The sequence below is a fragment of the Glycine max genome, chromosome 10 (genome assembly GCF_000004515.6).
Source record: "Glycine max cultivar Williams 82 chromosome 10, Glycine_max_v4.0, whole genome shotgun sequence".
NCBI classification, from domain to species: Eukaryota; Viridiplantae; Streptophyta; class Magnoliopsida; order Fabales; family Fabaceae; genus Glycine; species Glycine max.
This window is the reverse complement of record NC_038246.2, coordinates 6,370,723-6,442,811: the sequence shown is the minus strand read 5'-3', so window position 1 is coordinate 6,442,811 and position 72,089 is coordinate 6,370,723. Positions and strand designations below refer to the sequence as shown.

General features: G+C 31.7%; 5 protein-coding genes and 1 long non-coding RNA gene across 10 annotated transcripts; 3 read left to right on the top strand and 3 right to left on the bottom strand.

The window, feature by feature from the left end:
• The first annotated feature begins 1,625 nt into the window (after positions 1-1,625).
• Positions 1,626-5,467, top strand: LOC100809474 (uncharacterized). Of its 3 annotated transcripts, none has more exons than XR_416251.4 (6): positions 1,626-1,867; positions 1,958-2,018; positions 2,092-2,166; positions 3,374-3,472; positions 4,505-4,900; positions 5,159-5,467. It is a non-coding gene; the product is annotated as an uncharacterized lncRNA (long non-coding RNA). The 3 variants fall into 3 exon arrangements; XR_005886600.1 differs by having other exon boundaries at positions 1,648-1,867; positions 1,958-2,014; positions 4,526-4,900; XR_416252.4 differs by having other exon boundaries at positions 1,648-1,867; positions 1,958-2,014.
• A 3,637-nt stretch (positions 5,468-9,104) lies between these two features.
• On the bottom strand, positions 9,105-12,575 carry LOC100795446 (fructose-bisphosphate aldolase, cytoplasmic isozyme-like). Its single transcript, NM_001255157.2, has 3 exons — positions 12,463-12,575; positions 10,665-10,892; positions 9,105-10,332 (listed from the first exon to the last, which is right to left on the bottom strand). Exons 1-3 carry the CDS (start codon positions 12,488-12,490, stop codon positions 9,512-9,514), a joined length of 1,077 nt encoding a protein of 358 aa, NP_001242086.2. The 5' UTR covers positions 12,491-12,575; the 3' UTR covers positions 9,105-9,511.
• Positions 12,576-18,003: 5,428 nt separating this feature from the next.
• Positions 18,004-20,906, bottom strand: LOC100808927 (peptidyl-prolyl cis-trans isomerase FKBP17-1, chloroplastic). 2 transcript variants are annotated; one of them, XM_003536993.4, is made up of 4 exons: positions 20,535-20,905; positions 19,757-19,879; positions 19,167-19,283; positions 18,004-18,386 (listed from the first exon to the last, which is right to left on the bottom strand). In XM_003536993.4, the coding sequence occupies exons 1-4, from the start codon at positions 20,868-20,870 to the stop codon at positions 18,264-18,266; spliced, it is 699 nt and encodes a 232-aa protein (XP_003537041.1). In that variant the 5' UTR covers positions 20,871-20,905; the 3' UTR covers positions 18,004-18,263. The 2 variants fall into 2 exon arrangements, with proteins under 2 accessions (XP_003537041.1, XP_040861603.1); XM_041005669.1 differs by lacking the exon at positions 18,004-18,386 and having other exon boundaries at positions 18,393-19,283; positions 20,535-20,906.
• Positions 20,907-22,048: 1,142 nt separating this feature from the next.
• On the top strand, positions 22,049-24,013 carry LOC100791767 (60S ribosomal protein L24-like). Its single transcript, NM_001289354.1, is given in 5 exon segments — positions 22,049-22,100; positions 22,630-22,705; positions 22,859-22,960; positions 23,221-23,369; positions 23,712-24,013. Coding segments are annotated over 5 exon segments (492 nt in total). The 5' UTR covers positions 22,049-22,089; the 3' UTR covers positions 23,866-24,013.
• A 27,654-nt stretch (positions 24,014-51,667) lies between these two features.
• On the top strand, positions 51,668-52,766 carry PSK3 (putative phytosulfokine peptide). Its single transcript, NM_001249378.2, is given in 3 exon segments — positions 51,668-51,835; positions 51,930-52,003; positions 52,355-52,766. Coding segments are annotated over 3 exon segments (279 nt in total). The 5' UTR covers positions 51,668-51,738; the 3' UTR covers positions 52,463-52,766.
• Positions 52,767-54,459: 1,693 nt separating this feature from the next.
• On the bottom strand, positions 54,460-61,866 carry LOC100807857 (polyadenylation and cleavage factor homolog 4). Of its 2 annotated transcripts, XR_416250.4 has the most exons (9): positions 60,890-61,866; positions 59,256-59,357; positions 58,773-59,030; positions 58,039-58,173; positions 57,508-57,966; positions 56,700-57,071; positions 55,332-56,519; positions 55,119-55,190; positions 54,460-54,867 (listed from the first exon to the last, which is right to left on the bottom strand). XR_416250.4 is itself a non-coding variant. In XM_006588763.4 (8 exons), exons 1-8 carry the CDS (start codon positions 61,289-61,291, stop codon positions 55,179-55,181), a joined length of 2,928 nt encoding a protein of 975 aa, XP_006588826.1. In that variant the 5' UTR covers positions 61,292-61,866; the 3' UTR covers positions 54,460-55,178. The 2 variants fall into 2 exon arrangements, 1 of the variants encoding a protein (XP_006588826.1); XM_006588763.4 differs by having other exon boundaries at positions 54,460-55,190.
• Positions 61,867-72,089: the final 10,223 nt, after the last annotated feature.

Sequence of the window (72,089 nt, the reverse complement as noted above, 5' to 3'; positions counted from 1 at the left end):
ATGAAAGAATAAGTTGCGTAGATAGTTCGTTGTCTTAAACTTTCTTCAAAGCTTCTTCTATATATATTCATCTTCAAGTATTTCTTGTTTTACAATGGTTGGATTTTTCACTTTGATCTTCGTTTGAAGTGTTGAGTTCGTTGAAGCATTTAGTGGTTGCATAAATGCATGTCCCTTCTTCATGCAAAGTCCATGCTAATAGAATAGTGTGTCTTGTACTTCTGCAAGAAAATAACTTCTTTTATCATAGCAAGTCTATAACAACATAGTACGCCTTTTCTTGAGGATTGATGTCTTCCAGACTATGAATTTCATTTATTCTTCACAGGACTTTTACAGATCCTAGGATAATGTTTTTTTGCATAAAAGAATATCAGACACGAAGTATTAATAAAGGTCTTAAATGCTACATCAAATCATCTTATGAGTGCATCGTCTGAAATCTTCATACGCACAAATATAGATCATGATTTGATAACATGCTAGACACAACTTTTATCATTTGTATTTATTCTCATCTAATCAAAATAATTAAGAGTCATGATTCATTTTTAGGATATAAATATTTTTTGACTTAACAATATTTAATGCATAATATTAAGTATAAATCTTAACAAATATATGACATCAAAAAAGGAATTTAAAATCTTACAGTACTAAATGAGGGCATGCTTTTTCCTTATGTTTTATATCAATAATATCATAAAAAATTTAGTATATTTTATAAACCTTTTTTATTTTTTGTTAAAAAAACATTTATTGAAAAAATTAATTTTATTCTGTGACTATCTCCTTTTATATATATATATATATAGAGAGTATCATATGAGAATGATCATCTTATATAAGAATGAGAATGATCAATTTCAACCGTTAGATTAAAATGAAATGTCAAGATTAAAATGAAATGTCAAGATTAAAATATTTTAAATTCAAATTAATGTTTTATTTAATCGTAAATCTCTAAAACATTTACCAAATAAGAAATCAAGTATGTTTAATTTAAGTCATCTTAAAATATCTCAAACCTATCACCATCTTCCATGACCACCACTGCTATGACTGTCTTTGTCACAACTATCATGACTACAACCACAATCATCGTCAACCGTCACCACCATCATGACTATTATCATTGTTACTTCCACCACCACCAGCATGTTCATCATCATTACCATCATGATTTTTGTTGTTGTTGTTGCCACCACCATGATGGTAATTACGGCGGTGGTGGTTGTAGTAACGATCTTGACATAAATTTTTGATAATGAATATAAATTAAATTATTAAGATATTTAATTTTTTATTTAATAAATCTTTTAGAGATTTTACGGTTAAATAAAATCTTAATTTGAATTTAAAATATTTTAATTTTGATCTCTTATTTTGATCTAACAGTTAAGATTGATTATTCTTATTCTCACATAAAATGATTAATCTTATATGATGTATGACAACATAACCACTAGAAAAAAAAAGTTTTCTATAATACCTAAACAACATTGATTTATAGAAAATCACATTGTGGAAATAAATGTGATGATATTTTTGTAAATAAGAGTCAACTCTCTACATTAACTTTTCAACATTGTTTTATGAAAACTGTCGTTAATAGGGGTATAATTAGGTTTTCACCTTTCCACCCTCGCTCTCACCATCGCGCTCAATATCTTTTCAGCCTCGCGCTCTTTCCTCCCGGTGCTATCACCACAGTTTTCCCTAACCATCGCCATTGTTGCTCTCCCTCTCACAAACCTCTGTCTTCTTCCCCTTCTCCTTCACCTCTCTTCTTTTTCCTTCTTCGTGTCGCCGCCACCATGTTGCACCACCGCCTCCCTCCTCTTCATTCTTTATCTTTGTAGTGATGGTGAACAATATAATGCTTCTTACCTCCTTTTATATTTCACCTCAACATATTTGAAGAAAAAATTGATTTTTAGTGAACCCTAACTCGCAGGTTCCGTCGTTGTGGCACTGGTCACCACAACAAGGTGCTCGATCTTCTTTCCTCTTGGTAGGTGAGTCATTTTTTTCCTGTTGGTACTCCATTTTTTCTTCTTTCCCTAATTTGAAATCTAATTTCGGAAGTAGATTCATTGCTGGCAGTTTGGCCACGAAGAACTTACAAGACATGGAAAAATCTTGGTCCATCATCGATAATTAAGAGTAAGTGCATATATTCTTTGAATGTGTTGGTTTTGTCGATTTTTAATTTTATAAGTTTTTGAGATGGTTAAATTGAGTGTGTAGTGTGCATATACTCTTGCATATTTTTCATTGAGAGATTATTGGATTTGTTCTCTTTTATCAAAGAGATAAAAAGAACAAAACAATGTGAGGAGAGTGGCAATAATTTATGTGAGATATTGAGTATGTAAGAAAATTTGTTCCGAGTGAAGAATCATTGTGAAAAGATAGAGAATTGTGTGTGTTGATATAAGGAGAATAAGTGAGTATTGTGTACGCCTTCCAATTCTCACTCACTAGCTCCCTTCTAATAAGGTCTGAGCACACTATAATTTCTTGAGATAGTTGATTTCACAAGGTTGGTGGATAATATTAAGTTTTGGACGTGGTCATGATTAAAGGGCTCAAACAATGGCCTCTCCTTAATTTTCATATGTGCAGTGGTCACTTAATCCTAATATGTGTCTCACATCTCTTTTATAACCGTGGAAGGGATATACAAAATTTTATAAAGCTGCAGTGACATATTTTAATCTTATTGTTGGGATTCATATAGGAAGGTTATACACAGGGTAGTATTCTACTACTTTTTATATTTTAATGATAATGATAATTAGTTGTTAAAAAAAACTATAATTTCTTGAGTTCCCAAGTCTCACATTGCTAGAATTAATTCTCAACATGTGAATTGACGCACAAGTAGTAGCACTACACTACTCAAACCACAAATCACAAACTTGCATCACCAACATCCATAATGGTGAGAAAATCCTCCAAAAAGATCCCAGTTGAGATTCACAATGGTTTCAAACACGGTTCTTATTTCCAAAAACTATGATCATGTAAAGCAAATAGTCTCAACACAAATTGATGTAAATAAAACCCTGCAATAGTTGCTACAGAGTCACTAGTAGGGAAAAAACCAACGATTATGAGTTAGAGTATTCCAGAGCATATTGTATGGCTATGCAATATGGGTCGAAAACCTTCATTGCTAAGTTGTCTAGCAGCCCATTAAAAGGTCTGTGCATGTAACATGGCTTAGTAAAATTTTCGGTAGTACTAACATGACTAGTAAAAGTTTTCTGTTAATATGGTAGTAAGGCCATGTGGGTTTAATATTAAGTTAATTTGTTGGAATTGTTGAATGTTGATAGTTACATTTTATTGGTCTGAATGGTGACAGGTGTTTGAGACTTGGGTATCTGGTCATGCACACATGGGTTCAGGTTTCAACTCCTCAACATCGCACCTCCCAACACCTCCGTTCTAGCAAGCCGAAGAGGTAAGAACCCATAACCCTCGAATTGTTGTATTTTATTAGTTTTATTACAGAGCTTATTAATTTTATTAATATGAACTCTTTTTTTAATTAAAAACCTAATTATGTGTGTCTGTTGAAAATTAGTCAGATTCATGGAAACATAATAGTCTTGATTGAATCATATAATAATTTCTCATAACAGGGTGAAGGAACTGAAAACAAACACAAGAGAAAGTTATGGTATAGGTGTCAAGGGCGTAGTAGAAATTATTTCATTAGTCATTATTGAACATCATTAAATTGGGGATGAAATCTGAGAACTAAAATGAACTGAATACAAATTAGTAACAAAGTATAACACTTCATAGGATAAGAGCATTTGAGATTGAACGCCTTTACAAGGTATTTGTATATTGCTTGCTAAGATTGTTACTATATGCTCTGCATTAGCAAAATGAATTAGTTATTTGAACCATTGATTAATATTATAGATGTGTGTTAAGTATTAATTTGTAGGTTATGTATTGTGAGTAAATGGAACCCTGGATCATTTTTAGGGTTAGGATAGTAGTGATGATGATTCTTCAATTAGAGCAGGAGTGCTTGGATGTGTACAAGAGAAAGGTTGAGTAGGCTGCCAAGTTAAGAGCACAATTACTTCAAGCTCTGATTCTAAGCTTGAGCTGCTTTCTACTCTTCTATAGCACTTGGAAAAAAGAGCTTTGCTGGAATTGTTAGTAACTACTTGACTATGCCTAATATTAGCAATACGCTACACATTATAGATTTTACGCATTTAGAACCTTTTTTCTCCGTAATTTTTATTTATGCAACTGTGACCACAGCCGGACTACAAAAACTCAAAACAATAATGTTTTGAATTGTTAAGGAGTCGCCATTATATTGCAATCTTTGTTATTATAAAATCCTCCTATAATATGTTTCGATTGATGTTTTCTTTTATTATTATTTTTTTATTTTTATTCTTATGTACACTAATAATTTTATAATCAGATAGTAGTTATGCATTCAAACTTACATATAACAAAACAGGTTTGCATGGATTGGTCTCAGGCAAAGATGAATTGGGCAAAGCCCATAGCAAAGTTATAGAACGTACAAGAAAGAAAAACAAGGAACAATCTAAAACATGTGCGGCAATAGTGAGTATCCGCTTCGGTCACAAATGCCATCACCGATGAGCATGCAAAAGGGATTAGCGTGATTGTGAAGGGAGAAAGGAGCCATGTGACGGCAACACCACCGTGGTGGCGTGACACAGAGCGTGAATAGGGGAAAGGAGATCATTTAGAACCGTGGTGGTGTGGGAACTCTGATTTGGAGATCGTTTTGGTCGTGAAAGAGTGAAAAAGAAGACAATAAGGTGAGGAGGAAATAAGCCGCAGGAAATCGCTTCAACATCTGAGTGCGACGCCAGTGTCTGTGCCGGTAGTGAGATGCTTCTATTTTTATGTTCCTTCCTTCCCTTACTCTATTATTTTTTGTTTCTGGTAGGGAGTGATACGTGCATTTAGTAAGTCAAATTTATTACAATTGATTTGCATCTAAACCCTCTGTTACTTCTCTATTTTTTTAACTTCTGTTGAGGTAACATTGCTTATGGGTTTGAGGTTAGGTATTTTGAGTAAATGTTGATGATCTACACTAATGTGGAAGCCAATTCATTCCCTCTATCTATTGTTCCAGTCTTGCAGTATTTGTACAAATGGTGCACACAACATGATTATACGACAAGAAATAATTTGTTACAGTGGCGGCAACTTCCAATGCAACCACTGGCTGAGAAACCAAGCAAAGCATGCTCAACTGAAGGAACAGGTAGGAAAGCCTACAGAATAGAGTAGAACCGTCTAGATTGCACCTTCTATGTGTTTTACTTTTTCTTATTAGTTTATTATTATTTTTATTCACAATTTTAGTATTACTATTTCATGTTTTTCATGTATAAGTGTTACTTGAACTTATTGAATGGAAAATGATACATAATTTAATTTAGGTGGTGCTACAAAGGCTTAAAATTCTATTTTACATTTTATTCATTCACACGATATTTTATACTCTATAAGATCAATGCAAAAATATTAATGAGTCAGTCCAATTGATTTTTCACTAATTGACTTTGAAGAGAAATGAACAGAGAGTGTGTTTGGATGAAAAAATTTAAAATTTTGAGAAATTTTAAATTCTAAGAATTTCAAATACTTCAATTAAAATTCTTTTATTTTCAAAATTTTGTGTTTGGATAAAAAAAAGTTAAAATTATGAGGATGAAAAAAAAAGAAAAAATATGATTGGTATGTTAGTTATACGTGTTCCTCTATGCTCACACCGATATTTTAGGAGCTCAGACGGTGTTTCTTGGAGAAGACTGTAAGAAGATAATTTCAATTTCTCACCTTTTAGAAGGAAATTGAAATTACAGATTTTTAGTTGTTTAAAATTCTGTTTTAAAATTCCAAAATTTTAAATTCTTCATAAAAAGCATCCAAACAATAAATTCTAAATTACAGAAATTCAAATTTTCAGATAAATTACTTTCCTCAGTTAAAATTCTCTATCCAAACGCACTCAGAAAGTAATTTAAACAGAAAACACATTTTGACAACGGGAACAAAATTAGATTTGAAATTTGAATAAGATTGATTCAGCAAGATAGATAAGAAGATATGCCTGACTATCCACCATCTCAACAAAAGTTGAGTGCAATACAATCCGGGCATGCGATCTTGCAACAATCAAATGCTCAACTACACATAAAATCACAAATACATGATCATGCAAGATAAAAGAAAAAAATGGTTAGATATGAAGCAAATTGGAGGAAGGATTAACAAAATAGTAAAAGAAAACAAATAATGAAAAAGGTTGTTTAAGTTGACACTAGCAATATCACTTTAATTAAAGAGAAAAAATGTGGACAAAATTGGATGTTCACATATGTGAACTGTATAAGCTCTCAAATGTTAGGAATCTTGATATATTGTGGGTTTTGCCTTGCTAATCATGTGTATGTTTTCAAGAAATCACCATAAACTCCAGGCACACTAGAGTGATAAATAAGGCACATTGGACTAGTTAACTAGTGTGATATCATTTTGTCTCTATTTTTTTAATTAATTTTAAGTCACAAGACTAAAAAATCATACAGATAAAAGGAGTGAAATGAGAAAATATTGACTATGATTATGTCGGGGGATTGGATGATGGAAATATAGGAATGAGAAGAGTTGCGGAGGAAGATATTTGGGAAAGTGTGACAAGAGACTATTGGGAGAGCACTAGTGAGCTTTGTGAACATTTCATTTGAGTTGGTCAATAAAGTATTTTTTACTATGACTTTGTCATGTCCCTGATTACTTTCAATCTTCTTATTGGTTATCCACATGGTCATTTTTATTATTTTTATTAGTACATTACTAAGTGTACTAATAAAAACGAGCATATATTTTTTTTAAAAATAATTAAATCTATGTCGGTTTTTAAAAATTGTCATAAAAAATTTATTTTCTAACATCGATTTTCTTTAAAATTATCAAGGAGAACTTTTTATGATGATTTTATGAAAAATCAATGTTGAAAGCGATTTTTTCATAAAGAAAATTATCACAAACATAGACATAAATAAGATTTTTTTTTGTAAAAACACAATGAATTCCACATCGATTTTTAAAAATCATCTTAAAAATGTATGTTTGATTTAAAAATTATCATGAAAAGTGATGATCTTTCTATGATTTTAGATTTCATGATGATTAAAAACTATCATGAAAGATCATATAAATAACCGTCAATCCCTTATTTGTAGTAGCCAATCTATTTTAGTTTGTCTTGGTCGAACAACTTCTAAGTTATTTAGTTGAAAAAAATAATAAAATTCATAAATTTAACTTGTTTAAGAGATTATTTATGCTATTTTTTTAAAAAAAAACAATATCACAACAATTCAATAGTAACCTTAGAATAAACTCTTAATTTGGCTTATTTTCTTAAAAACACATGTTGAGATCTTAATATATAAATTATATTAAGTTACATTTAATTTTAACAGTATTTAAATATTTTCAATCAAAAATAAAAATTTATAAAAATGTCTATAAATAATACTAATAAGTATCCTAGAATTCAAAATGGATATTGTAGTCTAATAGATGAAAATTTATTTATGAAATTAAATTTTTATCGTCCTAAATAAAATGTTTTCTTACTTAAATTAACTTGCACTAAATAATTTACTTGCAAAAAGTAATTTGATATAAAATAAGATAGAAAGAAAAATTGAATAAAATAATAATTATAAGAAAAAGGAATTAAAAAAATAAAATTGAATAATATACAATTGTTCTCTGAACTTTCATTTTGTCTCAATAATCTTGGAATGCTTTCTTCAATAGAGATTGCATGTAATTTTTTTATAAGAGATAATCTTAATTAAATTGGGTATATAGTATCATTATTATATGAAGAAAAACTCTCCATCCAGGTTTTTTTTATTAGAAAGAGAAGTATACAAAAATCTAAATTTTATTTTATTTTTACAAATATATCATTGACTTTCACATGTCTCAATTCATTCTTAAATTCCTATTAATGATAGATGAGAAATTCTACTAAAACAACAGTGTAGGTTTAAGATTAATTAGGATTACATAAAGGTTTAAAATCTCACGACATATTTTCAAACATATGACTGAAATGTATGAAAATAATATAAAATTATATCAACTGAGTCTCACATCTTATTTAATAAAAGCACTCATAATTATTTTATAATTTTTAATAAATTTTAACTAATAAAAAATAATGTAATAGAAGAAATATATTAGAAAATATGTTATAACTAGCACTGATCTTTGTAAAAAATGCAACCTAGGATAATTAATAGTACATTTTTCTCTAAAAAAAATAGAGTGAATGGAGGAGGAATGACCATAAATAAACACTTCTATATATCTGCATAAAAAAACACTTTTATATATATATATATATATATATATATATATATATATATATATATATATATAATAATGAGTTGTGAGTAATTGATAATATAAAATAATTAGATATGATACAGGATCATTAAATTCTATAAAAAAAATCATCAACACGTAATATATATTTTTTATTTTTTCCTATCATAATATATTCTCCGTTATACCTATAGTTTTTTTCCCTCTTCTATCTTTTCCTCTCTAACACTTTGTTTGCAACAAATGATTTGAAAGAATTAAAAATAGTGGGGGAAGAAAGCACCACCTTTTGCTTTCTTTTCACAGTTTGGAACATCAGATAAAGAAAGAATGATTGTACAATATATATATATATATATATATATATTCTTTTCTTTCTCTTTTTACATGGTTGAAAAAAAATATTTATTAACTTACATAATTATTTTTTTCCCCACTTTTTCTCTTAAAGCAAATTTTCTTAAGTGTTAACGGTTGAGTAGAGTTTAGTGTACACCAAATTAAACTCTTAACACAGAGAATTGGAGAAATAGTAGGATGAGAAAGATAATTCAGGCTAGTTGTATGCTTTTCTCTAAATAAAATGATTTTCAATTAAACTCTTCTTAAGAAATTAAAAATAATCAGAAAGACGCAAAGAAAGAGAAGAAGAGCAGAGAAACAGTGCACTCATAAGTACCTTTCACTTGTTTTTTATTACAAAAAGGAAGAAGAAAGTAAGCAGTGTAATAATTGAAAAACAAAAAAAAAAAATTATACAAATAACATAGTCAAAGAGTAAAAGCCGATCAGGCCAATGCAGCTAAAGGCATTATTATTCTCACTTTACCTCCTACGACCCAGAATCTCAAACCAAAAACAAACTCATAGAAACCTACAAAACAGCACCATCAACATCCTTAACAATGCAAACAAAAACAATTTGAGCCTCTCTGGAAACAATGCTAGAAGTGTTCTGGAGAATTTCTTTCCTTTTCAGTAGAAATTTTTTGAAAAACACTCTTGAATATCCAAAACAGGCCCAAAGAAACAAACAATTCCATTCCAAAAGAACCAATCTCACACCTCTCTCTTAGTACTTATAATCCTTAACATGAAGAGACTCAGAAGCCCCTTCCCCAAGCGTGGCATCCCCCTTGTAAGTTCCAAGAGTAGCCTCAGAATTCGCCTTGCACCTCACCAGCAACGCGCTTTGCGCCTTGGGGATGTTCTCGTCCTTTCCACCCCACGCCTTGAGCGTGCTCTGCTGCAGCGCCCTCCCATAAGAGAAAGTCAACGACCAGGGCTTCTTCCCCTTCAGCTGATTCATCGCGTTCAAATTCACTGTCGCCTCCTCCTCGCTCTGTCCTCCGGAGAGAAACACAATCGCCGGAACCGCAGGAGGCACGGTCCTCTGCAGCGCCCTCACCGTATGCTCCGCTATGACCTCAGCCTTCACACGTGCGCTTTCGGATCCAGGAGTCACCATGTTGGGCTTTAACAGCGTGCCCTCCAGGAGCACGTGGTGGTCGTTTAGGGCTTTATAGCATGCGGCCAGCACGCGCTCCGTTACGTCGGCGCATTTCGCGATGTCGTGGGGCCCATCGGAGAGGATCTCGGGCTCCACGATGGGGACGAGGCCGTTTTCTTGGCAGATGGCGGCGTAGCGAGCAAGACCATTGGCGTTTTCATGGATACAGAGCGGAGAGGGCTCGTTTGGACCTATCTTTAACACTGCGCGCCACTTGGCGAACCTTGCTCCGGCTTCGTAGTACTTCTTGCAGCGCTGAGCAAGGTCGTCCAGGCCCTGCGTGGTGGTTTCGCCGTTTGTTCCGGCGAGCTCCACGGTTCCCTTGTCCACCTTGATGCCCGGGAGAACTCCTCCTTTCTTTAGTATGTCCACGAAGGGTACTCCTATAACCAATAAAAACAAAATTTTATATTCAAACTAAAAATATAGACACAATTTCAAATTGGATTATAATTACAGATTTCTAATATAAAGAATCAACTATGACCAAACTGCAAAATAGAAAATTAAAATTGTATTTAAGCTTAAAATAATTGTGGACTTCTTAGTTGTAAAACCAATTACCTATTTTATATAAAAAGTAATTTTTGTTGTTGTAAACAATTAAAAACATGTAAGAATGAATTTATACTTTTTTTAAAATCTCTAAAATTCCTAAAAAGCACTTTTTTGAATCTAACAAATTGAACCTTAACAGTGAATTTTGAATGAGCACCTGCAGCGGATTTTTGGTAGAGGGTTTCCTCAAACAAGATGACACCACTGAGGCGCTCAAGACAACCAGGGGCAGTGAATAGGAGCTCACGAAGAATGCGCCTGTTTGTTTCAACATTCTCCACGTTGATGCTCGCCAAACGCTTCCCAATTGTCCCTGTTGACTCGTCAGCCGCAAGGATACCCTTTCCTGGGGTGCCAATGTAACTAGCATTGGCAATCAACTCATCTGCAATTTTACAAAATACATTCATTATCCACGACAACAAGAAAATTTATTATTTGATTTCATTGGCTTCACTGAATGAATATAAATCTAATCAATTTTTCTATATGACTTCTTCGATGGATACATCCTTTTCTATATCTTTGATTTAAAAATTAATTTTGCTGGTAACACGTAATTGTTAGGGGAAAAAATATTACACATAATAAGAATGGATACAATCTATATCTTATTAAAAGTCCTTTTTTGCTGAACTAACTAAATTTTCAGATTTTACATGCAAAATTATTGATTTGAAAATATATTCTTTTAACTTGCATATTGATGCATCTTTTGAAGAGGTTTGTGCCACGTGGCTACCTAGCAACACAGATCTGACTTCTGAGTCATGTTAATTACATGTTGCCGGTTAGTCCAACCAAGAACAGATTAGTACATAGAAAGGTGGTGATCTTGTTCGTTCATGCTTACATAGATAAAACCAACCAAAGGGTATAACGTCCATTTAATATCATCAAACGAAAAAAGAGAAGAAGCTAGTATTAAAGGAGATATATCCATAAAATGTTTAATTAATTATTCATTTTCTCTAGTTTCATCATTTGTATTTTTTTATCTTTATAATTTTAAAGTAATTTTTTTAATTTTATAGTTTACATTTTAATTTTCTTTTAATTCCTGTCATTTAAAAGTAATTTTTTTAATCCTTATAATTTATATTTTAATTTTTTTTTTTGTCTTTATAGTTTGAAAGTGGTCTTTTTATTCTCTATATTTTATATTTTAATTTCTTTTTAGTCCTTATCATTAAAATATGAATAATATTATCAATTACAATTAACTACAAAAAAATTAATAAATAATTTTAATTAATTTATCGCAAGAAATAGTTAATAATTTATAATTAATTTGTAGTTAATTATTTTTGTAAGTAAGATTAAAAAGTAATTAAAATATAAATTATAGAGACTAAAAAGATCATTTTCAAACTATAGGGACCAAAAGAGAATTAAAATGTAAACTATAAAGATTAAAAAGATAACTTTTAAACTATATGGACTAAAAGATAAAATGTAAACTATAGGACTAAAAAAAACTACCTTCAAACTATAGGAATTAAAAGATTGAAAGTATAAAATCCAAATGAATAATTTAACCTCCATAAAAGAAATATATTTAATCGACATGTTTTTCATATGAACAAAACTTACAATCAATTCTCCAATCAAAACATTATTATGAACAGAATTTCAAACTTTCCATTAAAAAATTGTTAAAACAAAGATCTGGATCATATCTATAACATTTTTCTCCTTCTATGCGGGATCATCAAAGTAAAATTCTTAAATTAATTGTTTTTTTTTTTACGTAGAAGCCGCATAAACAAGTAATCCACCACAACCGAACAACAAAATACGAGCAGAAATAAAAACGTTTCCTAGGAACTGAAATTAAATACGATTCAAAAACCATGAACGCATATCTTATAAGGAGTAACAGGACAACAATATAGCATCTAATGAAGAAAAATCATATAGAAAAGAAAACACACAACATAGTGAATACTATTAACCTTGGAATTTGCTCTTGAAGGAAGACATGGTGGCCTTTAGGGGCTTGTGAGATCACACAAGAAAAAGAAGGCTTTGTTAATTTGGTGTGTGTTGTTTCGGAAGCAGAGAAGACAAGTGCGAAATGAGATGTATGAAGATTTATAAAGCACTTGTTTGAAGATTTATAAATAAACAAATGGAAAAGTCAAAATCAATGGGCAAATATGAACCATAGAAGTGGAAGAAATTAAAAAGGCTTAATTGAAAAAAGAGGGGCAAAACAATCGCTACAAACTGGGGGCTTTGGTTTTGATGTTTGAAGTTTTATTTAAGTTGAACATTGTAAAGTCCGTAAAATAAGTTGGACCTTTGCATTGCATCTTCCTTCAATTCATGCTCCACCCGTGGGGTTCCCAATCTTCATCACGTTCTCAATTGCACTTTTTTTTTTTATCTTTCTTTTTCCTTTATTACCTAATAAAGGAATAAAATTTGTACTCCTATATTATTCCTGAAATTAAATCATTGGTTAATAGTTGAAGGAATCATAAAAAGGATTAAAAGGGATATAAGGTGATGAGTTTTAGCGTGAAACTCCATCACTCATCAAGCCTTAAAAAGAATAAAAAGCGAAACGCGAATAATACACTGTCTAGGACAATTACTGTTAATATATTTTTATATTAATTAAACTTTATTAAAAAAATAAAATTGTGTTTTTTTAAAAGAAAATTATATTGTTCATTTGTTCTCACACATGGGACATAAGAGGATTGGAATGTCATTACACTACTTCTGATTTTTCGGATTCCCGTGCGAACCTTCCGTTACTTAAGACCTATATACAGTAGGGCAGTTGTTGATTAGTGTTTACTTTCATAAAAAAAATATAAAGGAATTAGAAAAAAAAAATGAATATAAAAAACCAGAAAGAAAATTAGTATTCATAAATATTATTAGGAAAAATAAAAATTTAAGTACAGTAACAGTCTTCTCTTTAATCCAGAATAGGATCCCCGGTTCTATAACACATGAACACGAATATTGTGATAGTAAACAGTTAAAGTTAAGCTTAAGTTGATGGCTTTTGAATTTTAATGATGTCTACCTATGGTTCAAATCTTCTAGAACTGCGGAGAAACGAAGAAAGTCTCAAAATTCTAAATATAGATTAGTCTTAAACCGAAATATATTTATAAAAAAAAGTTACACGATTTAAATTAAATTCTATTACCGTAAAAAATAATTAAATTGCATTTATATTTTTTTTTATTAATCTGAGTTTTAGTTTTAGTCTTTATATTTGTATTTGTTATTTAGTTATAGTTCTATTTATTAATTTCATGAAATTAGGGGATAGGGTTCCATTTACCCAACGAACATCTCAATTTTAGGTGATTTATAAACGAAGAAGCAATCTAAGTTTCTTACATATAAATAGGACACTACCTTTCTAGTTTCCAACATATACCAGCTTGATTGACTAATCCTCACATGAACCGGGTTCAATCGATTCCATTAGAATTTGGCCTGATAACCAATCCAGTTAACATATTAGAACGGAAATGTCAAAGTACCATTAATAAAAATCGATTTAAGTAAACTGATTTCATTAAAAATCGAGTACTCGTCCAATTGTTTCTAATTTGGACAAGTTGAGCCTGTAACTCCACTTTATTTGATGGTATGAAAAATTAAAAATCTCGTGTTTAATCAGTATATCAAAATCCTTAAGCCTAAATCATAATATTTATGTTTGCATCAACGTCATCTATTTGTCTTGCTACACTAGTCATAAGTTTTTTTTTTTTTTTTTTGTATCAATTTTCTTGCCAATAGTAACATTAAAAAATTAGTGTGGATTTCATACCTCTAACACAATACTTTAATTTAAATATTTTTTTCAATTTCTCTTCACTCTACCAAACACACAAGAAGAGAGTAATTAAAGAGTGAACAAGTAAAGTGGGAAATGAAGAAATAAAGAAATTAAGAAGACAAAAGACGTATGAACCTTGTTACCAAATACCAACTAACAACATATAGTATATTGTACTCTTTAAATGATTAGATATATTGGCTAAAAATAGTATTTCCATCTTCTAAACTAAAGTTTTGACCTATAAATTTTTTTATTCCTTTAACTTTTATTTTATATCACTCTTTTCTCTTCTTTATTTCCATCTTGTAAGATAACAAAAAATTCTATGTGGATCCTACGTGTATTTAACATAGTTAATTGAGTTGAGTGCTAGCAACCTCCTACCAAATTAAAGCGTCATCATTTTTCTTAGGGTTCTTTCCTTTTCCATTGTCTTCTTCTCCATCAGCGACCACGCCTTTTGTAATATACTATTGTTCATCTTCGCTGTACAAACATGTTAAGTTGCATCATATTTGAGAAAGAGACAGAGGATGATGATGCTTGCCCCCAACAAGTAAGGTTTCTAGAATTTCACTAATATAGCACTAATGTTTACCCATGGGGTGATTTAATATCTAAAAAGATTATTCAAGTATATATATGGTTAGACTCCAAAACTGAAAGCTCCAATCCTTCAAAAAGTCCAAAGCTTTTGAACTACCTTTTGAATCAGAGCTACCAACCTCTTCCTCATAACATATAGCAAAATAATATATTCATATCTTAACAAAAAATCTAGTCTCTGATTTTCATTAAAAAAAAATAAAAAGTTCATCGTAATACAATTGTCCTCAGTCCTAGATGTTAATGTAATAAAGTGTGGGATTTATGTAAGTTTTTAATCAATTGCCTGTTTCTTTTCTTTTTAGATCACAAGTATCTTGCATAAAACATAATCTCGTTGAAATCAGATAAGGTAAAATAAAAAATAATCTCGTTAAAATCAGATAAGATAATTATGTGCCATAAAAATTTCCATATCTATTTGAATCATTATGAATAACACAAAATTTAACAAAAAGAGACAATTAAGCATAAGCTCAAAAGAATTTGACGCGCTAACACACACCACTTAGGTTGTTTTGGCTTTATCATTTTGTTATTATTTCTTGTAGATTAACCTTGGACATGGTGCATACAATTTTGTTAAAACTTTTCGTGCGATTTGAGTGCTCTGACTTCTGAGAATAAAATTCTTCAATGTTATCTTTTTCAGACTACCAATGATCCATGCAACTACAGGACCCATGAAGTATTTTCACAATGCAAGGCCAAATGCTTTTTGCTAGCTAGCACATTTATTAATTAAATGGCTATCACTTTTATTATTCTAATACATAATGATCAAAATACATTTTTCAAAAGAGTACAACGTCAACCATTGACTTAAAACATATGTAATTTATTCAGTGCTGATAACGGTCTAAAACAGGCCTAATCGCCATATTTAACAATCAATATTGCATCAATGCATGCTTAGCTTTAATAGTTTTGTATAGCTTTCATTGATGACAAGTTGACAACCAAATGCACATATGGAGAAAACAACTATTTGCTCTGTCTAAAGAAGTATATAAAGTCTGACCTTTATATATTCTTAGTTTTTGTGTGTATATATATAATCAACGCAATACGTAATTATAATTTAACAATTGAATCGATAAAATTTACATATTGTACTATAGAATTATTAATAGGATAGTAATTGGTGTAACTTTATATCAAGATAATTTTGTGTATATGCATTTGTCATTATAATTAATCTGCGACCACAGCAGGAAATAATATAATTATTTTTAGAAGAAGGAAATAATAAAATTATTCGTTATTAAATATAAGAAGTTATAAATAAACTAAAAATAATATGATGTCGATATATATCATCATTCATCATCATCAAACGCTCCATTCCATGCTATGATACAAACTAGTAAACAGAGGTAGTAACTTAGATATGAGCTTTTTTTTAAGAGAAAACGTCATCCAAAATAAATTAATCATTTTTGTTTTCATTAGAAAATTAAACCATGAAAATATAATTAGTTTATTTTCGTTCAATTCAATCAATTTCTGATCAAGACATTGGGGAAAAAATAACTTGGAAACTGGAATCTTGCGGCAAAAGAACAGAATCTTAATAGAATCATCATTAGATACTCCCAATTAACAAATTAAATTGACCTTAAAATTTTCATATAGGCCCAAAAAAGATATAATCATCTGTGAATAAGAATATTATATAAATCAGCAAAAAAATATTATATAATATAATTCCTACACACAGGCGACTCGCTTTATTTCCGTTTGTTACGAAAATTTCAACCAAACATATCAATCAATTTCATAAAATAAAAATTACTGTTGTTAGTGGCCTCTACGCCTCCCTTGTATCGAAAAAATAAATAAAAATTACTCACACTAGGACTGGTACAAATGGGCTGGGCTGCCATGTCACCCAGACCTTGATAATTTCTTGGGTATAGTTAAACGCAACCTCTTTTTCACTAAGTGCACTCCCACTTTTTAATAAAAATCCATCCAATTAAAATCTACTGCTCAAATAGTCAAATAAACCTGCAAATTCTATGTCATGCAATGCTATGTAAGAATTAATGATAACCTTCACTACCAAGTACGCACACAATTGTGATTCTTAGAGCTTTCTCGCATAGCCTTGATTTAATTGAGCATTGAAGACTGCAGATACATCATAGGCTCATAGCAACCTTCTGCAACTTGCGGGAAGAGCTTCTAATTACCAACTTAGAAACCAAATCAGACCATAAAGACTTCCATTTATTTAAAATACATAACATGTTGTTTCTGAGAAGCATCAACACATTACAATGTTTAATGATTACAAAATTCACATATGGGAATAGTTGGCAACCATTCAACTAAAAGCATTAAAGTCAAATGCAACTTTCACAAATCAAATCAAGTTCAAGTTATAAAAGGTAAAGGACTTCCTTCCACCCAAGGTTTTAAATTGTGGTCGCAATTTCATTGTGATCCTTGAAATCATAGGAAATTGTAGACAAATTAATGTGGTCATAACTACAGTGGGGGAGACCCTAGAAACCTAGATGTTGTGACCAAAATTGCATTCCTGAGAGCCCTTTCATAAAACCTTGCCTTCCACCCTTTTTCAACTGCTGCATGTCAGTCTTATAAAAGAGACAACATCTCCCAAAACAGCCATCACCATAGCCATATATGTGAATTTGACAAGGTTGGTCATCATCATGTAACAGCGTGTTTGGATTGGCTTAAGGGACGCATGTATACTTGTATTTTCGCGTAATTGTCTCAAAAAACATGAAAACTATGAATAGCTGCTTCATATGATTTGACGTTAATAATCATGTCATTTAATTCAAACGAAACATGCACTAAGTTTAAGTATAACATCTCATTTTCACCATTCAATTTTCCGCCTTTTTTTTTTTTTCCATTTTCACTCTCATGAAGTATTACCCAAACAGTAATTCATTGACTGAGGAGTTTGTCTACCAAAAAAAGATTCAGGAGTTTGAGGGAATATTAAGTGGTCCATCACTTCAAAACTAGTTACCAAGCAGACCTCATGATATAACTTCACAAACTATAATAGACCAAAACAAAACCAATATGGTAATGCAAAAATCGAACAATATGGCGGTTAGCTTTTACTCTTATCATTGGAAGAGATAAAAAAACTGATCTTAGCATTGCACAATCAAGATCATGCATGGTGATTCATGAACAATATATACCTGCAATTTACAAACAGATAAATGCTAAACTGTTACTAATTGACACACACGCGCCCACCCCACACCCCCCCCCCCCCCCCCCCCTCCCCACCTTCACCCCAAAAAGACTCTTACTCTATTTGCTGGATCAAATTTGATGACTTCACAGATGTCTCACGCTAACCAGTTCAATGTCAAATATAAGTGTCCCTAAAGTGGAGCCTTCTCCATTAGCAAGGCGAGTTGGATTAAAAATGGTAGTGAATAGTCTCTGCCTGTCAAAGAACTGTTTTTTTTTGGAGGAAGGATGAAGGAACACCACAAAACTTATTACTATAAGAACAAAAGAGATTCAAAATATAATATCCAATTTAATTGTTCATCATACAAAAAGGGAGAAAAGAAAAGTCGATCACAATTTCTACCAAATGGGGTAAGATTTACATTTCTTTAAAGCAACTAGTAATTACTTCCATTTAATTACAATGTATAACTTGCCAATGTAAGGAAAAATAATCACAAGATATAACATGACATATGTACCATATGGTACATTCCATAAGTTGTGTTAGATAAACTCCTTTTAATATCATTCTAGTGTCCCTTTTTCTGTTGTTTATGTTTTTCTTCTATAACTCTGACAGCCATGTGACACATTGTGTGTCCTACATGTTTCTGGGAGGTGTTTTTTATTTTACTTTTTAGTGCTTACATTCTTCAAGGGGGTATGGAAAACATGGTATCATCAGGCAATTACAAAGAAATATTAGGACATAGAGTTTTACTAGTTTTCTCTGCAAAGTGCAAACCTTGGTCCAACAACAATGAGTGTGAAGAAGAGATATAAGGTTAATCTAGTGGTGAAGGGAGACGGGAAGGGGAGAGATGTGGTGAGTTCAAATATTCCTATTAACAAAAGTTAACAATACTAATAACTAATATTTGCAGATAAAAAAAGCAGAAGAGTGTGAAGCGAAAGTGATAGGGGTATGATGACTCTACGAATACCTCCTATTGTATAAAAGCACAAACATGCAATAAGTCTGGAGAAGAAAAAGCTTCTTACATTTGGTGGGATGGGCTCTTGTGATGTGTTTTGATACCCAAGTGATGGAGGTATGATAACTCTACGAATACCTCCTACTTTCATCGATCTCACTGCCACATCAATTCCAGCAATAACCTAGACATTGATTCTGATATGATTCAACTCTTCTGAATATGACATATATACATAGGAAATAATTTAATAACAATTTTCAAAAAAGATTAATATAGATCGAAGTCCTACATTTTGACAATCCATCTACAAAAAACTTGGGTGGCAGTTTCACAAAACATAAAGGTCACAAATAATCAAAGTCTTAAAAAGCTGGCCGCGACCGCCATTTTGGCCTCAACATCAAGGTTTCTTGGATTTCTGCTACCGTAGCTGTTGCTACATCAGCCACGTTTGTCTATAATTTCTAATAATATCAATGAGCACAATGAAACCATGACCGTGACCAAAATTTAAGAGCAGAAATATTTTCCTTTACACAAGTGCACAAACAGAATGACAGATAAAACTTGAATCTGCATTAAAATAATGATAGCAAAACCCATTTTGAAATTTGTACTGAAATTATTTTCTGTCAAGTTTTCTCCCTTCCATACCTTGCCAGAGCCAAGGACAAAGACAAACGGATTGGGATCACCATTGTTATCTTTGTGGTCATAGGTTGAGTCAAAGCGCCATCCTTGTTTAGCTGCCAGCCTGCCATAGTAGTGAATTGCAACCTTCAAAATAAGAACAACATATTTACAATACCAACCTAGTCACAACGAATAAAATAAATGAAAAGATTTACATTTTCATGCGTTGAAATGTTGAATCGTTCTATAAATATAATCCTAAAAATTAATGAAATCACCATACACTACCAACAAAACAAATCCATCGTGTCATAAAATCAGCCATATAAAATAATAAACATATACAAGACTTAGGACCTCATGATATTATCCCAAATTCTCATTATTAGACCGACCCTAGTGGTTACATATGATATATTTTGAATAATTAGAAATCACCTTATGTACAAGACTCTTAAAATAATTATTTTAGAAATCAATGTATATATATAAAAAAAATCAACATCTTATCATATTTTTTTATTCCCATTTATTAGTATGGACTATATACCTATTTTATTAATAATTAATCTTCATTAAAAAAATTAATTGACAATAAGATCTCTCCTCCCTTTTCACAATTTATGAAAAACAATAAAAAAAATCTTTAATTACCATATATAGCAAACTATACTTAAATGAAACTTTAAAAATTTACAATATTAGTATGTTCGAATTAAATTCATATATCATACAACATTCGATGAGAATAAGTATTGCATATAATGGAGGGGAGTGTTAGTATCAAGAGGAGAAATACCTGGTCCCCATCTGAGGGAACTTCACCTGAACCATCAAGAAGTTCCAAAGCCTTAACTCCACCAGAATTGGGGATCTCAAAGAACTTTGATACGGGGAACTTTGAAGAAGGAAAGGGAGAAGAAGAGGAAGGAGCTGGGGGAGGAAGTGAGAAAATGAATGCAGAGAAAGTGGTGGAGATGAGAGAAAGAGATAAAGGTCTTCTTGTTGTTGAGGATGATGATGCTGAACAAGTTGCAAACATGTTAATGTTATTACATGGATACTTTGTGTAAGACAGAGGAGCACAGATACGTGTGGCACTTGCAGAGACACAGCGTTCTATTATCGTCTTCATTTTTTTAGTTGTCGTTAAAACAAAGAACAACTTTAACCTTAACAACTTGTTTCATGGCAAATCGCTTTTCAATAATACTGTTTTCTTTTCCTTCTTTGCCCCTAATTTGTTGCCTTGTTCGGATGGAAACGAGACATGCCATTTTAGTTAGTTAACTTAATAAAAGAAAAGAAAAAAACTTTCCTGGAGAATTATAATCAAGAAACTGCAAAACAATTGTCTTATTTCATTCAAGATTTCAGTTTTTTTTTTAAAAAAAACTTTGCAAAATACTCTCGCTGTTACATAATATTATCAAGTATTTAAACTTTAAAGGTAAATAATCATTTGATCCCTAAAAGTGTGAGTGGTGATAAGTTGATTTTTAAAAGATAAAAAATTTAAATGTTGTTTCGAATCTGGAAAAAAAAAAGACAGATTAATTATATGAATAATTTAATAACAAATTAATTTCTAAATTTTTTAATTTAATTTATTGTCAAATTGGTATTTCAAAATATAATTTATGAACAAATTGATGTTTGTACCTTACCATTTAATAACATTCCAACTAAATTTAATAAAAATGATTTCACAAGTTTAATATTAGGATTAATTTGTCAGACTTTTGTGCATTCAAAAAAATTAAATTTAATTTTTTTTATCTAATTTATCATTACCTCCTAACTTTCAGCTACCAAAATAGTATTTACCTTAAATTTTATTCAAAATAGAGTTTAATTTTTTAGAAGAAATAGTATATTTTATACAAAATCTAATTATAAAATATTTGTTCTTACTACATAGATATTTAACAGGAATTCGTTCTATTGTCAAATCATATTAGTACAATGCAGTAAAAATTTATCAGATGTTTGTATAGAATTTTTTTACATGTACAGTATATATAAATTAAATTCTACTTATGTGAATGATTATTAAGAAAAATTATAATTTTACGCAGAGGGATTGTTGTGTAGTGTTCTGTGCTGCGTCTTTCTTAAATTTGTTCATTTTTACTTCCTAAAAACATTTATTTTTTACCCGTGTTCTGTTCTTGCAGCTCACATGGACTCATTCCAGATTCTAATGGGCTACGCTGTTTACGTTAAGCCCAAACAAATGTCTTTGGGCCCGGCCCAGGATTACATTTACGCTGTTCTATATAGGTAGCAGGCATCAAAGAAAATTAGGTTTTTAGGGTTTACACCGAGGAGACACACCTTCAGCAGCAGCAGCCATGGTTCTCAAGTACGTATTCATGGCACTTTCTTCTTCTTCCATCAACTCTTTTTGTAGGATCTGTGATTCCTAAGCTCATCTAAACTCGAAAATCGATTTGCCTTATGCTGTTTGTTCTGTGGAATGGTTATGTTATTTATGTTTCCCGTTTTGTAAATTGGTATATTGTTGTGTGATTGTAGTTGCGTTCTATAGCATAATGATATCTAAATTGAATTGCATTCAACATTTTCCGATGCGCAGGAAAGTAATTCCAAAGATTTACATATGCTGCTTAATAACGTGATTTCATTTCCGCATCAACGCAGTTTCTGAAATTTTGACCTAATTTGGAGACATAGAGACATAATTAGGTTTTTAAAACGCGTTGGAGAACGTGTTTTTCGTTTTAATCAGCTTTTTTGAGAAATGTATCAGACGCAAATACTTGTGGATTGCTGAAAAATTAGATTTGCTAAACCAAATCAGTGTCTTCAGCATTATGTTTGATAAAATGAATAATCATTTTTCTTATTAATATTTGATATTCCTGTATCAGAACCGAACTATGCCGATTCAGCGGTGCCAAGATCTACCCAGGGAAAGGCATCAGATTTGTTCGTGGTGATTCTCAGGTGACATAATATGTTTCTCATTGAATTTTGGGTTGATGTATTGTGTTATTTTGATATGGATGTTCTGTGTACTTTGACAAAATCATCATCAATTTTGATCGTTTTTTACTAGTTATTATACTGATATAGGGGATTTGTTTGTTGAATATACAGGTTTTCCTGTTTGCTAACTCGAAATGTAAGAGGTATTTCCACAACAGGTTGAAGCCATCAAAGCTCACCTGGACTGCAATGTACAGAAAGCAACACAAGAAGGTGATTATTTAATTGAAATGTTTTTAAAGATGAAACAACACATATAGGCATCCTGAACTTGTTAAATCAGAATTAACATTGGCATCAATGATTCTGGTTAGAAAGTGAAAATATTGTTGTCTCCTACATGAAATGAATTTGCCCATATGATTTTGCGTTCTACTTGGTTATTCCTCATATAAACAGGTGACTTTGCTACAAGTAATTCTGCATTGTTTGCTTGCATTTTAATTGATTGTTTGTGTTCATGTGTTGTGTAGGACATTGCTCAAGAAGCTGTGAAGAAAAGAAGACGTGCTGCCAAAAAGCCTTACTCCAGGTCCATTGTCGGTGCCACTTTGGAAGTTATCCAGAAAAAGAGAGCTGAGAAGCCAGAAGTTCGAGATGCAAATAGGGAAGCTGCCCTTCGGTGTGTTTTTGTTTTTTGTCTCTGCATACTCTGTTTGGATTCGGCTCTTACATTGGAGGATAAAGTACAGTTATAATTATTAATAAGAAAATAATTGGCCGAGAATTTACATACACATCTATAACAAGCTTTAAAGTTGTTAGGATCTCAGCCATTTGTTTTCTGATCCTCCAAGTGTATCTCTCACTATAGGGGCTTAATTTCTCCTTTTTAATTCCCTTCAACATTTCTAGCATTTTGTGTGTATAGATATATATTTACTATAATCATCATTCGGAGCCTCAATTTTAACTGCTCTTTTTGCTTTCAAATATATGTATCTGAATCTACGATGTGATGCAGTGAAATTAAGGAGAGGAACAAGAAAACAAAGGATGAGAAGAAGGCTAAGAAAGCAGAGTTTGCCAAGTCCCAAAAATCACAAGGGAAAGGAAATGTTTCGAAGGGTGCCATGCCCAAAGGTCCCAAACTTGGTGGTGGAGGCGGGAAACGCTGAGCCTTTACTTTGGTTCCCATTTTTTGCTACATTTAAAATAGTGTTGTTTTGAATCTGTACTATTTTACTGTTTTATTAAACCTTTGTTTGGAGCTTGTGAAGGTACCTTGTTATTGAATGGATTTAGCCATCAGTTTTATATTCTTAAGCTAATCATCTTTTGCAATGTCTTTGTGAGATGGTTTGTGTTTGGTTGTGAGTTTGTCTTGTCTAACTGAGGAGATGGAGTGCATTTGCTCATATTTTGCATTTGTTTTTCGATCATTCGAAGCATTGGCTAACCTTTTTGTTCCCAAACTTGATTTTGATTTCTAGCAACACTCGCATACAAGTTATGTTAACAAAAGTTAAAAAAAAAAAATATATATATATATATATATATATATACTTATAATTTTGAGTTGTTTTATTTATACAATTTTGAAAATTGTAATACTATGTGTTTTTATCTCTTATACTCTATTTTTCGTTATATATTTTATACTTTTTAAAATTTTTATTTTACTTTGTTTAAGCTTCTTATTTATTAATATTATTACTTTTATATTAAAACATAAAAAGCCTGTGGCGACCTGCGATAAAGCTGTTTAACCTGTGGGTTAAGTGGGATGAGCTAAAAAGTCTGCAATTTAAATGGGTCCAGAATATTAGTGTCTGTGCGGGTTGTAGTTTTGTGGGTGGTGCGTGTGTCAAAGTCTGTTTGTCCAGCTCTAGGTTCAAGAAGATATTGCTGGTCATCAAATTCCAAATTGCCTACAAATGTATGCAAACTTGCAGTAAGACGTTACATTTGATGACAACCATAGAATTTTGGAAGCTTGGGCTTTGTTGCATCTTCGAAGTTCCTTTTGGTGCTTGTTTCCGTTTAAGATTGTCTCTCCTTCAAGATTCATGGTTTGAACATAGCAAACTGTATCATCATAAATCCATAACTTGGTGAAAGTGATGAGATTAACAACAAAAATAATCTTTATCCACCTTCAGTATGTTTCCAACTCTTAAATCCCTCCATTTAGAATAGTCAAAAACACTACCTGCACGATGGACTTTGTGTTGTTCATATCTTGATGCAATCTTAATACTATTGATTAAAAAATGATCAAGAGTAGCAGAAAAAGTAACTAACTATAGGTTAAAATTAGAGGCATTAAAATAACATGGTTGCCTTGTATCAATTTTTTTTTTTTTTACATATATGTGCTTATATTAGAAAAGGTATTCCTTCTATATAAAAAAAAAAAAAAAAGGTATTCGAGCAATGTGCACACTCCTAACATAAGTATAAGACTCGAGTTTTGTGTACAAACTACTTTGCCTCTCAACAAATTTTAGTGTTAAGATAACTTTCTATCTCAAATATGCAATATGCAGAAGAGAACACTACATAAGAACTTTGTATCATAAACAAAAACTTAAAAAAATGTATTATAGAACAATATACTTGAGGAACACAAATTTAAAAGACAACCAAGAAAGATAGTTGCTTACAAAAAGACAACTAGTAAAACAATTTCTCAATAAAAAAGAGTAATTTATTTCATAACTAATTCTATTAATGTTTAAAAGATAACTTATATTTGTAATTAATTATAATTTTTTTCTTCATTATTAATTTGTATTTAAGGCATTCTCAGGGATAGTCCTCACTATTCATTTTTTCATTTTTAATTCCATTTGTTATCTCTTCATCTTCCTTTATCTTATATGACAATTTCGTCCTCTCTCACTTGTGTCTTCTACTCCCACATCTCTTCAATTAGGTTCTTCAAACCAACTCTTACCCAATGTTATCAAAATCAAATCGATCATCGATTTAGTTGGGATACTCAATTGATGGGTCATTTGGTTAAACCAATGAGGCATTGGTTGAATTGCATGAACCATTTATGTGTGTTTTGAAATATCTCATGCGATATGATGCTTGAATGTTGTTGTTTGTTGTGCCTATTTCTATGTTTATCCTCCAAAAAAGACAAAGTCCTTTTTATAGTATTTTAAATTACATATAGAGTTTTTCTTTGGGCACTAACACTACCAGCAAAATTTCTAAATCCCAATAGTACCCCTCCCTTATAACTACTTGTTCTGTGCTTTCCTTATTCACACAACATTTTTTATTTCCTTCACCGTCGTTCTTGTGAGAGATCTTTCGTAAGAGTTGTTCGCTTGTTGTTGTGTCCTCTTTGTGGAGGTGCGTTGTTTATAGTGATTCGTCAGCAAGTGATGGTTTCGTCGGTGGTTGGTTTTGCCATTAACACCAGAGGTAAGTTGTTGATTTGATTTATTTTTTGCGTAATACTTACGCATTGATAATCCGTAAACTTTACATAACTTACGGATTGGTAATCCTTAAGAAACTTATGGATTGCCAATTCATAAGAAGCATACGGATTGACAATCCGTAAACTTCTTACGGATTACCAATCTATAAGAAGCTTACGGATTGCAAATTCATAAGTTCTTTTTAAATTTTTTTTGTTATTTTTATATATTTGTTTTATTTTTTAATTAGATAAAATTAGAATTGTTAATTAAAAAACTTTTAAATAAATATAGTTTCAATATTCATTCAAAATTTGTAGTTTGTATAGTTTGAAAGTGATACTAATGTGAAAAGAATTTATACACAATTTTTTTTTTGTTTTTAATTTAATGTATTATATTAATAAATGCAGTAAAAATGAGAAAATTATATGATAGTATAATTATGGTGTGGTTAGGGTTTTTTTGTTTGTCATTGAAATTTTTCAATATTTTGTTAAGATGGACGAAGATCAGTGGATGTATGACAATATAAAACAAATGAAGACGAAACTGGTGTGAATGAAGAACATGTTGATTGTTCTGATGCGTTCAATACTTCCAGGTATTAATATGATTTATTGTTATTAAAGTAATTATATGAATGTCCCTTGAAGACTAAAGTTGTATGGATTGCATTGTACGTGTTTGCTACCCATGATGATGTTCTGCATTGGGCTTGATCTGTTGCTTATGCAATTGGTTTTGCGACGTTGATTATGAGGTCAGACATAAATAATGATATTAGAGGAAGGACTTTATTTATTTTAATTGGTTGTGAAATGAGTGGTCAGTATAAGGAAAATAAGAAAATTTTGATAAGAACAGTTACTGGCGGTAGAAAATGTGGGTGTCACTTTAAGTTGCGTGCAAAACCAATTGTGGGAGGTGAAGGATGGATGATGAATTTAATTTGTGGGAGTCACAATCATGAATTGGCCAAGTCATTAGTTGGACATCCATATGCTGGTCGATTGACTAAGGATGAGAAGATCATTATGGCTGATATGACAAAGTCAATGGGGAAACCAAGAAATATTCTTCTAATGTTGAAGGAGCACAATGTCAATAGTCATACAACAATCAAGCAAATATACAATGCAAGAAATTCTTACTATTCTTTCATAAGAGGCAGTAATACTAAAATGCAACAACAAACGAAGCTTCTTAAACGGGATCAGTATATTCATTAGCATTGATTGTAGGATGAAGATGTTGTATGTGACATATTTTGGAGTTATCCTTATGCAATGAAGTTAACCAATGCTTGTAATTTGGTATTTTTGATGGATAATACCTACAAAACAAACAGGTACAAGTTGTCGTTACTTGATATTGTTGGTGTGACGCCAACAAGGATGACATTCTCTACTGTTTTTGCTTATTTGGAGGGAGAACATCTAAATAATGTTGGTTAGACTCTACAATGGTTTCAAGGTTTTTTCCTCAGACGTGTTGCACTCCATGGAGTTATTGTCACCGACAAAGATCTAACATTGATGAATGCAGTGAAAACTGTATTCCTTGAGGCAACCAATTTGTTATATTGGTTTCAGATTGATAAGAATGTCAAGGCAAAGTGTAAAACCCTGGTTGGTCAAAAAAATGTATGGGATTATGTCATGGAAGCCTGGGGGAGTTTGGTGGATTGTCCTTTTAAGCAAAAGTTCGATGAGTGCTTTAAGAAGTTTGAAATTTCTTGCTCACCATGGCCAATGTTTGTTGACTATGTCAACCAAACATGGTTGATTCCCAACAAAGAAAGATTGTTAAAGCATGAATGAATAAGGTGATGCACTTAGAAAACACAACAACTAACATGTATGAAATTAGGGTTAATTCAGTACTTAGGGTTTAGTGTTACTTGAAAAATTAGGGTAGTTTGACTAATTAGGGTTATTAAAGGTTTAACATAATAATGTGGAGTGGTCATTACTTTTAAATTCACATACAATTTAAACAAAAATAATTAAAAAGATTATCAAATAATATTAAATAATAAACATTGTTCAGTCATATTGCATACATAATTGATACTAAACCTAAAAAATCGTAAAAGTCTTCATGTGTCTTCCATACATCGCCTTCGTCTTGATCGAACGTATATATTCTGTCGCATAGCCATAACTCTTGTGATCCTAAGGCATTCTTCGATGACAGTGTATGCTTATGTTCCTTCAGTCACTATCCTTAGGTTTAGCAACCTTTTCAGCCTTTCAGCTGTAAATGTATGTATACATGATTTTGATGATGTCAAAAGAAGAATCAAACAAGGCTCATTTGCTTCAAGATTAATACAAGATTGCTTCAACAAGCAAATCCTTGCTTCAAGATTAACTCAAGATCAAGCCTTGCCATTGAAACAAAGTGCTTTCAAGACATTCAAGGCTCTGGTAATCAATTACCAGGCAATGTAATCGATTACCAAAAGACAGGGTTGAGAAAGAGCTGTTGAAAAGGGTTTTGAATTTGAATTTTGAACATTTAATCGATTACCATATGTTTGTAATCAATTACTAGCAACGGAACTTTGGAAATTCAAATTCAAAAGTCATAACCCTTCAAATTATAACTGTGTAATCGATTACACAAACATTGTAATCGATTACTAGTGGAGAGTTTTCAGAAAATCTGCCAATAGTCACATCTTTTCAATGGATTTGTGAATGGCCATCAAAGGCATATAAATAGGTGACTTGGGCACGAATTTTAAGAGAGAGTTTTGTTTGGCCAAAATGTTTTATCCTCTCAAAAGATAGAGAGAGTTTTTTGCTGGTCCAAAATGTCTTATCCTCTCAAAAGAAAATGAGAGAGATTCCAAGAGAACTTCATTGTCAAATGCTCTCTCAAGAACTCTTGGGCAAACACTTGCAAATCCATTAAGAGTTCATCCATGGATCTTCATTGTAATATTCTTCTCTTAAGAGAGAATTCTTCTTCCATTCTTCTTACTCAATGAAATTAATTAAGGGACCGAGGGTCTCTTGAGTTGTAAGGATTCCTGAACACAAGGGATGGGTTGTCCCTGTGTGGTTCAGAAGTTGTAAAGGATTTTACAAAGATAGTGAAAATCTCAAGTGGGTTGCTTGAGTACTGGACGTAGGCACGGGTTGTGGCCGAACTAGTATAAAACTGTGTTTGCATTCTCTCTTCCCTTATCTCATTTATGTTATTGCAATCAATTTTGCCTTGCATGTTTAAAGAACATTATTAAATTGATTGTTGCTGCTTCTTCTGCATTCTAAGCCTATCCCTCTTAAGATTATTGAGGCCACAAGGTCCAACATCAGCTATTGCTTGGCAAGCCTCCCAGGACATTAAAAAGAAAAAAGAAAAAAGTTTAGGGTTAATGCATGTTCAGATAAAATGAGTAACAATCACAATTGAAAATATATTTTACCACTGCATGTCGAGGTTGCTCTACTTCAGCATGTGCATCTTCAGGTGCTTCATCCATAGTCGTTGCTGCCACCAGGTGCTGAGTAACATTTGGTTCAATAAATGTGTCATCGTGCACCATAGGCGGATGTCTAAGAGGATCCCTAGGCTGTGTTGGACTCATGAAGGGATGAGATATCATGTAGAACTACTCCATGTAGTCTGTTGAACACTGTCCAGATGCTACACATATCTGACCCACTGGTGCAATGTATTTAGAAAATTGAATCCATCTATCATCAATGTCTTCAATACATAGAGAAGGAACAACAAAGTGTGGAGGAATGGTCTGCACATACCCAAACTCTCGTACAGCTCTCTTCGATCAGTGTATGACAATAGATGGACATCATCTGATATGTCTGAAAAACAAAGAGATAACCTCAAACTCTTTGAATGCACGGTGGTCATCATACGAAATCCAGCACACAAAATCAGACGTCAATCTATTCAAATGCTTACAATACATCGACACTAGTAATGTCTTCCCAGACTTCCAATGTCAAGCATGTGGTTTCCTCTCATCATAATCCTCAATAGCAATAGAAGAAGCAACAGAAGGAAAGTCCTTATAGATCCAACACTGCACATATTTTAAAAACAAATAAATTCAAAACAATTCTCAATATAAAAGTAAACAACTAAAAATGAATTTAAAAAATAAAATAAAATTACATGTAAAAGTGTGATATATCATGCAAGTTGTCTAGCAATGCTCTTTAACGCATCATTCAAATTCTCATACATATGCACCAGTTCAGCGGCTCCCCATGCATAGCTTCCGCTCTATGTCAGGTCACGAAAAATGCATCCAAGAATACCACATGAACGTGTGTCGCACTCTTGTTAGCAGTATACAACCTACCAGATGCAAAAAATATGCTCAAGTTGCTACAGTCCACTATGATGCGTCACATTTGCACTGATATATGTCTTGTAGTCAGGATAGTCGAACATATGCCCCATGGCATTGTACTGTCTCAGCTCTTGCCTCTTTAGAACTCACTTCAAGCAATTTGACTAAGAGGAAGATGACATCACCCACATGAAGAGGCTCAAAGCTATGGAACACGCCTATAATAGGCAGATTCAGCAACGATGCCACATCATCCAAGGTGATTGTCACCTCTCCTATTGGCAGATGGAAACTAATAGTTTCCTTATGTCACCTCTCCACAAAAGCAGACATAAGTCCTTGATCACCAGTGTCCAACAAACATGTGATTAGAGGAATTAATCTTTTGCCAGTCACTAAGCCTTCAATCTCTAGAGCAGGCCTGCCAAATTTCTCAACTTTCTTTCCATGGGAGGATAATTTCAGCTCAGGACGTTCCTGAAAATCATAATTTAAATCATTTCAACAATAATAACAAATACTTACGAAAATATGATTTATTTAAAAATATAAATATCTCTCAATTCCAAACAGTCGGTGCCAGATGATAAACATAGTCCATCAACACTGATGTGTCGTGGGACCCGCCTAGAAAACCCTTGGCATCAGGAACTACATCATCAACAACCGCTTCTTCAGGCTGTTCATGGACCTTATCATCTGCATGCTCCACATGCTAAACATCCTCAACAATAGGTGCAACTTCCTGTTGCTGTGTGCAGATGTTGTGGCCTTCGCTGCTAAGGGCCTTTATTGGTATCACGACTTACATCTCTCCCTAAGGCTCTTCCTATAACCCTATCTAAAGCTTGATCCAAACCTCTAGTTTCAACCATAATCTGCACATTAAAAGCATCATTAACAATTAATGACATCGTTCAAATAATAGTTCACTTTCATAAATATATATTTACTAATTTTTTATTTAACTTTTTTAATACTTTTATACATTCATAAACCAATACACAAATTTTTTTTAAAAAAAAAAATTAGATTGCACATCACTAATTGTTGTACACTTAAATATATTATAAAAATCTTACCATAAATTTTTAAATTTCCAATAAATGAGTATTTTTTTATGCTACCCAATACTATTTATATAAAAATTTATTACGATTAGTGTCAAAATACTTATATGACTACATCATTAAAAAAATTGTCATTTACATATATACATTTTCTTGTTACACTAATTTGTACAATATATACTTATAAAAATTTTGAATCAATCATATTTAAACATCTTACAAATAATTATTTCAAATTTCAAATATAATTTAATTTCTTAAACAAAAAACATACAATCATTATTTATTGAATTAATTCATTATTAAAAACCAACTTACAAAAACAAATATAATAAATTAAATAAATACATATTTTAAATACACAACAATATATATTTATTAAATAAATATTACTTAAACTAAATTATTACATTAATTTATTATTAATTTATTACTTAATAAATTAAAATAAAAAATAAGTATATGGAATAACAATCCGTATAAGGCATACGGATTGGTAATCCGTATTCCTTATACAAATTGACAATTCATATGGCTTATACAGATCCCCAATCCCCCAACCATGCATGCACAATAAATCTGACGGAGAGGAAGAAAGACTAATTGAGATGATGGAGAACCAGATGACGACTACGGTGGCAGTCACTGGTGGCACGAATGGCAGCAGCAAAGGTGCGACAATGAAGATATGCAAACAGAGGGAGAAGAAGACACAGATAGTACTGTAGCAAGCAAAGGAAACATTTAAGCTTTTAAAAATTAAGTGAAGGGTATTTTTGTCACTTCACATAATTTGTTGGGTGTACCATTAATTTTGTAGGTGCCCAAAGCAACTCCCTTACATATAACTCAATGTAAGCCCATCCCTTATTGTAAGTCCAATAAGCCCATTTCCTATCCCTAAATCTTTGAATCCCTTTTATGCACAACAAAGTTAGTACAGAGCCTTCGCACTATAACATTAGTATAAAATCACAACACAACAATGTTCCTTTGGCCATAAAAGGGTTTTTTTAGCTTCACCCATATTCTTCATAGTTTTTTTTTGTTCTCTAGTTTTTCTTCTTCTTGGGCTTGATATTGTTCTTATCATAACTAATTTATGTTGGTTTAAAGCCATTTCTAGCGGTTCAACTCTAAGCTAAGTCAATGAGCTATGCCGGTTCAATTTGATTCGCACCCAAGTCAATCACATCAACATAAGTTCAAAAGCATAACCAATATGAGGGTAATTTAATTTTTTTGTATATATTATTCTTCAATTTAAAAGCATTATATAGTTGTTTTATGGCTTGACTTCCCTTCTCATCATGTTTTGCGAACACATTATATTCAAGCTGAATATAATTTAAAGATATTAAAAAACAAATTTTATAGTTTCACATTTCTCTCTTCAAATTCATATTTTGATGTTGAAGGTTAATTTTATCATTTTTCAAATAAATATAATGTAAATGAGATTTTTTTTCACTTTTTTTATTTTGTAACCTTTTTCTTCAATTTTGTTTGATATATGTGTGTGTGTGTGTGTTATTTGTGGATTCTATATAACATTTCATCATTGGAGGAAGATTGCATCCCGTGACGGATTTAGAAATTTTAAATTGTGGGGTGAGTGCACTTACAAAAAAGATTAGTATTTTAGTTATATAATATACATAGTACTTTTTTATACAATTAAAATTCAAATAATAAATAAATAAATTTTAATATTTAAATTATACAATAATTAAAATTCATAATAAATAATTAATTTTAAATATATAAATTATAAATTATATTTATATTAAATTGTTTGAATTTTGATAAAAGATTATTTTTAATTATTGGTAATTTCTTAAAAATTTGGAATGTCCATAATAATAAAGGAAAGTCTAGACATAGCTAGTGAAAAAAAGTATGATCTTGAGAGATCTAGAAATATTATTCTAGATTATCCTCTAGTTATATTGTACATTGTTGGATATAAAAAAAATAAAGTTTTACTATCATTCACTATATACTACTATTATTCAACACCTTACGCTAATTCTTAAACTATCCCATGTCATTATTTTTTGGTCTATGTCTTCAACATTAATCTCATGTCAATAATTAAACTAACATTTACTCATTCTTCTAAAAACTAGCACATCTTCATGCAAATCCAATTCCTAAGTCAAAAAACCATGTTCATGAGTTTTATTCATATAAATACATTTTTCAATCCAAGAAGCAATATGTTCATCTTTCCTCTTCCTCCTACTTGTCAATATCTAGTTAGAGAGCAAAAATTAAAACATCATAATTTAGGTCTTCTCTCATTGATCGTCGCCTAACACAATGTGTACCTCAAATAAGACATTTGTTGTTACTTCAGTAAAACCAGTTCTAATTTGTTAGAATTTATCTTAATAAATCAAGACTATCCCAACTATATATCTGTGACAGTTTGAGGGCTAACCTAAGATGCGTTGATTTTTCTATGCACTCTTTGTAAAAGTGATGTAGGCATTCCATAATAGTTATTATTTTTTGAATGATGCCTACATGTATAATAAAATCAACCATTTTTTACTATATGTTTTGAGAACTAGGAAAGCAAATAAAAAAATGTTCATGATGTTGCATAAGACATCTCTTTGTATTGTCATAAAAACTGCAAACACAATAATTGAAAGTTTGAGAAATTATGAATTATGCTTAAAAAATTATATATTTTTCTAATTATGAAATCATATAGTAAAAAATGATTGATTTCGTTACATGTGTAAACATCATTCAAAAAACAAGAATTGTTTTGGAATATTTTACAAAAAGTGCATAGACAAATCTATGCGTCTTGCATTGATTCTCAAACGACCACTTATGATATTATATAAAAATAATTTATAGTTGGGGTAGTCTTGGTTTATTATCATAACTTCTAACAAATATGAACAAGTTTTACCATAGCATTGTTTATCATACACATTATGTTAGTCAACTCTCACTAAGAGATGACTCAAACTATGATGCTTTGGTTTATGTTCTCTAACCATATATTGACAAATATGAGGAAGAGGAAAGATGAACATATTGCATCTTGGATTGAAAAATGTATTTATATTAATGAAAAACCCAATAGCATAGATTTCTGAGTTAGGAATTAGCTTTGCACAAAGATATGATAGTATTTAGAAGAAAAAATATCAATGTTGGAGACTTAGAAAAAAATTAGTGATGTGGGCTAGGTTGAGAAGAAATGTAAGATACTAAATAGTAGTAATTGATAATGAATGGTAATAAAAATTTATTTTTTATATCCAGAAGTGCACAATACAATCAAAGGCTCCAAGCCATTCATAGGTTATGTTGCACCATCTTTATGTGATTGTTTGAGATTATTTTAATATTAAGCATGGCCTATATTTTTAGATCTATCAAGATATTGATTTTTCCACTAAGCATATCTACATTTTTTATTTATAGTATTCTAGATATTTCAAATTATTTTCTTCTAAAGAAACTTTTCTAAAAATTTGCAATATTTTCTAAAACTCCTCCTTGATAAAAATTTCAATAATTTTAAGCATCCTTCATAACATGTGCGAAAAAAAGAGGGGCTACAATGCTCTTGTGTCTATCATGTGAACATTTTAGACATTCAATAAGTAGGAGATTATAATCTTATTTCATGCACTTCATTTGACAAATAAAAGGGCCTAGAGACTGAAGTAATAAAACTTGGGCTTCCTTCTTGTAAAATTAAGTATTTATAATGTCCAATTGTTCAAGTTAAACATTGTTGCACATACTACTCTTAACTCTTATTTTATGTTTGTGTGATAAAAACATTTGAAATGTTATTATTAAAAATCTACAATGGAAGCAATAATTTTTATTAGTTAAGAGATTCATCATTCATCAGTGTAATTTATAAGCCAACCATTGTAGTTAATTATTTTTATTCTATTATTTATTTCACTGATAACATCATTCTTTGATTTTGAAGGAAATCTTAAATTATTATTTTTAAAATAAAATGTTCAACCTGAATACTTTAATAGAAGTTGTATTGGGTGCATTACTTTATCAATCCCATCAATTGTTACAAAGGGCTTACAATATAAATCAAGATTAAGTTAGATTCAAAAAAGCAGTGTGAAGTAAATTATCATACCAATATAAAAATATTAAATGTTGGGTTACAAATGTTGAAGTAAAACCTTAGGTGAAAAAATGTTTTAATTAAAATAAACTTTCAAGAAACAAAATCTAAATATTCTAGACTTAAGTTACTAATGATCTTCTTTGAGAATGTGATTAGAAAGACAGTGCTTGATTAGTAAGCATGAACAAAGGTGAGAAGCATTTATCTAAAATATTTTAGCCTTCTAGAAATAAGAAGCACCCATCAAATGATGGACTACCAAAAGAAATGTTGACCAAAAGCATATAAAGATAGACAATGATTATAAAATGTCAAAGTGTAGTAAGACCAAAACTTGTGTATGATATGAAGCATGATCAAAAGGTGAATCCAACCAACAAGTAGTGTGACTAGTAACTACATATGATAACAATGATGTCATGCCCACGCCAAATTATTATCAATGAAGAAAAAAACCTGGCAATAAGAAGAAAATGGTCAGCAATGAGGTTGAATAACAAGATTTAATAGACGCCAAAGACTCCCACAAGGAAACATATTATGGATGTTGTTGGAGGTAATTCCTATCTTTAATTTTTTTTAATGAATGTAACAATAAAGATCAAATTTTGAAAGGTGATTCTTGTGTTGTTCTAATGAAATCGAATACTTTCTTATTTTACTTCATACTAGATTTTTTTTTTCATCTGAAGGAGAAATGGGTAGAAGGAAGTTGGTTTCTTAAGTGGTGAAGTTGGCAAAATTTTGACACTAGTTCTAATTATGATCTCAATTCTTCAATTTTCAATTTTTTATAAGTTATTCTAGAAATTGTGTTATGCCTTCTAACAATAGAGGAAGAAAAATAGATTTATGTTTTTACTTTTATATCCTTATTACTTGATAATTAAGATAATTTTTCAAAGAAAGTAGAAATTTTTAATATTATTAATTGGATTTCAAATTAGCACAAGTTGTGTGAATTATCACTAAGTACGAATGAAAAAATCTTGAATATTGGCAATGCACTACTCCTATACAAGTCTTGAATACTAATAAAGTCAAAGTATTTTCAAAGAACAAAACTAGACCATATACCCTTATTGTTGTTCCACATCCTTTATCTATTGTTTGAACCTAAATGCCCCTTTTATCTTGCATTAGCAACATGTGCCCAATACATATTTTTTCTCTATAACATAAAACATTAACATCATGGTGTTTTGCAACTTATCCTTAGCTCAAGATGCAATTAACCAAGTTTTTAATACATATACCTTATGTGTGGATCCTATTAAATGTCAATGCCTCAATATTTGTAAGCTTTTTTTTTTTTTTGTTATATGAATGCAATAGCTATCATACTTAATCTTGCATATTGTACATGGTTTTTCAGGGAATGGTATAATACATGATTTGTGTGCATTTGTTGTTGAAGCCATTCAAGCCTATTTTAATGATTGTGATTATCCTTTGATACCTACAAACTAGTTTATGTACATTGAAGTTAGGATTATTTTTTATAAGCAAATGATTTCATCAAATAAAAAACTTGCTAAAGCACAAGGAGTTCAAAAACAAGTCGTAGTACAAAGTTTATTCCCAATACAAAGGTTCCCTCCCACAACATGCTAAACATTGGATTCCTATAAAATCTCCCCCCCCCCCCCCCCCCACATCACTTGTTAACCAATGAAGACACATCGTAAACATTATATCCATCTAGCTCTAGCAATTGCAACACCCCATAAACTTTGTTGACCTCTATTATCAGTGCACCAACAAAATGATTTCTAAGATGGGATATTTGTCTCTACCCAAATAGCCTTTGAATTTGTAGCACCCCTTTGCATTTGAGATTTTCATTTTCACCCTGCAATTATCGTCCAAACCCTTGTGGGGGCAAAAATATAATTTATAATATTTTTATTGAAAAAATTTACAAGTTTTTACGAAATACATAATACCATGACAAAAAAAATCTAAAATATCTATACTTTTACAAATTATAATTTTTCTTTACGGATCTTTGTATTTTAAAAATGTCATATGATTTTTCATTATCAATATTATAAATAATTAGAAAGATAACATGCTAAATTTAATACCTATTTATTCTCTCTTTTATCTCTTATAAATTTTTACATTCATTTTAAAAAAAATTATGGAGTAATACCAATTTTTTTGTGGGGGAAAAATAAAAATTATAGAATATATTCAAGTAAAAATAAAAAACCTTGTGGGGGCAATTGTTCCCACACAGCCTAAGGTGGATCAATCACTACCTCAAACTATAAATTTCAATGCACCGACAATCTCAATACAACCTATTTTTTCTCCTTGATACTCCCAGTTATAATTACATACAATTTGCTTCATTTTTTTATGATGACATGTTGTTTAAATATTATAGGTGACATGCATCGTTGATTTTTTTTTCTAATTAAAATTTTATAAAAAAATTATTTACTTCAATCCACTTGCAATATTAATAGATAATTGAAATTACATATGTATTGTTTATGTTGTGATCATTGTTTGAGAGACACAAATGTACTAAATTTAATAAGTATTCTTGCTCATTTATGCTCTCTTCTTTTTTTATATAATCAATAAGATTTCTACTATACTTTTTTGTGGAATGTTGTTCTTATATGGTTTTTGGCATACCTTTTTTTATCAGTCATTTTATATTATATAGGTCCATTTGGGCATAACTTGTGCTTTAATCATGGTCCCCTTAATCATTAATGAATTATTTTTCCTTTTTAAAAAAAAAATCTTGCACATTGTAAATAAAACTTTAAATATTTATTTTAATATTTTAATCCTTTTTTGTCTATGCAGCTAAGAGAACAAACAAATCTTAGGCTAAAGGCAACACTTCAAAACCATCAATTCCAAAATAAAGTTAGGTGAAAAGGGATCCTCCTTGCAAGCGATAATTATTCGATGAAAATTGTTCAATACTAGTAATAAGATAGGCATTGAATATAATTCATTGCAAAGTTATCATAAATTTTCATCTTTATCAAGTGTATGTCTAGTAGAAGATAAATAAATTGGACCAATTTTTCCATTGTTGTTCAAGAAAAAGAGAGTTGGTAGACAAAGAGTGTGTTTACAAAAATTCTTGACTCCTTTTTAAAAAGGGAAAAGCTCGAATACTTTCAATGGGAAGAGAAACCATTAGAGAGATTTCAGTGTAGAAGGTAGTAGTTTCATGAATAAAACTCCGATATCCAAAATCAAGAAAATTCATTCTATAAAGAAAAAATGTAGGTAAAAAGACTAAAAAGCTTATTGTCTACAAAGAATTTGGAGAATTGTTTCCTTACAAAAGGTCATTTCTAGATGTTAATATTTTACATGACGAAGAGACATCAAGAGTGTGGAACTTGCTCAAGGATGAGATGACATGCATATGACCTATGAATGAAATAAACATAACCAATGTTGATTTGATATTTCATCCTTGAGCAAGTTCCACATTCTTAATGTTTCTTTGTCAAGTAAACGATCAACATCTACTCATGACCTTTTGTAAAGAACCAATTCTCCTAATCCTTTTTAGACAATAAGTTCTTTAGTCTTTTTACTCATATTTTTCTTTGAAGAGTTAATTTTCTTGATTATGAATATTGGTGTTTTATTCATAAAACTACTACCTTCTTCATTGAAATTTATCCAGTGTTTTCTCTTCCTTATAAAACTTTTTGATCTCTTCCCTTTTTAAAAGAAGTCAATAATTTTTTGTAAATACATTGTTTGTCTAGCAATTCTTTTTTGCTAAACAACTGAAAATGTGATCCAATTCATTTATCTTCTACTAATATACACTTGATAAAGATGACACTTTTTAATAATTTTGCAATGAATTTTATTTAATTTCTAACTCATTACTAGCTTGATAAAAAAAATGTCAGAAGTAGAATTAAATCATTCAAAAGTGATTTACCCCAACCTGCAAATCTTATTGGCTACTGTCTTTTGGTGTAAAGAGTTCAATAAGTCTAATATTTCTTCAATGAAATTTTGGCATATATTATATACTTATAGTCACTAAAGAAATGTTGATAATGAAACTCAAACTACCATTGATCACAAATACAAGTACAATATGAGTTCTTGAACTGAAAAGCTCTAAAAACTGAAAACTTAACTACCAACTGTCATAGATGCTAAATTACCACAAATCTTTTTTTTAGAAGGGAACTTGATAATAAGGAAGCTAAATTCTATTGATAATGGACATGGAAGGTTCTAAACAATTTATAGTAAGGCCTTTGATTTGATTTTTCAATGAGAACTTAAATGCATTATAATTTAAGAGTTAACAACCTCTATGCTTTTATGTTATTCTTTCCATTCTGGTTTTACAGACTTTATCATGCGAGAGTACTTTCCTTTTAGTACTTTTGGTTCATGCTTTCACAAATTTTTAAATCACAAAATATTAGTTGTTCTAAATTTTCTCTAAAATTTGGATGACACTTTTTTTAATGTTTGCTTCATATTTTTATCCTCACTATATTTATAAGCATAAAATGGGGGTGATGATTTTGAACCAAATATCTATCTTTAATTGTTTTGACAAACTATGACATTTGAAGCTTTTTTCTCTTTTTAATACCATGGGTCTATCCTACAATTGAAACACTTGCTTATTTTTCATTTAAATCTTTGATCTATTATATATTATTCTTCATTTGATATTTATGACTGCGATATGGATAGTGCTTACAATGAGAAACCTTCTTTCTTGAGCTGACTTATTTATTGCAATGGAATAAAGCTTAGGACTTGAGATGTAATTCTTTATGGAATATTTTTGTTTTGCTTGAAGGGTTAAGTTTAGGTATGATTTATCTGTCAATGATTTTTCATTTATTCAAATTCTCTTATTTCTTAATAATTTATATTATTTTCTCATATTATTCACCTAATGGGTAGTATTTCATATTGGTGAAATTGAAATAGAAGTTTAGCCAGATAAAAATGTTGAAAATTGAAATCAGTACAAGAAATAGGCATGTCTTTTAACAAATTAGGTACCCTATATGATCTTGCCGAATAATAGTCAAAAAATACCTCTTCTTTCGAGGGGTCTTGCTTTTGTTTATCCTATGTGATCAGTCCGAAAAGGGGTGTCCAAAAAAGGAGTACCTGCAAAAAATACTCTGATGCTCAAGTAAGGCTTCAACTTAAGCAATAAATGTGGTAATAAATGCATATAATGAACAATGGTTTTTACCTAGAAGTCTCCCTCTATATATACAAACCTTGTTGGGCCTGAGACCTTGGGCCTTTACGGTTATATTACCATCTATATAATTTATCTCTTAAACAAGATTAGGTATCCTAATCCCATAATTGTTTGCAATGAAAGTTTTTTTATCCTTATGGGATCGAATAGGTACTCGTCTGCCCCAACCAAATACCTATCTGGTATACTGTATATATTGATAATATGTGCCTCATTTCCTAAGGTACCTTTTAACTTTATTAGCATCTTTTGAACTTTTGTGATCATTAAAGAAATCAATGTTATTAAGTATTCAAGAAAGGAGATGTTCCTTTGCTACATATATATCTCAGCATGTTACTTAAGAATAAAATAATTCTTTTAATAACTAAATAACATAGTTGGACTATATTAGCCAAAATGATAATTGAAATTATGCTTATCGATATTTGTAGGTACTTCCTTGTTGCAATTAAGCAAGAAGTAGGAATATTTCATACCATATGAATGAAAATTCAATAGAAAGATCATAATGTAAACATGGAAGTATCATGTGTTGGCAGAGAATTGACGAGAGCAATTATTTCAAGATAGAAAAGTTGGTAGATAAACATGGATTTATAACATCATAACTTGCCCTTGCATGGCTTCTCCATCAACTAAAATGATGTGGTATCCATCCTACGTGAGTATTTTTCCATTTTTTACCAGCAACTTTCCACTTTTCACTCAACTACCAAGAGTAGCAATAATTTATGTCTTTGATTATCTCTTACACATGATGCAGTTTTTCAAAGATGGCCAAGATCTCCATGCCAAGTTAGAAGCTTCTAACATTGGCAAGTTTCTTTCATGTTTTATTCCTTTAATGTTTAGTTTTCATGTTTCTAGGTTTAGTTTTTTGTTTGGCATTCTTTCTAGTTATTAGATTAAGGCATGGTTACTTTGTCTTGATATCTTAATTGAGATTCATGCCTCTTTACCTTAGGAAGCTTTATTTTGATGATAGAAACAAACAAAATGAGCTAAAAAAATTTGAGAGAGTCTCCCTTCAAAATAGTACAAATCACATATAGAAACGCATGTGAAAACATATCATATATCCATGTATATTCATATCCAATAGGCAGGTCAATACCACAAATCACAACATAGGCCTTTGACATTATATCCAAATACATCAACTAGTATTAATGTAGCTCATACATGTTAATAATCACAACTTCTCAAAACATCATAATTACATCATTAGCATATCTCTATGATGAGATCATTTACAACCCAAAATAAAGGGATTTCTTTTATATCTATTCCTACCCCTATCCTTATAGTTGCATTATATTGGAGTCACCAAAATTTACTCTTCATCATATGAAATGGAGGCCTACCAAAGAGATGAACAAATTCCTGGATAGCCAACAAATACTAGGAAATTTAGCTACTCAACCACTTGTGAATCTGAGGGGGAAAAGGAAAGAATGGAATAAGTCACAAGAACTTAATGAGTGCATAATATACAAAATGGACAAGAATGAGAAAGAAAATATAGCACGAGTTTTCCATTAAAAAATAATTGAAAAAACATTTAATAAAAGCAAAAATGAACAAGAATGAGAAAGCAAATATAGCATAAGTTTTCCATTAAAAAAGAATTGAAATGACATTTAATAAAAGCAAAAATAATAAAACTCACTTTCCAAAAACTAATATTACTCTCTTGAAAACTCATTGAAAATATAATCAAGAATAAAAAACTTTACATGAACTTCCACTTATTATTATGTGCACAAAAACGACATTATCTCTTGGTTGTAACAAACAAAAAATAGGAACTATGACATTCAACTCATAAGCTACATTCTCTCTTCATGGCAGTAAACAATATATATATATATATATACATATATACACACACACACACTATTAATATTCAACTTATAGGCTATATTATTTCTTTCTTGTAGGAAACAAAAAATATATATACTATGGTATTCAACCCATAGGATATAATATCTCTTTGTTGTAGCAAACTAAAAATATATACTATAAGTATTCAATCCATATGCTACATTATCTCTTCGTTGTAGAAAATCAATCACAACATCTACAATGAGAAAACAATTTCACATTTAAAATACATTATCAAACTATTAAAATACTCATCAAACCATTAAAGATCACAAAGAATCAAGTTCCAACCAAGTAAAATAAATATTATACTTCATTCTCAAGTGCTCATAGAAACCATAATCACCAAAAGAGATCATTATAAAATTTATTTGCTTCTCCTAAAAATAGTTAAAAGTATCACTAAATATATTAGCTACTCACAACAAAAGAAAACCAAGTCAAACTCTTTCAATGTCAGTAGAGGAGCAACCACGATATTTCCATGGAATCTAGGCATTGAAATCAAGATAATAAAATATTAGACAAAAATTCCAATTTATAATACCTGTCATTTTTTGGGAACCACAATAATCCCACTATTTAATATTCCAAACCCTCACACACAACCCATAACTAATTTATATCAAAAAAATACTCATGCTTGAGAGTTTTAAAGAGACGGATATTATTCCATTTACTCCAATCACCTTCCCATGCTTGAGAGTGCCACGAGGAGACAAGGAACTTGATGAGTTTAGGAACAATGAATGAAAAATACTGGAAGAATGAGAGAAGCAAAATGATGAAGGTGGGGATGGAGAGGGAGCACTCGAGAGATAGGGGTGGGGTTTCTAAAAGAAATAAATTAGGAAAGTGAGGGGGACTCAGGGTGTTTAAAAAACAGAGGATGGGAGCTTTATATTATATTATTTATTATTATTATTTCCTTCTTTCCTATTAGTGAAAAGGTGTGTGTTTCACCCTAATTTCACATCACTAACAATACTCATTATATTGATTTTACTCGTCTTAGTGGCTTGTTACTAGTCTTCATTGTTTAATTTAATTTCTTCAAAATATTATGCTATCATGTCTAAGAATGCACTTTTATCTAATATAAGTTTGGATTAAATATATTTTTGGTCGTGTAAGTTAACGTGCTTTTTATTTTTGGTTATTGTAAGTTGATTCTTCTAATTTTAGTATATTAATTTTTGTCATTTTTAGTCCTTGCAAGTTATTTTGGTCTCTATAAGTTAGCTTTTTTTCATTGTTGGTCCATGTAAGATCATTTTTCTAATTTTAACCTTATTAGTTTTTTTTGTTCATTTTTAGTCTTTATAAGTTTGTGATTTTTCAATTTTAGTCCCTTTGAGATTCTAATGTTTTCATATATAGTCCCCATAAATTTCGCTTACAAGGACCAAAATTAAAAAAGTTTAAATTTATAAGGATTAAAAAATGAATAAAATATCTTACAGGATCAAAATTATAAAATTATAAATTTATATAAACTAAAATTAGAAAAATAAATTCACAGAAACCAAAAATAAAATAACACAAATTTATAGGAACAAAAATATATTTAAGCTTAAAATTTTATTTGACTTGAAATTGGTTTCATTAATTTGCAGCTTGTAGGACTATCCGATTTGCCTGGATACTTTAGCTGGTTATGTTGAACAATCTATGCATCATTGGTTTGAATTAATTAGAAAGATTGCTTCTTCTTTTTTTATCTATCCCACGCAACTGACAACTATTACATCTACCCTTGAACTTTTGTTTTTCCTTTTTTTTTTTTATATCTAGGAGAAGGTGGATTAGGAACTACTCTTATCTAATGTAATTGTAAAAAACTTTCTTTGTTACGTGAATGAAGATTGTCTTTTTATATTTGTCTTCCGGGTGATTTAAATCATGGTTACTCTATCCAATATTCCAATTCCTTCCCCAGCAAATTTTAAAACAAATTGTAAATATATTTTCTGACGGTTATTAGCTGCTAGTAAATCTTATAGTAAAACTCATTCAGAATATATTTTTTAACGATTTTTAGCCAATGGTAATTTTCTTACGATTTATTAGCAGTTATTTAAATCTGTCAAAATTATTTATGACAGACACACAGTCATGACGGTTTTTTTAACCGTCAAAATCGTTATTTGTGATGATTTTTAGTCATCACCAATTACTAACTTTTTTTTTAGTGCATCCATGTGTTTAAAGGTAGATAAATTAAATTATTTTAAATTTTAATTTAATTATACATTAACTTTCTATTTTATATTTTAAAAATAAGAATGAATAGTTTTTATATGATATTTTACTAAAATAATTATGCACTTATCATAAATATAATTGTTTTGGCATTTTTATAATAAAATATATAATTAATTATTGTATTTGTAATTAATGAATCGTTAAGTATATGTATTAAAAATTAACTCTAACTATTGAGTAAAGATTCAGTAAAAAAAAAAACTATTGAGTAAAGACTATCAAAACTTGTAAAAAAATGATAATGTATAAAGATAGCGACTAAAAACACTATTTGATCTTTTTGTTTGATACTTGTTCTGCTGTTCTTGATTACGGAGTTTTATTTTTTTTTTTTTTTTTTTACAATAGTTCGCACTTAGGTTTGATTATAGAATTATGTTTAAATGCGAAAGTAACTCAAACAATTAAGATATCTTAATTAAACAATTCAGATAATAACTCAAATAGTTAATTCAAATAGTAACCCATGTAGTTTAACGTTATGGTCGACCTTGAGATTCGTGATGCTCTGGGCGGACCAAATTTTTTTCCCACATATTTATATATATTTTTTAAATTCATTAATAATTAAAATATAATTAAAATTTTCTGAAAAAAATCATTTTCGATAAAAAAAAAAAAACAGAACTATTAAATCTACTTTGTAAATAGTAAATTGCAAATAAAATTTTAATAATTTTAATTTTGATAAACTTCCTTTATTAGATACAATAATAACATTAATAGTTAATATTCTTTTATAAGCGATAATACCCTGGGAAAATAATTAAAAGTCTTCAAAGAACTCAATATCATAAAATTTAATTTTGATTCAATTGTTAAAATCTCTTTAATGACTTTTAGTTCTTCAAATAAAATTTCACCATCAAAATCATAAGAATTATCATGTTTTAGAGAAAAAAAATTCAGTTTTTATTTTCCTAATTTATCCCTTTTATATAATATTCTGCAACACTCAACCTAACATAAGGCTTCATTGGCATTGCTACATTATAACATTATACGAGAATCTTATTTTAATGTGATAAAAATTTGGTGTTCTTCTAAGGATGAGGTCATGGGTTGTCGTCCACTTTGACAGTACTCAGGACCACCACTGTTTAAACGATGTAACTCATGTTAAGAGAAGTAAAAAAAAAAACTAAATAAATCAAGGAAAAATTAACAAATCAGCATGAGAATTTCATAAAACTATTATGTCAAATTAAATAAATCGCACTTCAAACATTACGTATTATAAATAGATTACTTCTAAAATAACTTTTGGGTAGATAAATTATAACTATCGGACAGCCTATGAGAAAGACTTTATGGTTTATACTTCATGATTAAGCATTTGAATTTTGATTTGTGTCTTTCTTTAGTCTAAGTTTATTATAATGCATTAACAACTGCCGAGAACTGCGAATTGTTATATTAGCCTATTCATATTATGTGTCTCAAGTATCATATAATTTGTTTGGGGAAGTAATAGAGACATCACTTATATTATATTATATTTGTCAATGGTGAAAGGCTCTATTCTACTAACAGACAAGGGAATCAATTATGTTTTTGTGAATTGTGGCAATTCTTTCGGAAGTTGTTAGCTCTCTTACGCCAGAAGAATAAAATGAATAAACCATGCACCTAGGAAAGTGCAATAGCTATTGATCTGAAACTACTTTCCAAAACTGGTCATTGTTATGTGCAGAAATTAGAGTGGAATAAAAATAATGCAACGAAATATTACAACCTGGTCAACATAATTCTGTTGATAGCACTACAAGAAGTAGCTGAATTTAGTGTTGTTTTCCTTCTTAGTGAAATAGTGCTTTTATTTCTGCTTTGTAAGTTCCTTTTTCACTGGTCTCTAGGACTATCCCTCAACCACCTATCTCTTTTTCTTGAAGCATTATGCACCACACATCCAAATATATGGACAAGCAATTTTTCAAGTATAATACTTTGGTTAAAATAAGCTTCTGAGTATTGTGTTTAAAAATTAAAATTAAGAATCTTGAGTTATGTGCTATAGCACAACTTGTGATTAATCCTTGTATAAGCATGGTCTTTCCATTGAAGATGTTTGAATCAGCTCCTTCTTTTGTTCCGTTGAATCTATTCTTGTTGCAGATTTAGCTTCTGTTAGCTTTTAGTTGAGTTTTGAGCTCTTTGTTCTCACAAAACAAAAACAAAATGTTGGGAATTCTGATTGAGTATATTAAAAAAAACTTAATATTGTGCTTAAGAATATCCTCTTTTTAACACCTTTATTTTGGTTTCTTTTGGTGGGACTCTATCTGATTTTCTTTTGATGGAACTCCATAGGTACAGGCTGGGGCGGACCTACGTTTACTATTGGAGGGCATTGGCCCCCTTGACATTTGCCATTTAGCTTTTTCATTAGGTAATACTATATATATGTGGCTAACATGTTATTAAGTAAAATATTAATAATATTGCGATAATGTCATATATATATATGATTTAATATTCTCAATATTAAGTGATTCTGTTAGAGTGAAGGCCCGTTATTAAGAAAATATTAATAATAATATTGTGATAATGTCATATAAATATGGTTTAGTATATCTCCTTTAATAACAGGATCAAATATATTCTTCCTTAAAAAAATAAGAACAGGATCAAATAATATCGGGTTAACATATTGTAAATATAAATTTTAAGTCTGCTATTCACAATACTTTTTTAAATGGCCCAATATCACAATAGGTTTCGAATCACAACTCCGCTATTTCCAATATCGCCGTTAATAACAGGATCAAATATGGTTAACATGTAGGTTTTAGTCATGAATAATAATAGTTTAATTAAACCCTAAAAACAGTTTAATTAAGGGAGGAAAATTATACATTTACGGTGTAAAAAGTTTTATACTATTATTAAATTACAACTGACCATGTATAATAAAATTATTAATTTTTATGCTAATTACTTTAAAAATTATATTAACAATAATGAAATGATGGTGTAAAACTATTTTATATCCATACGTAATTATTAAACTCTTAATTAAGTAAACTAATAACTATTTCAACATGGACACACAATCAATTGTTAATGTTGCCGGAAAAATATATGGTTAACATAAATATCATTTTTTATTATAAATTTATTAAAAATCTTCTTTTTAAATCTTGGTGGCATGTCAAATTGAAAATTGTCATTTGTAAATTTTAAGTCTTTAAAAATATATTTAATACCTTCTATGTAAATATAGTCTCTATTCTTTATTATATATTCTTAGATCTTTTTAGAAAATATGTAAATATTTTGTATGAATTTTAATGCTTATATTTTTATTTGATTCTATCTTTCCAGTGAAGAAGAAAAAATTATTTTGGCCCCTATACATTAAATTAAATCTTGGGTTCACCCCTGGATATAAGCAAGGGCTTCCGTTTTACAGGTTTTCCTGGCTTCTCCTTGGATTTGATTCCCCACTTCCCCCAATTAAGTATTGTGTATCTTTCTTGCTGTTTATATATACATATTTTTAGGTTTGTTGGGTATAGGATCAACAAGTATGATGTTCATCCCTGATGTGATGCCTGTTCCTTTTTGCTGAAAAAAAATAATTTTTATTTTTTATATTTTGAGTTGAACTCTTTTTTTGTGCTTAAGATTTAATTAACACACTCGTTTAGCAAAAGATCATAGTCATAGGATGCATAGTTTGAGTATAGACTCAACTCTCTAGTCATGAATCATGATATGTAGTAAAGATATGATAACAACTACTCTTTGATAACTTTATGATTGGGTGATCTCCATGTGAATTCCACTAAATAAGAAGTGTGATCGATTAAATAAAGAGTTGAATTCCGGTCATTTAGTTAATCGACATGAACTTCATCCAGTTATGAAAAGAATGTTCAAAGAGTATGTGAGAAAATATTCTGCTAGCACTCTTTGTGAATAGAATGACCTTTTGGGGTTGCCACAAGTTGCATAACTTTCATTTGGGGCAAGTGCCAAGTGGCATCAAATAGCAAAGCTTTATTTGTTAAGATGTACAAGAATTCAACCTTTTGTGGCAATATTTATTTCTGTCTTAAACGCTCTATGTATATAGTTGGATAAGAACATTAAATAGAATAATGTTCGATTTGCATCACTTTTGCACTCCTTGTAAAATTTGTTGGATTACTTTAACAGCAAAAAGTGAAGAATGGCAAAAAAAAAAAACTTCTTTAATGAATGTAATAAAAGTGATCTGAAAAATAATCAGAACTCCACCAAATAACCGTGGGCATGTTATGCTTTTATAGTTTTATTAGTGTGGGCTCTGCCCGGTCTTCCACAAAGAAGTTTCGGACTCCAAATATTGACAAATATTATTAAGCTAAGCTTCGGACTACAATAATTGATAACATAGCAGCTATTGAGTTCATATCTGAATCATTGGAGTCAATTAATAATATTTGTCAATATTCTTCAATAAACTAATTAGTCTAATCAGATGCTTCAGTGTATGAAAATCACCTTCTACTATTTTACCTTTAAGCCAGAGAAATTTATATGTTTTTTTTTTGCTTGTCTATTAAATGCTAAATATAATAGTATTTAGCCAACTAGAATTTTTATGAACATTTCTCTTAAGTTTTTTCTTTGGGGAGTGGGGGTTAAAAGCTTGATTTATACACAAAGGCACACACATTTATAAAATTGGGTAAAAAAATCTAAATTAATTAAAACTAAATATACAAACTTCTTTGTGCAATGCACATTGCACATGATGATGCATGTCATCGTCGGTTTCACATGATTTTACAGCCTTTTCGATAGATAGGACTAAAGCAAAATTATATAACACTACTTTTATGTGCAGATAAGAATACAACTTTACTAAAGGGAAACACTCTCCCTAATCGAACAATTAATCAGCGGTCCAACATGTCAGCCATATACTCAGTTTTTCTAACTCTCTTTGTCCTCTTCTTACTGCTTGTAGTTTGATCACAAAAACTTTCACATCATAGGGAAGTGGCTGTCTGATTCCTGCTCATCAAGACTTGTTTGGGGCACTGTAAATAAAATTGTCTTGTATGTTGATCATGACAAGGATGCATTACATAAAGATTTATTTTCTTCTTTTGCTTTAGTAATAGCACTATTGGTACCATTGGTACCATTGGTATATTTTAAAAAATAAATAAATTAATGTTATCTGATTTGTTTGAAATGTTTATATATGTTTTTGTATACATATAAAATTTATATAAAAAAATTACCGAAAGTTGAAAATTTAGTGTATATTTAGTTTCATAGTAAGAAATATCATAATTATCTTTTTTGATAAATGTGATTTTAGTAAAAATACAGATGTTTAGGAGTGATGTTGAGAGAGCTAGCAATACATTTTTTTCTTACAAATTCTCTTTTATTAATTAAAATATTTTGAAAACTACAAAAATTAATATTAAAAAAAATCGTGAAACTCACTGAATTTTATGATTTTCATTTCTCTTTTTGTAATACACTTTTTTAAACACATTTTTATTATTAGCTAAAATTTATTAAAAAACATAAATTATCTAAATTTTACTATTTGTTTGGCCGAGTCTTGCTCATAATTTTATCATTCCCATCTTTTCTTAAAGCAAATAATTTTTTATCAATAAATATTAATTATTAGTTTAATAATTTGTATTAGCCAAAGAATTCAAACTCACAATTAAATCAACTTTATATCTGCTTTGAAAGCAAATAATAGATAATAAGTTAAATAAAATGTATTCCTAACACTTTTCTTTTCTTGTATCAAACTTACTATTCCAACACGAATCACTTCAAAAGTGAATCAAATTTGAATTTACAGAATCTATCAACAAACACTTAAAAATACGAAAATGAAAACCAATGGTATGAAGAGGGAAACAGCTGTCGGCAGAGAAATATGGAAAATTGGTGCTCTACATCCACACCATGCATAATAAATACGTATTGGTGATCTCATCCTTTTCACACTCGGTAGATTTTTCAGTTTTTTTTTTTTTCATTTTGAAGATACGGAGAAAAAGGGTGCAGAACACCGTTTGAGTATGAGTAACTCATCTTTCATTGTTGACTATGGTGGTCACTTTAATTCGTTTTGTTTTGTAGCTCCGTTTTGGACCACTATGAAAATGACAATCCTTATTCTCCTGTGTCTTCATACTGAGATAAACGGTGGTGTTCTGTACACGGAAATGATGCGATGCTCTTATCACATGAAGAATGAAGAGGCTACTTACTACGTACATCATGACCAAGGTTGGTGCCATTGTTGGTTTTGAGTTAAAAGACAAAGATGGTAAATGGGTAGGGTCGGTCCCATGAAGGTGCTTCTAATTTGTGGGGGCTCTCCACGTGATTCAGACCCCTACTTAGAACCAACTAAGTCGTTACTCAGTTATATTGAACTCGGCTTAAGTAAAATCTTAGATTAGAATCCTTTTTAATGAAAGAAAAAAATATGATTGGAATAAAGATTTCAATAAAAGTAATTATTCAAACAAAAATTAGTCATCACATAGCTAGTGAATATTCCGCATCACTTAGGCAAAACCCTCTTGTCTCTCTCTTTCATTTATTTATTCCTTTCTTCAAACCTTCTTTGAGGCATGCTTACTTATTTTCTTTTGCTTTGATACATCTCTATTGGTCTCTCTCTCATTCCCTTAATATTGAACCAATGAAGCAACAAATTGGTTTGCTTTTCTTTGTTCTCCTTCTTTCCTCTTTCTTAGCTTCTGCCCGTCTCCTTGAACCACTGAAAGGTCCAAGACAAGGTAACTACATGACATGGTATTATATTATTATGTATATTTTTTTTTTACAAATTTGTCTTTGTTCACCTGAGGTTGGAACAACTTGATCATATAGGTGAGAAGGAAGTGGAGATCAATGAAAACGCTTTTCCTCAATCATCTCATGAGCTAAAAGATGATATGGAAGAAGTAAGAATGCATATAATGTTTAGCCCTTCTCTATTTGCATGTTACTTAGTCACTTCCACACAGTTTATAACTAATACCCTGACCTGATTGGCTTCTTTATGGCCTGTGAAATATTTTCTGTTTATATTTTGTATTTCCACTTTTAATTATAAAAATGTCTTGTTTCCTTCTAATTTGTTTTCATTTCCATTTTCAATAGTTTCTATACAATTTTTTTAAAAAAACAAACCAAAAATAAAATCAGAAAACATTTTTCCAAACTAAATGGTTCATAGTGTATTTGCACTCTCTCTCTCTCTCTCTCTCTCTCTCTCTCTCTCTCTCTCTCTCATTTGATGCCATTTTATACAGCTCATGGGATCAGAGGAGTGCTATATGAAGGATGAAGAATGCATTAGCAGAAGGATGATGGTGGAGGCTCACTTGGATTACATCTACACCCAACACCATAAACCTTGAATTAATTGAACTTACACCTTGATTCAAACTTCAAAGGCAGAGTATTAAGTATGAATCCCTATATATAAAACCAATAAATCCATGTTCTGTTTTTCCGGGGGTTCTAGTTGTGCCTGTCACTAAATATGAACAAGGGAATTATCAACTATATCAGGCTAAGGATAGATGTTGATATAATCACATAAGGTTTTCGAGATATATGTGAACTATGATTTAAGTATATTTACAAATCACAATCGTGTAAACTATCTATATAATTCCTACGTAATTGTGAGTAAATACAATCATCATGGACATTTCGCCCAAACAATAAGTATTTTTTATGTTAGCACCGTCATGGCCATGGGTAAATGGATTTTTCAACGAGTCCATATAGCGATGTGTTTGTTTATAAGAAATAAGATTTTGTTACTCTAAAGCTTCTCACCTTCATATAACACCACTTGTCACGCAAAAATAGAACATTGTATTAAAATAGAAGACAAACTGTTTGTTTCGTCTTCATGGAAGATACATAATTAGGATAACTTTTCCCATACCAAAAAATAAAAAGTTAAAATATATTTTTCGTTCATGTAATTTAGTGTTTTTTTTTTCATCCCTGTAAATATTTTTTTTAACTTTTGACCTTACAAAATGTGTTTATTTTATTTTTCGTCTTTAAAATACTTTAGATAGTACTTTGAATAATGAAAAACATATTTTGAAGAGTGAAAAAAATGTTATCTAAAATGTTTTAAGAACAAAAAACAAAATAAACACATTTTACAAGAACAAATGAAAAAAAAAATTATAAGCATGAAAATAAAAAATGCTAAATTATAGAAAGAAAAAATACATTTCTTTTAATTACAGGTCATCCGACTAATTGTTAAACTATTGGACCTTACGGAGCTTGATGCCCATGAGTTGATGTAGGGCGATGCTTTGAGCACCAGCATAAGCATAATTGCTAGTACACACAACATTTAGGTGAAAAACCAAAAACACCCTTACGGGAAACGTATACGGATTGTCAATCCGTAAGATCATTACGGATTCGCAATCCGTAAGGCCATTACGAATTCACAATGCATAAGGCCATGGACCTCCATGGCAAGGTTGGCGGCGACAAAGGACGCGCGCAGCGTGAGGGGGAGACACGTGTGGCATAGCATGAGGGGGAGGTGCTCGCGTGACAATGAAGGTGGAGCGAAGGGACCTCACGCGACGATTAAGGAGGTGGTAGTGACCTCACGCGAAGGAGGTTGGCATGACCTCACGCGACTAAAGGGAGGGTGATGGCCATGAAGGAGGTGGTGGTGTTGCAGCGCATTAGAGGTTGGAGCAAAGGTCGATGGCGATGGCTGGTGGCGTAGCGAAGTTGGTGAAGAGGAGCTGGGAAAGGTTGGCCTTACGGATTCGCCGTTACGCATTACAAATTCGTATGAAGGATTCTTACATATTCGCCGTTACCGATTACAAATCCATATAAAAGTCTCATATGAATTGTCAATCCTTCATACGGATTTGTAATCCGTATGTTTTTAAAAAGGAATAATTTTGGAGAAACAAAAAAAATGTTGGGTGTACTATTGGGTACGCAAAGTAATTTCCGTTGATGTTGCATCAAACAGAAGCAAGCACCACTAGGAAATGATTTTGGGAACAAGCCCGTAGCTTAAAAAACAACAGAAAATAACAATAAAAAAATCAGTTGATGAGTGTATTTATGACAGAAGGCATTGTGAAATAGTTTTCATTAACTGATTGATAACAAGATTAGGCACTTAGATGACTAATGAATCATCTAATAAACATTCTGTTTAGCTTAGTGACTTGTTTTTACAAAAAAAAAATGCTTCTTGCACGTCGACAAGAAACACATAACCTCGCACTCGAGTACGTCTCAAATTATAATGTGCAGAAAGTAATGCAAAAAAAACCTTTTCATATCAACTCTTTAACAAGGAACAGGGAGAAATGTGACAGTAGCAAAAGTAAATGGCAAAAAAATCAAAACGCAAACTACGCGTTGCAGAAATTTCTTGTACAAACAAACGTTGTGCGAGTATCATTCATCAGGGTACCTAATTCTCCAACTAAATGGTGTACTTGGCAGAATCAACATTAAACAATAATGGCTCGGCAATGTACATCTTTTTCTTCATTGACCACCAATAAGGAAAATCTCAGTACTCGGCCAAACTAAAACCAAGATCCATTGTTGTTCATAAAACTGAAATTTGGATATTAGGAAAGCCCCAAATTCCAAAACCCCTAGCAAAGGAGGGGGGGGGGGGGGAAGGGAAGGAAAGCACATACTAGGGAATCAGAATTGTTGCGATTCCAATGATACAGAGAATGCCATCCAACATTTGCGATAACTATGGCCATAGTGCTTTGCTCCATATTACAACCAGATGCTGTTCAGAAAACAAAAATCCACTTCATTTAAAATGAAGTTAGGCAACCACATCAATGAGCAAAAGTTGAGCTGCAAAAACTATCGCATTTATATACTTTGAACACTAAGGAATTTCCTCTTCTTCCTGAGTACAAAAGAAACTAAGGAAAACAAAAAAAGTGCACAAAATTTGTTTGACAGCTCTAGAAACCAATTAGAGAAATAAATTTAGCATCAAGAGCCATCAAATTTGGAAAATGCAAAGTAAACCTGGGTTCAATCGGCTTCCAAGTTCTTGCTACAGCAGAGCTCCAATGCTCTACACTTGCTTTAATCCTGTCCCTGCAAAACATAATGGGCCCAAATATTATTAGCAATGGAAGTCCTTCAATTCAAAGTAAGCAAATAGAGGGGGAAAGGAAGCTTTGAACTTAAACTAGATAACCCCATTTCTGTCCAGATAAATCAAGTAATATGCCTTACCGTCTCGAGGACACTGGAAACTGAGTTATCTGATAAGCAACTTGCATGAATGATAGGACCCCTTCCAGTACTCACATCTCTAATTCCCATCTCACTTTTGCTATCAGAGTTGGCCAGGTAAACAGCCCCTTTGAACATCCACTCACCAGTTTCCTGACAGTAAAAATCTTCAAATAGCTCACCACACAACACACACAAGCATTGTTTTTCATCTGCTAGAACCATAGCATCCTCTTGACTTTTGTCTGCTTCTTTGCCATATGTATCTACAGAATCAGTAAACTCATTCTCAGATGGATACTCAGCCTTGCCAAGAATCCAATCATTTGACTTCAGATACCATCTAGATGCACTAATTAAACCATTTTCTTCGCTTTCTCTTGTGGCATGCCACTTCAAGTGTCTATTGAACTGTTCTTGGAATCTAAGCTTATGGCCACATATGCTGCACTGATGTGGAAAATTATCAAATAATCCACTAACTACAGATGAATGGAATTCTCGAATTACATCAGGCTTAAACTCTAAGCCAATGAGATTTCTGATTCCTGGGCTGGTTGATTCAGACAATGATATAGGCGTTCTTGCAGTGTCGTCTACCTCATCCTTGGTAGAAGGAACAGGGACAGTGGCAGAACCAGACACTGAAGCCACAGGCAAAGAGCTAGTGGTGGTAATGCTATCGCTTTGTTCTTCCAATCGAGTAAGCAACTCTGAAGGCACCTTAGCTGGTGACTCTGTTTCTGCAGATATCAAACCTTTTGCAACTAAAGAGCTTAAAAGGTTTGCAATTGGATTTAAGGTATTATTGGTATCACTTGATGTCTGGGCTGAGGCACTGCTGACATTAGAGGAAGCTGGTGGTAGAGTAGATGCCCTAGGTGGTCCAGCCTTTCTTAGAGGTATTTTTGGAAGAACAGATACATTATCGCTGGAAGGACCTAACGAAGATGGTGATGCAATTTTGGACACTGAAGAAATTAATGTGGCAGGGGAAGGGCCACCTGACCGTGAAGGCCGAACCCCTAACCGAGATGGAAGATTCCCTGTATCCAGATTACTTTTAGTTTCTCTGGCTAAAGGCACTTCGGACATGGGTGGCTTCTCAGTCTTAACAGTAACTTCATTGTGAGAAGAGCCCAGTTGGTGCTGATGCCTTGCCTGAAAAGTCGTTGAAGAGAATGGACCCTGCAAGTTTTTCAGTTGTGAACTTTGTAAGTTACCAACCTGAATACTAGGAGGAGGGGCGGGTGAAGAATCTTTAATATATTGGCTCTGCAGACCTCCCAGAAATTGAGATGCTTTATGATTCTGGGGAAGGTCTTGCTCAGCCAAATTTTGCAGTGGATGAGAAGGGTGCACACTTACTGGCGGTGACGGAGACCTTTGTTGTAAAGGTGACTGCCCTGAAGGGTTTTCAGCTCCCAAAGAATGAAATTGGCCTGCAATTCCTGGCAATCCTATTGTTGCATTTGACAGGAAAGGCTGATTGACCATCCTGGCAGCAGAAGAATTTGCATTGGCTGGTATGGCACCATGTGTGGACACAAATCTGTCCGAGTGACCTGCCTTCCGATTCAATTCATCAATAGATTGCTGCTCCTGCAATTGCCATGATAGTGATGGATGATGATGAGATGAAGGTAATTGTTTCTTTTCAGTGGCTTGAGATTCAATGGACATTTCTCTATCAACATTAGCCCGAAAAGGATTTCTGATTTCGAGGCAATCTTCAGCTTCCTGCACGTGAGAAAAATATATACATAATATATCAATAATGTGCTACATACTATTATTAACAATGCTAAATGAGCAGATAAAACCAGGATTATTGTATTAACTGATGAGACAACAATTTAGGGATCTTTGTTTGTAGGGATTTAGGGTTTAACTCAGTTATTAAGGGTCATGTTGTTTGGGTCCCAGACTCCCGGGATATGCAATCCCAAATCTAGGTAGGACTTCATTTCTTTTTCTTTTTTATTAGGATTTTAAGAGTCTTTTAAGCTTGGGTTGTATAAATTAGGGTGTCCTGGCCACCTACAGTTGGCATATTATTTTATCTTGAAACTCAATTTCATATAGAATTTTTCAACTAAATCTTGGTTTTTAATATCGTCCCAGTTCTGTTCTGCATCAGTCTGATACCCAAATCACCAAATTCTACCAAGCTTACCAAATTCTCATCATCAGCAGTCCAACTATTTTTGCTCAAGTTGCTAACAGTGGATGCACCATGAACAGTCAGGCCAGAGTTCATCTCATCCCATGTGTACTCCTCTTCCTCAGAATTTTTCCAGCTCGCAGAGATCACACTGGTACGTGTGCTACTTATGTTCTGTGTAGGCTGATGATGCACATCCAAAATCATGGACTTTGGTGCTTCAGTATTCAAAAAACTATACTTAAGACCTAAACCATTTCCTTGCCCAGACATGGTCCCTGCAACGACACCAGATTTGCTGTACCAACTTTTGTCATGTCCTGACTCAGTCACCCTACCACCAGGTCGGCGGATACCCAAGCCCAAATTCCTTGAAATATTGGAACCATATTCATTGCTTCCATAGGATGCACCAATGCTCTTTTCCAGAACAGAATCATTGAATGCACCTCTGTGAGCGCATTGCTCATTCTGCAATGTACATTATCACATTAAATCATGAAAACTGACAGAGTGAACAAAATAAGGGCAAAGAAATTTTACTTCACGTGAATGGATGTTAACAGTAACACTAGGATCCACCCATGGTCGTCCAACGCCCAAAGTTCTACCAGGCATCTCTGGGTCATCATTTGTATTTGAAATCGCTCCAGTGATATCATCAACAACTCCTTTAGTCTTCAGGACAGAGAAAGTAGATTCCAAAAAAATTAAGCAATGGAGATGTGAAATAAGAAAGAATATGGCAACCTAAGTAACATGACAGAATGTCTATTGGTATAACAGTTAAATTATCATCTTTGCAAGGCCAGCATTGTATGGATAATAGAACACTAAGAACAGTGACAGGTATAAGAAGTTGGCTCTATAACAAACCCATCCCAACTGGGGGGGAAGAGTTTATGCTTCCAGGCTAGAGTTGGTTGACTAGTTGTATAGAGAGGAATTGTCTTAGATATCCCACAAGACAAATTGTCAGCCAAAAAAGTGTTTCATGAATGATAAGGAGGATAAAGGTGTGTAAATTAGTCTGTTGGAAAGGTTCAATACAGTATACAATGTTTGCATTAATATTGTGGTGTCCCAACAAGCAACAAACATAATTAAAAATATGATATCAAGTCATCCATCCAATCCAGTTTCATCATGCAAGGAATGAATTCAAGTGCCAATTCATCAACATAAATTCTGTATTTGCATCATGGCTTGACCTATCCCAGTCAAATCAATGTTTTAAAACTTTGAAGAATAAATTGAGGTGCAATCATTTCACCTACCCTGCTGGACTGCTGTAGACGCTGTCTTTCTAAGTATTTGGGATTCACATGGATACTATGAGGTGGACGTTGTGACTGTGAATCACTCCTGAGTGTAGCAGAAGCAGAAGATGAGCCATTGACTGCAGGAGTGAAGCCCAATTCCTTCTCAATAACCTGAAGGGTCTGAGGAGGAAAGACTCCTTTCCAAGTTCCAAAAAGATGCCTCATACTTTGATGGACAGAAGGATCAACCTGTCTGTATGCTTTGATGAATACCTAAAATGTAAAGGAGTAATTAGAAACTACCAACTTAAAAATAGGCATCTAAAAATCAGACAAGATATCTTGAGAAAGACGTGCAGGACATGAGTACATTTTGCATAACATAATAATCTGACAGATTCATCATAGACTGTCATAAAAAAATGTATAAGAAGCACACTATAAGAGAGAAGATAAATGGAAATCAATAACAGGCTAAAAGAAGAATAAATATCTGACCTCAGGTAGCCTGGCAGCAAAGTATTTTATATAATCCCGCCCAATATTCTTAACAATACTGTCTAAGAGATAAAGTGATGGCAGCTTTTGATCACTAGGAACCTGGAAAAGTATCAACACAATTCATGAAAAAGGACCTTTTTTTAGTATAACAAAAAGAAAACTAATGACCAAAGAACAAGAAAAAGACAGCCTGACATATGTTATGAAAAGTAACAGAAACCAATAATATACAACTCGCACAAGGAAAACAGCAGCAAATAAAATCAAAATCCAGGAATATTATCATTGGCAATTGGATCTAAAGTTACATAAAAGTTTCCATAAAATGTCATGCCTGTTCAAAATTGTTAGTTATTCCATTCCTTAGATCATATGTTGCACTTCATGGAACTAGTACAACATATATGAAAAGCCTTAATAATGTAAAAGATCTATTACAGTAGTCTTTGGAAACTCAACAAATATGAAACGTCTTGGTCACAATCTCAATTCCTACAAACGAATGTGGTCCAATCTTCCAGATCATAATAAATAGCAACTTGCTCCTTCTGCTATCTGATTCAAATTGAGGGATACATCTCTGTTATCATAAGTTGCATGCTACATACAACACCCTCAATCAAAGCAAATCCACTAGTGCAAAAATGAAATGATAAAAATATAATGTCTTTGTACAACTAGGCTAAACAAAGTCCCTCTCTAAAATATAACCACCACCGCCACTCAAAAAATAAAAACTGCAGGTAAACTGTATTTTCCTATAACCTAAAAAGAAAAATAAACCAGAGAGGTAAGACTTGAAAGGATGCATTGGCTGGTGATATACAAAACAGAAGCACCGTTTCACGAGAAGTGACAAAATACTGTACAATTACAATGTATATTACGATATAAGACACAAAGAGGGAGAGAGTGAGAGAACATTTATTGAGATTGGCAACAATGCATTGGTAATTTTTTTTCCTCATACATTGTATTCAATTAAATTTTTTTACAGATCTATATCAACCTCTGCATACAAAGTCAAGAAAATACCAGGACAACTGCGGTATACCACTCTAATGATGCTGCTTGTCAGTTGCCAATGGATTACCAGACTGCCATAATCTTGCAAATTACAAAATGATAATTTTTTTCACTCCATTTTCATTTTGACTGTAAAGCTATATATGTTTTACCCTTCCTACACAGTAGAGATAGAAACCCAAAGCCAACTCGTAGATAAAAGCCTTGAGTGGACCAATGAAATGAAATGGGAAAATCATAATAAAGCCCATTTGCAAATATTTGATCTCTTCATATGGCAATTGCAACTCTTCCCACACATCACCATGCAACTTCCGCAACGGTTACAACACTAAACCACCAAATTCCATTAGTTGCAAAAATTACAATACACGGTAACCTTGTCGCTTTCTCCGCAAAATACTCACACATCACATACCATGACAATAAACAACACCATTCATCACAACATCAGGAACACCAACATTAAAAAAAAAAAGTCACGTTTTCCTTTCTATTCGAAGTATGTTACAACAATTCAATTCAATCAGCAATTGGCTACATAACCCTAACAAAACAACAATTGAACAGAGAAACAGCTGCACAGTACTGTAAACTAAGTTCACCTCTAGAATGTTAGCACAAACAGTGGCTGCAATGGCCTTCTCCGCAGCTTGATTCTCCCCTGCAATGATAGTCAAGTTGGTAATTATCGGTTTCGAGTTGAAAGTAAGTTCTGCAAGAGCTGCCTTATACTGAGCCACAAGCTCCTGAAATGGCAGTGGCTGCGGCTGATAACCGCCGCCACCGCCACCGGCACCGCCCCGGCGACCAAAATCACTGCTTTCAAGATCTCTGTCGTTTGTTCTAAACCTTGCAGACGACAACGTGGTGATCCCAGAAGCCACTTGTCGCTGATGAAACTGTCGGGCACCCGAATTCGAAGCCCGATCCAGCTCTTCCATCAACCGGGGCTTCTTCGGACCCGGTTCTCGCGATCTATCGAACGGTCTACGCGAATTCTCCATGCCCACAAAATCAAACACCAAAAACAATCCAAAAACCCTAATCCTAACCCTAATTTACATACAATTGCGCGACGAAGATGTAGAAACTAGATTACAGGATAGCAATTGCATCGCTGTTATTGTATTCTTTACATCAAAACTGAAAAATCAAAATTAAGCGAACAAAAAAATTATAAATTTACAAAATTGAAACAAAAAAGGACCTAATTCTAAATTATACAATGATAATAGAGGCAAAACCCTAATTCCGGTTCATACAAGCGAAGAAGAAGAGGGATAGATTAGAGAGAGAGAGAGAGAGGATTGAGGAGCCCTAAAAATTTGATCTTGTGTCGGGTTCGAATTCGATAGGCGAGAGATGAAAGAAGAAGAACAGTTGAATAGTAAAGCTGGTTGTTCAGACAAAGACTTGTGATTTTTTTTTTCATATTTCTGAAGGAGGCTCTATTATATATGGATGGGTTTCATTATTAAATTCTTCTGTCTATACTCTATAGTTTGACCATAGATTCTGCTGTTTTTTGTTTTTTATTTTTGCTTTTTCGCCTTTGGTGATGCCACACTTATGAATAGGTGGTGTAGACGTGTATGAGACTGGCTTCCAAATATGGTAAAAACGGTGGATTTTTAACAAAATCTAGATGAGATGAGACATGGTGCATGATACCTTACTTTAGTGAAAAAATTAAATATTTTTAAGATATTGTCTCTTCAAAGGAAAATTCATGATTAGGACTTAGGAGGACTAGGCACAAACTAAAAAACAATATACTAGTGCATGTTACATAATAGAAAATTTCTCATCAAGTTTTGACAAAAGATACTGCGGCAACGATGTACCAATAGATTTGGAATGAGCAAGATTAGCAAGGTTTAGGTAAGCATCAATATCGCATGTATGCCCACATCACGTCCAACGAATAAGCTACTCTCTTCCCATGTATTTTACACATGTATGAAGAGCTAGACGCAAAACCAAACATGTATTTAGTTTTTCTGCTTATTCTCTATCAAGCTTTGTATTCATTACACCATCTAGGAGACTAGATAGGTCTAACAGTACTTCTTCGATAAAAATCTCATTACTACAAGGGAGTTGTGTTCATTGTAGACTCTTGTAAATTTGTCATTGAGAGTTAATAGGAGAGGTTATAGTATGGTTGCATTGTGGTAAATGTTGTGGTAAGTAGTTTTTTTCTTTGACATTGTTCTAACTAAATTCCACCCAAAATATGTGTTTTGAATTCTTGGATTCTTCACTTGAAGCAAAAGGATTCCTTTTCCAAACTCAAAATCCTTAACTAAATTTTGAGAATTATTTCCCTTGCATTGTTAGAATCATTGATTTCCTTGTCATCAATAGATGATGTCCTAAACTAAAAATAATTGTCAATAAGCAACTTTCACTACTACAAAAATGATCTTCAATGATGATGAATCTAAATAGTTCTTTCAAAGCCGTTGTCGTTCAAAATGTGATGATATTTTTGTAAATAATTGAAACTTTTTAACCACAGTTTTATGAAAATCGTCATGAAAACAAGTATTCGATGATGTTTTTTAGAAACCGTCATAGAAATCAAGTGTTCCACGACGGTTTTTTAAAAATCGTCTTTGAAATCAATAGAAATAGAATGTTTCATTATCCTTGCACTCTTTCATTCTCTCTCGCGCCCTCTCTCCTTCTGTCCCACGTTGTCTCCCTCAAGCTCCAGGAGGAGGAGCGCGAGCACCACATCAACTTCATCCCTGACATCTCCACCATCAACACCGACCACATCAAAGTCAACAAGGAGACCCTCAACATGCTTCATTCCCTCGGAATCAATGACATCCCCGGCATCACACAGGTTGACATTGTTTCTATTCAACAGAGCTTCCCCTTCACCAGGAGGTATTGATGTTGATGGAGACTCTTTGGGTTTTAGATGTAAGACTTTGTTTTATGATCTTCTCATTTTGTGTTTTCACAGTTTTTATTTATTTCATAAGCCTTTTAATTTTTATTATTGTTGCTGCTAATGCTGCGTTAATTTAGACCAAGTATGTTTTTCAAGTAAAATTAGGGTTTTGGGATTATATGAAATGATATACTATCTAAGTCTTCGATATATTCTCTTTTGTTTCAAATGTTGAGATTTTTGGTTTCGTGTTTAGTTGTGCCTCTTGCTTGTGATTAATCAAAATTTGAATGAATGGAAGCTGGAATGTGGTTATGAATTGCTTCCTAGAAACTATTACCAAAAGTGTAAACCTTATTTTAAGATTGAAAGTGTCGGTGTCATTATAATTTTAACTTTTTTGTTTGGGATTATCCTTTTTGTTTCATATGCAAAATTGTTGAAGTGAATACCGATTCATGAAGTTGTTAAAATGAAAATTTGTGGTTTAGTATAGACGAAAGTGTTATGATTGTAGGGAGTAAAATAGGGGTTCAATTCAATGTCGATGAGGTTTGTCACGTTTATGAAATGTTTCTTTGAAGTGTAATTGAATCAAATCTTATGATTTTTTATATGTTGCAGTATTTCTCAGTAGCTTTTGTGGATGAGAACCAAATTGAATCAAATGTTTAAGATATGGTTTACACGTTCCATTTTTTATTATAAGAACCAGTTTAAAAACAACTTCAGTTTGATGGCTTAGCTCCAAATTTACGGCATAGGTCTTCAAAATAAAGTCTAATTAAAATTCAAACTTGGCCTAAAAAAATTTAACATAATAGAATTAAGGGAGTTCAACAACATATTTTTATTTATTGGGCAAGAGACAGGGATAGACAGGCAAAAGAAATCTACCTGGGTTTACATTTGTTTCACATCTATGCAAAGAAATCTTCAATAGTTCAATTGGTTGCTTAATTAATTAATTGATTAATTAATGAATTTCTATTTGTAATTGGTAGACATTAGACTTCCATGATTTTGGTTATTTTGGATTTCCTGTTTCATTGGAAGGGGATTTCAAAATCAACCAAGAAGCAGGGCATGAAAGTTCATTCTTTGTAAATGAATCATACACTTATAGCTGATAAAATTCCCTGGTTACTCATCACAACTCACAAAGTCTGAATAGTTTAGTACTATTTAGTTTTTATGCATGTATTCTTAATGTTTATTGTAATATAATTGGAAAAGGAAGTTTTGTGTTATTTCCTAACTTGTTTATGACTCTAGAATTTTAGGCTATCCTAAGGAGTAATGCTACTGCCATTGTTGTTACCAATGTGTATGATATTCCTCTTGACTTGGTAAACACTAGTTGCAATGGATTTGGTTTTAGAGATTATAAAAGAGTATGTCAAAAATGATTTTTTTTAATTTTCTTTTTGAGCCTGATAATTATAAGTTGATTTACAAAATGCAATTAGTTTTGTCATGACTTAATTGATAATTACATTTTTTTTTGCTAGGAGTCTTAAAGTGTGTCAAAGTGATCCAAGAGTTGTCATATTCTCACAGTATCAGATTCTTATAGTGGATATTTTTCTGCATCAGACTAGTGGCTCGAATAATTTTTTTACTTCATTGGCAGTGTCTATCTTTTAAACTGATCCACTTAATCTTAACAAATAAAGTGTGCTAACTGCTATATTTCATATTATGCATTGCTTAACAAAATTTGATTTTATAGAAGTGAAGGTAAGGATAACTTTTTCCATTGCAAGAGATGTGGTGAGTATATTGCTTGCTAAGATTGTTACTATATGCTTTGCATTAGAAACATTAGAGATGTGTGTTAAGTATTTAATTTGTAGCTTATGTATTATGAATAAATAGAACCCTTGATCAATATCCATAAGTAGAGCTCTAAGTATGTAATTAATAATCATACCCAATATAAATTAAAATTCATGAAGTTCTAAGTGTGTTTTGTGAACTCATATTCATTTTACTGCTCAATTTTTTTCAATGTTCAAGCCTAATAATTTTCGGCTTATTCCTACTATCCCTACAAACAACTACTCTACCACAAACAATCTTAAGCATATGTTCACTACTCTTTTCATTGCATCTAAATTTAAGTTTAGGATCTAACTTCAGATAGCTTTTCTACTTGAACCTCTCTATGTACACTAACATATTCTTATCATTTTTGCAAATTCAGTGCTTCAATTTTACTGTAATTTGAATTCGATTTCATATGGAAAGAGCTAATAATCAAGAAATAAATCAAGTGAAACCGCAAGGAATGCTTCATATGTGCTTGGTTATGGGGCAAACCATTTAACTAGGGGACTCGTTCAAGGTTTTTATTTTCCAAGCCTCTTATTTATTTTAGATTTTTTAAATTCTAAGTTTATTTGTGTTTTCATCTCACTATTTTGTTAAAACTCTTCTCATTATCCTCTAAAACAACTCTTCTCATTTTAGCAACAACTAATTATTGCCTCTGCTACACATTATATTTTCCAAGTGTTTTAATCAGTGCACGATGCCTTTTTTTAAGTTCATTTGTTTTGGTTAAAAGAAGATGCACTGAACCAAATAGGGATGAGTAATTTTCACATTCCATAATAGCTATTTCACAATGCAATTTTCACATTCCAAAATAGTTATTTTGGAATAGGGGTATCTAATTATTGGAGTATTTTCTTCATTGGTATCTCTTAGGAGGTGCAAAAAGTAGAATTCTTAATCTAATAACACATTTCATTTACATATTGGGTCGCTTCCAAAGTTCCAAACCAAAAATCGAACTCAACTGCTAGGCTGAGAAAAAATCATATCCAAAAAATATCGGTTTTTTGGATCGATTTTTATTTTTTTTATTGGTTCGGTTTTGAACATTCATAGTTTCCCTCTTCCCTTCATCAGTTGACTAAAAGAGTAATTAAGTAATATTAATTGTGTTATTTATTTAATAGAAATAAATAATTACAATAATAATAATAATAAATACTAACAATATACAATAAAAATAATAATAAATTATTTTTATTCATTATTAATTTTTCTTTTTTTTTCTTTTCTTACTTGCCAAACAACTTTAATTTAAATATTTGTCCTCTATTTCACTTTAACAAAATAAAATCTTAATTTTCACTCTTTTACACTCAACTCCCTCCATTTCTAAATATAAGACTCTATGGTTTTTTCTCATTAATATACTAGCTTACATTGTCTTTTTAATTATTAAACTTTTCACTATTTAATGTGATTAACTTGTGTTTATTACATATTGTCGTTTATTATAACAATTCGCAAGGAATAGACAAAATACTTTTTAAATGCAAAAATAATGCACTAACCAATGCTTGACAATGCTTCAAAAATAATGCACTAACCAATGTTTGACAATGCTTCATATTGTGCATATCACCTACAACATATTAATTAATTAATAATTTGGTATGGATTGTCTAGGTTTGTTTCCTATATTTGTTTTGGTTTGAAGTGCATGGATTTGTTTTTTTGTTAAATTACAGGTTGGGTTGGCTGTAAAACATAATAAATATTGGGAAAAAATTATGACGATTCCTAAAAATTTTAGAAACTCATCATAGAAAGTCTATCTTTTATGATGATTTTTCTCAAAATCACCATTGATGATGATCTTTCAATGATGATTTTCTAGGAACCATCATAAAAATTTCATTTTCTATGATGGTTTTATGAAAAAATCATCATAAAAATTCATGTAAAAAGGCTTATATTGTAAAAACGCAACATATTCTAAGACAGTTTTAAAATCATCATTGAAAGTTATCCACATTCTACAATGGTAGATTACATGACAGTTAAAAATCATCATGGAAGACCCAAAAGAACTATCATCGAAGGCCTTATTGTAGTAGTGTTTTACAACATAATGTCTTTTGTGTGTATCAACAAGTTTTTAGGAAGGAAGTGTCTTACTGGGACACATGTATTGGTGTGGATGAAAAAAAATCCTCAAATACATAAGATGGAGTACACACAAAAGAAAGACGTGTAGGATGAAGTAGAACTCTTGTATCTAATGGAGTACACACAAGTTTTTATGTTCCTAGTCTATCTAGGAATTTAGTTTCAATATCTAAATTTGATGTTATTGGATACTCTTTTAGTTTTGGTAATGGATGTTTCCGTTTATTTAAGCATAATCATCTCATTGGTATTGGTGTTCTTTGTGATGATTTATATAAATTGAAATTAGATGGTTTGTATGCTGAAACCATTTTAACTCTGCATCATAATGTTGGTACTAAACGTAACTTAGTGAATGAACGATCTGCTTTCTTGTGGCATAAACGTTTAGGTCATATTTCTAGAAAAAGGATGGAAAAATTAATAAAGAATGAAATTCTTCCCGATCTAGATTTTGTGGATCTAAATATTTGTGTGAATTGTATTAAAGGAAAACAAACAAAACATACAAAGAAAGGAGTTATAAGAAGTACTCAGCTTCTTGAAATTGTGCATATTGATATTTGTGAACCTTTTGATGTTAATTCTTTTGGAAAGGAAAGATACTTTATTACCTTTATTGATGACTATTCACGTTACAGTTATGTCTACTTACTGCATGAGAAATCTCAGGTAGTAGATGTCTTAGAAATTTACTTGAATGAAGTAGAAAGACAATTAGACAAGAAGGTGAAAGTTGTTAGGTTTGATAGAGGTGATGAGTATTACGGAAGATACGATGAAACTGGGCAACACCCAGGTCCATTTGCTAAACTTCTTAAAAAACGTGGCATTTGTGCGTAATACACAATGCATGGTACACCACAACAAAATGGTGTATCAGAAATGCATAATAGAACTTTAATGGATATGGTTAAAAGTATGTTAAGTAATTCAATTTTACTCATATCTTTGTGGATGTATGCCTTGAAAACTGTCATGTATTGGTTGAATAAGGTTCCTAGTAAGGCAATTCCAAAGATACCTTTTGAACTGTGGAAGAATAGGACTCATAGTATAAGGCACTTGCATGTTTGGGGTTACCAGACAAAAAAATAAGGGTTTATAATCCACAAGAAAGAAAACTGGATGCAAAAATAATTAGTGGATATTTCATTGGTTATTCACAAAAGTCAAAGGGGTATATGTTTTATTGTCCTAATCATAGTATGAGAATTGTTGAAACTGGAAATGCAAGGTTCATTGAAAATTGTGAAATTAGTAGGAGTATAGTTCCATGAGAAGTGAAAATTAAAGAACTTGGAGTGCAAGTCCTTTTAGCTTGTGTCTTTAGCAGTAAGGTGATTGCTCATTTAGTTGTTGTTACAAACAATAATGAAGAAGCATAACACAATAATCAGCCCATGATACATAATGGACCTATTATGGAAGAACCACAAGAAGTAACATTAAGGAGGTCTTAAGAGAAAGGAGACCAATTATTTCGAATAACTAAGTGGTATATCTATTGTCATACCCTAATTTCATCCAGGCACTATCGTTCGTTGATCTTTTGATCCTTGCAAGTCGACTTGTGGTGTTGAACGCCAGTTACAGTGCGAAACAGATGATAATTTAGTGTGTTGATCAAGAATGCAAAAGATACCAAAAAAAGGGGGCAAAAGGGTCTTTTCCTTGGTTTTCTTAGACCCTAGCTCGCCCAGGCTAGCCTCTAGCTCGCCTGGGCCCCTAAATTACTTCAGCCTGAAGGAACCAACTCACCTGGGCGAGCCAGTTACTTCAGGAGTAAGTCTCAGCTCGCTTGGGCGAACTCCAGCTCGCCTGGGCGAGCTACCATTGTCCCAAGTGCCTTTTTTCTATAAATAGGCATGAAGAGGAGCTGAGGAAGGGGTTCCAGGGGTTAGTAGTGAAGGAAATTGAGAGAAGAGAGAAAGAAGAAGAAGAAAGAAGAGGAAACGAAGTTGAGGCGCTGCCGAATCGCGACTGTAATCAATCTCTACGTTGTTTCTTGTTCGATGTTCTTCGTGCAACCATCAGTTAGTTTTGTTTTTAAGATTTGAATGTGATCTATGCACCCTTAGGGGTCCCCTTTGTTGTTTTGTGCATATTCATTTCCTCCTTCTATCATCGGTAATCTCATTTTCTTTGTAAAGTTCAATCTTAACCGATCACTAGTGTTGTAAAGTTGTCTTTAAAATGATTGAAAGTTAATAAACAAAACCAAGGTAAAACCAACTCATAAATAACTTCTTTTTATCAAAATATTACTTGAGATCGTTTCAAGTTCCAACGCCTTAACGATTATCTCCGCTTTTCAAATTTAAAAGATCGTTTCAAGGTTCAACGCCTTAACGATTCTCTCCTCTTTTCAAAATTTAAAACATTATTTCAAGATCCAACGCCTTAAACGACTTTTTGTTCGCAATTAAAATGAATCTTTCAAAAGGATAAAAGCAATTTGACACACAAACTTTCTCAGTTTAAAGAACTACGTAGGTCTGAATTCCTCATCGCACTTAAGGATACGTAGGAGCAAGGGCAACACCCTTGTCGAACCCAAAAAAAATAAAAATATAAAAAGGGAAAATAAATAATTTTTGAAGTCACATTTTTGCATACTCGATTAAAGGCTGAGGTCCCTTGTGACGGGCGTGTAGGGTGCTAATACCTTCCCCATGTGTAAACAACTCTCGAACTCTCATTTTCAAAATTCGCAGACCTCTTTTTGGTTTTTCTAATGTTTTCCCTCAAATAAACGTTGGTGGCGACTCCCACGCGTTTTCCTTTTTTGGAAGATGCTCTTATCTATTTTTGTGCGCACTCCCGTCGTAGGATAGGTTGCGACACCTATATGGAACAAAAATAGACTTAAGCATTAATGATAATGATCAAGTTTCATTTTCACAAGCTGTAAGTTGTGATAATCCTAAGAAGTGGTTAAATGCCATGAAGGAAGAGATAAATTCCATGGAACATAATGGTATTTGGGACCTTGTAGAATTGCCAAAGGGTTGTAAGAGATTTGTTTGTAAATGGGTCTTCAAGACTAAACATGACTCTCATGGCAACCTTGAAGGTTACAAGGCTAGACTTGTTGCTAAGGGATTTACTCAAAAAGATGACATTGATTATAAAGAAACGTTTTCACTAGTCTCACAAAAGGATTCTTTCAGGATTATCATGGCATTAGTAACCCATTATGACTTGAAGCTACATAAGATGGATGTGAAAACTGTCTTTCTTAATGGAGATTTAGAGGAAAATGTTTATATGGACCAACCAATGGGGTTCTTAATTGAAGGAAAGGAACACATGGTGTGCAAATTAAAGAAATCAATATACGGTTTTAAACAAGCATCCCAGCTATGGTATTTGAAGTTTAATGATACCATTGTTTCCTTTGGATTTAAGGAAAATATTGTTGATCGATGTATATATCTGAAGGTCAGTGGGAGTAAGGTTATTTTTCAAATCATGTATGTTGATGATATATTGCTTGCAACTAATGATATTAATCTTCTTCATAAGACTAAGAAGTTTCTCTCTAGTAGCTTTGAAATGAAGGATATGGGTGAGGCAAGTTATGTGATAGGGATAGAAATGTTCCGAAATTGATCACAAGGATTATTAAGGTTGTCTCAAAAAACATATATCAATAAAGTACTAGAGATTTAGGATGGACAAGTTCTCAACATCACCTGTTCCAATTCAGAAAAGAGACAAATTTAGTCTTGCACAATGTCTTAAAAATGATCTGGAACAAAAACAAATAGAAGCAATTCTGTGTGCATCAGTTTTTAGGAGTATTATATATGCTCAAATTTGTACTCGACAATACATAAGCTTTGTAACTAGAATGTTAGGAAGATATCAAAATAATCTGGGAATGGAACATTGGAAAGCTACAAAGAAAGTTCTGAGATACTTACAGGGAACGAAAGATCACATGCTTACATATAGGAGGTCTGATCACCTTAAGGTGATTGGGTACTCAGACTTAGACTTTGTTGGATGTGTGGATATGAGAAAATCCACTCTTGACTTAGTATTTCTCTTAGCCAAAGGAACAATATTGTGGAAGAGTGCAAAGCAATCACTTGTTGTTGCATCTACCATGGAAGCTAAAATTGTAGCATGATTTAAGGCTACAATTCAGGCTAATTAGCTACGAAACTTTATTTCAGGGCTTGAAATTGTCAACAGTATTGCTAGGCTACTGAAAATATATTATGATAACTCCTCAGCAGTATTTTCTCTAAGAACAACAAGTAATCTAAGGGTGCTAAGCATATGGAATTGAAGTACTTTGTCGTAAAGGAAGAAGTTCAAAAATAAGAGTATCAATAGAACATATTAGCATAAACTTTATGATAGTTGACCATTTGACAAAGGAATAACCGCCTAAGACATTTATAGAACATGTTGAAAGTATGAACATTATTGTTATTCATGATCATTAAGTGTAATTTACCTTATGTATTTTTAATGACACTCTCAGCTCATTTATGATATGTTTCTGATTACTTGTTCTCTATGTTTGCATGCATATTTGTATTAGAGTAATGTTAACAGGTTTTGTCTTGAATAAAGACATTATGTTGAACCAATGATGTACAACCGTCATGACTCGAATTGGTTTCTATTCTTAATCATGAAATTATGATGTACCCAATGTATAGAACAATTTAGTCATTTTAATGTGCATTATGTTAGTTTAATCTATTTATTTATTTAGTCCATAATGTTTAGTAATGTCACATGAGCCAAGTGCGAGAATGTTAGAATTAATGTCTCATGTGAGAGGCATGTGACTTATGTAGAGACTAATAAATAAATAATTAATAATTAGGGACTAAATTGTAATTGGGTAAAATAGGAGAAGTTTCTAAAGGCATCTGCTACTTGATGAGAGTAGTGGTTATAAAAGGGGTTAATACCCACTAATGTGA

Bases quoted from the DNA above. Each gene is read 5' to 3' on its own strand.
- LOC100808927 (XM_041005669.1), bottom strand. From the start codon at position 20,870: ATGAAGACGATAATAGAACGCTGTGTCTCTGCAAGTGCCACACGTATC. The intron at 19,880-20,534 runs GTATTTCTCCTC...CTTATTTTGAAG, and splicing joins TTCCCTCAGATGGGGACCAG to GTTGCAATTCACTACTATGG. The intron at 19,284-19,756 runs GTATGGAAGGGA...ATCAATGTCTAG, and splicing joins TTGTCCTTGGCTCTGGCAAG to GTTATTGCTGGAATTGATGT.
- LOC100795446 (NM_001255157.2), bottom strand. From the start codon at position 12,490: ATGTCTTCCTTCAAGAGCAAATTCCAAG. The intron at 10,893-12,462 runs GTTAATAGTATT...GTAAAATTGCAG, and splicing joins CTTCAAGAGCAAATTCCAAG to ATGAGTTGATTGCCAATGCT. The intron at 10,333-10,664 runs GTGCTCATTCAA...TATTGGTTATAG, and splicing joins CTACCAAAAATCCGCTGCAG to GAGTACCCTTCGTGGACATA.
- LOC100807857 (XM_006588763.4), bottom strand. From the start codon at position 61,291: ATGGAGAATTCGCGTAGACCGTTCGATAGATCGCGAGAACCGGGTCCG. The intron at 58,174-58,772 runs GTAGGTGAAATG...TCTGTCCTGAAG, and splicing joins GTCTACAGCAGTCCAGCAGG to ACTAAAGGAGTTGTTGATGA. The intron at 57,967-58,038 runs GTAAAATTTCTT...TGTACATTGCAG, and splicing joins TTAACATCCATTCACGTGAA to AATGAGCAATGCGCTCACAG.